This window comes from Nyctibius grandis, chromosome 23 (genome assembly GCF_013368605.1).
Source record: "Nyctibius grandis isolate bNycGra1 chromosome 23, bNycGra1.pri, whole genome shotgun sequence".
In the NCBI taxonomy this organism is placed as follows: domain Eukaryota; kingdom Metazoa; phylum Chordata; class Aves; order Nyctibiiformes; family Nyctibiidae; genus Nyctibius; species Nyctibius grandis.
The window spans coordinates 33,182-99,636 of record NC_090680.1 but is presented as its reverse complement, the minus strand read 5'-3'; the positions used below and the strand labels follow the sequence as shown (position 1 = coordinate 99,636).

Sequence of the window (66,455 nt, the reverse complement as noted above, 5' to 3'; positions counted from 1 at the left end):
AAGGGTGTAACAGCCGCAGCACCGCTGCAATGTAAACTATGCTGCCGAGCCGCTGTCAAACCTTTAATTACTTCAAATAATTACTCATCGCTCAATTTGAAGGAACGCAGTTACTCCCCGGGAGGCTGGCCAGGGCTCGGGGCTGCTTTCACAGCTTCTTTTGCTGCTCTGCCAGGAACACCGCTCTTCCTCCCGTGTTTTTTCCTCAGTCCTCGCCCTTTTTCCCCATTTTGGAGGATGAGCTCGGGTGGGAGCCAAGCACCCGGACCCTAGCGAGACACTAGTGTGCCCCGGCTTACCCCCGGAGCTGTTTTAACCAGTTTGTCTGACCGGCGGCCGAACTGGTGAGCCGTTTCTGCTCCCCCATCTCCTCTGCAATGCTCTCAGTGCTCTGGCGGGACAACCTGGCTGACACGGCAGCTGGAAACACGGCACGGGCACCAGGACGGAAGGATTCCCTCCCAGCTGTAAATTTTCTCACTGCGTCCCGGTAGCAGAAAGTCTCCGAAACGGGTCGTTTGGATCTTCGCAAACATTGATTTAAGCTTTTAACCATCTGGGTCTGAAACACTTAATCTCATGCAACAGCTGGGTTATCCTTGGGCGTGTGGCATGACAAAGCATTTCGCTGGCCGTGCCCAACCCTCTCGCGGACTTAAAACCACTTTCCCAATTTTATGCGAAAAATAAAAAACCCCCGGAGATGCGGAACCGCTCATTTCCGACACCGGATCCGCGACGAGTGAAGGCAGCGACGTACCAAGCATCCAACGAGGGGGAGGAAGGGCCAGCGTGGAGGATCCTGCACCGTTTCCCGTGTTAATCCTCAGCGTAAAGCAGGTAATTTATTAATAAATTGCAGGATGTCACTAGGTCGGGCAACAGCATCATCCGATGGATTTCTGACAGATTTGCTGAAATTCAGGTTTTCTGTTCACTTCTGCCTGGCGGAGAAGCCGCCGCCTTCTCTCCCACCACCAAAACCTGCGGGACACACAGCTGCAAAAGCGTTTCCACAAACAGGTTTCAGGAGCAAAAGCAAATTCCAGCGGAAGCAGCTCCTTCGGCTTCGCACCGTCGCCTTCGTCCCACTCCTGTTCACTCGCACAAGCATTTCCTACACCAGCAAAAAAGCAACAGACTGGGACATCCACGTACATCGTGGAGGTTTCCACCCCAAAATTATAGAAACTAAATGCGGATAACAGTTTGAAAAAAAAAAATCACCGTGCACCCTATGCGACTCCTGAGAGTCATTTCTCCCCCTTCCTCCTGTGGATCAGCTTCACACCTTTAAAATTAGGCTTTAATTACCTACAAACAAGAGAGAGATGCAAGGTTTTGGAAGCGCAGGTTTTGGTGGAGCACTGGGACGCGCAGTGGGATCTGTCCCGGCCAGCACACCGGAGCCTGCCCGTTTCCACTGTGTTTTTCTGCACGTGCCGGGAAAGCAGTTGGAGGGATCAGCCCGGCGTTGGCATAAGTCACTCACCCCCAGATTCAGACAGAGGAGTCACAGAAACCTTCGCGCCCACGCTGCTTTCAGGTGCGCTCACCCCGGCGCATCCTCAGCTCCTCGTTTAGCTCAGCTTAACAAAGCGACGTCCTTTCTCCTCCACTCAGGGCGCGGGAAGGGGAAAACCAGTGTCAAACGGTGCTCACTTTCATTTTCTCCCCTAAATCCCTGAGTCAGGAGTTACTCATTTACGCCACAAAGTCCAGCCGGGAGGACCAGGAAGAAGAAAGGACCCACTCAGTTAATTCCCAGCAAAGTGGAGGGGAATTTAGCTCGTTTCCTCTTAAGAAGCTGGCAGCAGACCCGAAGAGGAGGGAAAAAAAAAAAAACAAAGAAAAAAGGTATTTTCCACCTTTCCACCCCCAGATACCTGAAACCTGGGTACGACCACGGTCACCAGCGACGACAGCTCACGCAACCCTGGCTGCCGATAAGCCTGGGCGCTGCCGGCACTAAAACCGGCTTTCCACGCCACTCTCCAACGCTCACCGCATGCGTGTTGTGTCGCAACAGCCCCAGAATTAACAGCACGTTCAATTAAGCAGCTTCTCAAATGCTATTAAACCCGAGACAAAGCTCGCTTCGTGCTCTTTGCAGCGCTCACTGGGGTCACAAAGGCCCCAGCGGGCGCTGCAAGAGGAGCAACTCCAGTTTGCGACTCGAAAACCCCCGAGGGCAGCAGGACCCGATGGCGGCGCGGACGCTGCCGGCCAGTTTTTGGCACGGCTTTTCATTTATTTAAGGGGAACGACCTCCGTGTTGCAGCTCTCCCCAGGTCGATGGGATCCTTTTCCTCCTCAGCCTGCTGCAACAGACGCCCGGGGGCACCGAATGCTTTGCACAGCATGGAGCCAGGGGCAAAAAATAACGGGAGAACCGGCATTCCCACCGGGAAACTGGAGGAAATCCAATGCAGGGTACAGAGGGTTTAAGAAGACACAGCTCTGTCCTCATCTACCCCTTGTCGGCGGAGCGGTGACCGGCTGGGCCGCAGCAGCTCACCGGGGCACATGCCTCTCTGTCCTGCACAGTCCTGCACCCAGAATCCCTCCAAACTTTGCATTTTTAAGAAAAAAACGAGCCTTTAGTATAAGCATTTTAAATTAAGTAAGCTGAGGCTCTAAATCTAGGCAGAGGTGAAAAGAAACAGCAGCCCCGCAGCGCCTCGAGGGGACACAGGGCATCTCCAGAGCTTCATTTTCTGGGTGTACTAACACCAAAAAAACCCATCCGGAGCTGCCTGGTGACGGGGTCCCCCGGAGATGCCGCTGCGCCCCAAGCTCTGCGTCTCTCCAGCTGCCGATTAAACCACCCGGTGCCATGGACCAGCCTCAGACGCCAAACCTATGGTCGCTCCGTCCTCTGCAAGTGGCAAAGCTGAACTTGCTCAAAGCCCTAAACCAACCGTGAAGCTTAAAAATGGGAAGATTGGGTTTGGCATTCCCCTTCTCCCGGGGAAGGCACACGGCACGATTCCACCGCAGCAACGCATTCAGGTAGTCCGGAGCCAGCTACACTTATCTCAGGCATTCCAGCAAACCCGGCCGTGGCGTCATCGTAAGCACCGCGAAAGAATCCGACGGCTTAAAACGGTGGAAATACCTGGCCGGGAGCCAAGCGGCCTGGGCACGCTCTCCCCAGCGGGGTCATTAAATCTCTCCGACCAAATGGAAGAGGAGCTGGGAGGGGAAAAATAAATATGTGGTTAAACAGCATCTCGCAATGAGCGGGCAACGAGGTGGCATCCAGGAACATCTCGCATGGCAGCAAAGGCGTATCCGAGTCCGGGATAACATTAAGGAAAAATAAGTACACTTCGGGGCGACAAACCCTTTCCAACAAACCACTCTTTCTCCACCGTAAGATAAATATCCTGGACAGTTATCCACTGCAAAATGCCATAGGAGGGAAAGAAAATCTTCATCTACGTGCCATTTCTTCTCCTCGAGGTATTCAAAAGTTGCCCCAACGCCACCTTCACCACGGCCTCGGCGCGTGGTGACACCACTGCGTTCGTAAAAGGCTTGAAAAACAATTCCAGAATCCCAACGCCAAAGGTAAAGGTCAAGTGCTATCGGGATGGAGACAGGGACATGCTGTGTTGCGTGAATGTGAATTGTCTCCGGCCGCCGGCTCTCCTCCCACAGCTCTCACCGTCAGCGAAGCACCAGGCAAAAGCAACCTCTCACGGGGCTTATTTTGGGGCCTTTTCCCCTGGCACGGCTGTAACCCTCTTCCCCAGCCAAGGTCAGCTCCTCCAGTGGCGTTCCCGGCAGGAGAAGGGGAGAAACCAGCTTTGAGGTGGGTCGTTAGAAACGTGGCGTTGGGTTGAGTTGTTGGCTCTGTCAAGAGCTTCGCGAGGACTCAGACTGCAGCGTTACATGTAGACACTTCCATATGCGTCCATGTGTATGTCTATATACATCATAGAAGGGTTTGGGTTGGAAGGACCTTCAAAGACCACCCAGTCCAACCCCCTGTCACAGGCAGGGACATCTCCCACTAGATCAGGTTGCTCCAAGCCCCATCCAACTTGACCTTGAGAACTTCCCATGATGGGAAGACTCAATGACCTTAAAGGTCCTTCCCAACCAAAACGATTCTATGGGGCATCCACAGCTTCTCAGGGCAACCTGCTCCAGTGTCTCCCCACCCTCATGGTACAACATCTCTTCCTCGTGTCCAACCTCACCCTCCCCTCTGTCACTTTAAAGCTCCTTGTCCCGTCACTCCAGACCCCAGTAAAAGTCTCTCTCCATCTTTCTCACAAGCCTCTTTAGGTATTGTGACGGACAGAGTTTGTATGCCTTAAACAACTTGTTTGACAACTCTGGCTGGAGGAGGGGATGGGTGCTCCAGAGGCCTGCAAGTCTGGCAAGAGATCAGGGCCTTGGGAGCAGAACACAATCCCTGCTGTGATTTACAGCTCTGGCTGGAGGAAGAGAGAAGTCCTGCGGAGGTTGGATGGTGTCTCTTCCTTGGGGCCAGCCACCTGTGCAACAACTTTGCAAGGCATCAACCACGCTTGTGCAGAGCAGGGTCATAGAGCGGACACCACAACTAGGGGATCACGACCACCAGACACCCCTTGGGGGACCACCGACTCATTTCGAGAACAATCTAAGACTGCAAAGCGCAGGCGTCCCAATTAACATGGGAAGCGAGCGGAGCGGGGAGACAAGAGGGACGTTACCACCTTCTCCTGTCTCTCATGCAAATCACCTAAAGGATTTAGACCTTCTCCCTTGGGATGCTGGTGCGCGCTCCCGCCCGCCACCTGAGGACCAATCCTGCAAGCGATTTACCGGAGGAGCAACTCTGCAGGCGATTTACCAACTCTACAGACAACATCCATGGCTAGATCCAAGGGTGGTGATCGCTCTTTTCCTCTCTCTCATAGTCTCTATCCTCTCTCTCTTTTCCTTTTCTCAATGCCTTTACAAACCCAACACACTTACAACCACGCCACTTTCCCGGTGTTAATAAATTGTTCTTAATTTCATACCAGTTATATTTGGTGTTGTTTCACCTTAATTTACTCCAAGGGATTTATGAACTAGTTGTGACCAGGTCGTAACAGGTATCAAAGGGCCACAAGAACGTCTCCTTCTCTTCTCCAGGCTGAAGAACCCCAAATCCCGCAGCCTCTCTCTACAGCAGAGCTGCTCCAGCCCTCGGACCATCTCCGTGGCCTCCTCTGGACCCACTCGAGCAGGTTCACATCTCTCTTGTGCTGAGGACCCCAGAGCTGGATGCGGTGGGGTCTCACCAGAGCAAGAGGAGAATAATCCCCTCCCTCGACCTACAGCCCCAGGAGACACTTGGCTTTCTGGGCTGTGAGCGCCCATTGCCGGCTCACATCCCATTTGTCACCCACCACCCACCCCCAAGTCCTTCTCCATCCATCCATCCATCCATCCCCCAGCCTGTGCTGGGATGGGGGGTCTGCCCCCACCAACTGCAGGACCTTAACACTTGACCCTGGTGAACCTCATGAGGTTCACATTGGCCAACGTCTCCAGCTCCCTCTCGATGGCAGCTCTTCCCTTGAGGGTACCAACGGCACCACTCAGATGGGGCAATCCCACCATCTAGGTCATTGACGAAGGTATCGAACTATGCTGGTCCCAGTATGGACCCCTGAGGGACACCGCTCATTGCTGATCTCCATTTGGACATGGAGCCATCGACTATGGTCGACATACATGTGCATACACTTATATATATGTATATTTATGGACCACCCGCAGCCCGTCCCAGTGTGTTGCCACCACCAGCCCCAAAGGCGTTCAGCCCAACCAGCGCAAAATCCAACCAGAAACATCTCCGCAACGGGGACGGAACCGTCCATCCCACCTAACTCGAGCGATTAACGGCTCCTCCATCCTCACCTAGAAGGCACCGGAGCATTAATGACCCTGCCCTGCCAGCGAGCAAACATGAAATTCCTTTTCAAGGGAAATAAACTGGGGCAACATCCAAATGAATCACCGAGGACGAGGCCAAAGGATCTCAGAGGCGTAGAGATCCCTCAGCAAAGGTGCAAAGACCAACCGTTGAGTCCCAACCCGGCCGGCCAAACACTGGCACACACCAATTAAATCGGCGGTGGCTAGAACATGACTAATTAGCATCACCTTCCATGACAGCTCTGCCAAAACCTCACGTCGCCATAAAAATCACTTTTACACCCCCAAATCCCGACGGCAATCGCCAGAAATCCCTTTTCCTTCAGAAAAAACGACGAGACTTCGCCACCTCAACCCCTCGCCCGCCCCAATTAAGCCAATTCACCCCAAAACGAGCGTCACCGTCGCTTCCTGATTTTCCCAGTTGCACCAGAGTTTGGAGACGGGGAGGGAAAACGCGGCTGCGGGGACGGCCGAAAACGATCCGGGTTAAGTCTCGTATGAAAACACGGATCTCAATGAGACAATCACGGTGCTCCGGAGAGAGCAAAGCTTCTGAATCGGCATCGCCAAAACCATCCCCGAAGGAGGCAAAGCCCAAACCTCTCCAAACTAAATCGTGATTCGCTGATGCCTCGAGCCGGGCGACGACATGAGCACCAAGGGAAAAACGTACCCAGTGAGGAGACACGGGTAGGGAGATGCCATGAGGGAACCAAGGCCAGTTTTTTTATATTAAAAAATATAAAAACTAAAAAAAAAAAAAACCCCAAAAAAGAAGAGGGAAGCGGGTGTGGAGAGGAAGAGCCAGAGTGCAGACACTGAACCTCTCTGAGAGATGCTGCTCGCGCCACATTCCGGCAAAGACGCTGTTTTGGATGCGCCGCTCCCCAAAATCCTGTCCTCCGAGGCGGGACGAGGAGGCAGGTGAGCGCCCGAGCAAGGAAAATCCTAAAACCGGCCGTTTCGCGCAGCTCACAACCACAAGAGTCTTTTTTTTTTGGTTGTTTTAAGGTGGCAAAGGAAAACCGAAGCTCCCCCTGAGGCTTGGAGGTGAGCGGTGCCGCCCCAAAACACTGGGAACACCGCCGGAGAAATGGGGGAGATTAAAAAAAAAAAAAAAAAAATTTAAATTGATTTTTCCAAGCGCCGCGTTCTCCTAATTAAGCTTCACTGAATCGGGAAGAAATAAGGGAAGCGGTGGGAGCCCCCGGCGCAGGCATCTGCCGCGGCGCAACCTCGGCATCCGGCTCAGCGCTGTTTTTTTCGGGTTTTAAATTTTAAAATCAAGCAGTTTCTTAAATCTGGGGGTCCCTCCCCTCCCTGGTTAGCGGGGCAAAAAGGAGAAATCAATCAACTCAGGCCATTAAAAATTACATCACCAGCCGGCCCGAGCGCGCGTCAGGCCCCGTCTTTATCTCTGCCGATTGAAACGCCAATTACCGGCGGCTCGTGCGGATACGGCAGCTCCTGGGGGGGGGGGCGGCGGGGGGGGGAAATACAAAATAAAAAAATAAAAGAAAAGAATCAAAAAATCACTCTCGAGAAATCAAAGCCCCCCCCGTTTCCGTCAAAACCCCCCAAATACAAAGAATCTTTGTGCCAAGCGACGAATGCCGGAACCGTTTCCCCGGCCCCGAGCTGGTGCCGTCAATTTATTCTTGAGTTAAAAAAAAAAAAGAAAAAAAAAAAAAGGCGCTTTTTAATTGCCTGGGGGGGCATCAGGCATTAATTTAGTTGCCCGGGGGGCATCAGGCATTAATTTAATTGCTGGCGGGGCATTGGGTGTTACTGGCAGCTTCGTTCCAAGGGAGCCGGGGACAGCGGGCACTGTTCCGGCATCGGTTGAACCCGCCATCTCGCTCTGGGGGGTCGTTACCGTCGCTGGGAAAAACGAAGGGACGTGGGTCGGGGAAGGAAGATTTCGGAGATTAAAATGGTGGGGGGGGGGGATGTGCCACCCAAAAAAGGGGATGCTGGAGATGCCCACCCCCCCAAAAAAAGCAAGGGGGAACACCCTGAAAAGGCGGCAGCACCCCAAAACCCAGCCTGTGGCTCTGCTGGTGCAGGGAGGAGGAGACTCCCCCTTTTTCTTTTGGGAGGTGGGGAGGGGGCTTAGGGCTTGTTCCCCCCTGCTCTGGGGGGGTCTGGCGGCTATCCCTGCTATGGGGGAGCCCCCCATGGGGCCCCCCCCAAAACAAGATCCTTCCCAGGGGCATAAAATCAGAGGGAGATCAATCACCGCCCCCCACAAAGTGGGGCTCCAGCCCTCCCCAGTGTAAAGGGGGGTCCTTGGGGCTGGGGTGGGAGAAGCCCCCCAAGCTCTTAATGTTGGGGTGGGGGTCTCCTCCCTCTACCCCTTGCTGGTGAGGGGGGTCACAGATCCTTTAAGGTGGTGGGGGTGTCCCCCCCTCCTCCCTACCGTGGGAGGCCAGCCCCCCCCTTTAAAGGGTCTCCGCTCACCCACCCTCAGGCCACCCTTAGCCTGGGGGGGTGGGGGGGGGCGTCTCCCCTACCTCCTCCCCTCAAGGTGTGTGTGGAGGTCTCCCCTCCCAGGACCCCTCCCATAAAAGAGGGGGGGGGTCGCCTCCCCTCGCAGGAACCCTCCACTGAAGGGGAGGGGGGTCTCCCCTCCCAGGACCCCTCCCCTTAAAGGTGTGTGGGGGTCTCTCCCGCCCAAGGGGGTCTCCCAGCCCCGGGGGTGGTCTCACCGCCCTCCCCGGGACCCATCAGCGGGAGGCCCCCCAGGCCCGGGTTAAGGCCCCCCCCCCAAAATGGGGGGGTCCCCCTATTCCCCAAAATGGGTGGGTCCCCCCCATCCCTCACACCGCCCCCATCCCCCCCAATGGAGCTGTGGGCCAGCCCGGGGGGTCCGCAGCCAGCGGGGGTGGGGCGGGCCCATTGTTCCCAACCGGGCGGGGGGACACATACAAGACCCGTTCCTTACCGTAGCGGCGGGCCGGGCAGGGGGCGGCAGGCAGCGGCGGCGGCGGCGCCATGTTCCCCCCTCAGGGCGGCGGCAGCGCGGAGGAGGGGGGGCAGGCGGCGGCGGGCGGGGCAGGGGCGGCAGGGCCGCCGGGGCGGGCTCGGCCTATAATGGCGGCGGCGTCTTCCTCCCCCCTCCCCTCCTCCTCCTCCTCCTCCTCCTCCGCCCCCTCCTCGCCCCCCCGGGGGGGCCAGCTCCGCATGCGCGAAAGGCGGGGAGGAGGGAGGGGGAGCGGGGCGGGAGCGCGCATGCGCACAGCTCCGCCCTGTGGCTGCCGTTCCCCCCCCCACCCCTCCCGGTACCACCGGCCCCCCTCCCGGCAGCGGCCAGGGGCTTCACAGGGATCAACCCCCCCGTCCCGGTAACCACGGAGTGCGGGAAGGGCCCCTCACGGCCTACAAGGCCTGGTAAGGCCGCGGCCTCTGTTACCCCTGGGCGAGGCGGAAGTGGGAGGGAGGGGGATATATCCCGGCATGCCCCGCGCGGCGCGGAAAGCCCGCTGGGAAATGTAGTCCAAAAGAGACGGGCGGGAACTACGTATCCCGGCGTACCCCGCGGCCGGGACCGGATATCCGGTGCAGAGGGAGGGAGGGCGGGGGATGACTGAGAGGAGGGGGGGGGACACGGGCTGGGACCGCCATGGTGAGGAGCTGTGGAGGGGGGAGAGGCCTGAGGGGGGCCGGGGGGTCCCCCTAAGGGTGTTTGGCGAGGGGGGCGAGAGGATATTGTGGTGTCCCATGGCGGGGGGAGAGGATATTGGGGTGTCCCATGGGGTTGGGGGGCCCCCATAGGGCGTGCGCCATTGTAGGGCCTCTATTGGGGTGCGGGGAGGCTTGGGCGGGGCCATAGTGTGTCCCCTGTAGGGAGGGGCTTGGAGGGGGGTATTTTAGCCCCCCCATGGGGTGGGGCAGCTTGGGGGCCTCCCATAGGGCACCCCATTAGAGTATTCCTATAGGGAGTGGCTATTGGGGTGCCCTATGGGATGGGGCAGCTTGTGGGGGGGGGCGCACATAGTGACCTTTTGGGGGTGGGGTTACACGGCAATGCCCCATGGAGCAGAGCAGCTTGGGGGGGGGCTCTTTATAGGGTTTCTATAGGGAGATGCTTGTGGGGGGCACAAAATACCCCCCAAAAAAGGGGCCCAAGCCCCCGCTGTGCCCCCCCAACCCCCCCCTTTCGATGCAGATTCGCTTCATCCTAATCCAGAACCGGGCGGGCAAGACCCGCCTGGCCAAGTGGTACATGCAGTTCGACGACGACGAGAAACAGAAGCTCATCGAGGAGGTTCACGCCGTTGTCACCGTCCGCGACGCCAAACACACCAATTTTGTGGAGGTAACGACCCCAAAACACTCCGGTTTCACCCCAAGTCCCCTGCTCCCCCCCCTTTTCCACCCGCTTTCATCCAGGAGGTGAATCTAGAGCTCTAGGATCAACCCCAAGGCCGAGCGCTGTGGGGTTTTTCCCGGTGCGGGGAGGGGAACATGTGGCCATATTCAGCTACATCCCGCTCCTCCCAGTGCTCCCAGTTCCCTTTTTTTACATCCCCCCCACCCAGTTCCGCAATTTCAAGATCATTTACCGCCGCTACGCCGGCCTTTACTTCTGCATCTGCGTGGACGTCACCGACAACAACCTTGCTTACCTCGAAGCCATCCACAACTTCGTAGAGGTGAGGCAACGGGGGGGGCCCCCTCCCTGCCTTTTAATTAATGTTGCCGCGCTAATGAATGCGCCCCCTCGTTATGGCGCGGCCTCATTCCTCCCTCCTGCAGGTCCTCAACGAGTATTTCCACAACGTCTGTGAGCTCGATTTGGTCTTTAACTTCTACAAGGTGAGGGGGGGGGGGGAAGGGGTTTAAGGAGTTAATTCTTGGGGGGGGGGGGGGAGGTTTAAGGGAGCACCCCTGCAATATGGGGGTCCCTGGGGGGGTTGGGGACCCCCCCTGACGCCGCTGGGGGGGCCGTAGGTTTATACGGTGGTGGACGAGATGTTCCTGGCCGGGGAGATCCGAGAGACGAGCCAGACCAAGGTGCTCAAGCAGCTCCTGATGCTCCAGTCGTTGGAGTGAACTGGGACCAGTTCTGCACCCCCCCCTCCCCACTCTAAGCCTTCCTCATCCTCCTCCTCGGACCCCCCCAGGGGGGTGGCACGAGGCTCTTAGTGTCATGTGTGTTCCCTCCCACCTCTGTCCCCGTCATCGTGGTGTGAATAAACGTGGCTGTGATGTGCCAGAGCCCCCGCGCCTGTCAGGGCACAAGGCCACCCCTTTGTGTCCCCCCACCCCGTCACTATCCCCTCACTGTGGCTCTGTCCCCATGGTGGGGGGGTGGCCAGGGGACCCCTGGGGTGACCGGGGACTCCAGGGGACGTGCAGGAGGGATGGGGACCCCAGGGGACTTTGGGGGTGGCCAAAGGACTATTGGGGTACCCCAGGATGACTGGGGACAGGTAGGGGGGGTAGAGGAATGGCTCTGTGGGGACCCTGAGGGTGGCCAGGGGGACCCCCCCATGATGGCATGGGGACCCCAGGATGGATGGGGGGGACCCTCGGGGTGGCCCAGGTGGCAGAGGGACCCTGTGGGTGTCACACAAGGGGGGCGAGACTTTGGCGTGGGTGTCACCGGAGGGTTTATTGTCACTGACAGGGGCGGGACACACACGCACAGGGGACCCCCCCTCAGTCCTGGTGCAGGCGTTTGACGGCGGGGTTGGGGTACTCGGGGTTCTCGACGGCGCCGGGGCCGAATTTCAACTCGAGGAAAGCGCGGGCGTCGTTGGGCGCCATGGCGGTAAACCCGGCGAAGGGCACGGGGACGCGGGGGACGAGGAAGCGCTCGGGGAACTCCACGTCCTGGGGGTGCCCCAACCACGTCTCTTTGGTCATGACCCCCCCGCGGGGGTAAAACGGCCACAAATCCACGTGTAACCGGTTACTCCGGCTGTAATGAACGCGGTAAAACTCGCCCTCCGCCGCCTTCTCCCAAAGAAAACCCTCGGCGTCCTCCACCGCCTCCCCCCGCGCCGCCACCGCCGCCAGCCACCGGCATTTCTTCACGTCCTCGCGGTAAATCCCCAAATCCACGTCGTAATCCCACGGGATGATGTCGCCGAGGCGAACGGCGCCCAGTAACGATCCTCCTTCCAACCAATACCGGACGCCGGCGGCTTCTAACGCCGCCGTGACGTGCCGGGCAGTTTCTCGTAACGCCCGCAAGCAACACGGCGGGGTCCAGCGCCCGGCGAGGAGGTACTGGGGGGTTCGGGCGTGGACGGTGCCGAAACACCGCGGCGTCTCCTTGCCGCAGCCGTACCACCGCTCCCGCCCGTCCGCCAACACCTCCCGCTTGATGCCGAGGTCGCGCATCAACTGGCGCCGCCGTGTCTCCGCCAGATTTTCCGCTTTCCAACGGGCGTGGGGCGAAAGGGGAGGACGCTGCGCCGCCGGGAACGCCGCCGGCACCACCCGTAGCCCCCAACGCCGCAACGCCGCTTGGATGAAGACGGCGGCCGGCGCCGGGTGCGCCAAAGGGAACGGCAGAGCGAAAAGGTCGCGGGTGCGGAGCAACAGCACCGCCGGCCCCTCCACTGCGCGGCATCGCCCCGGCGCGCCGGCGCCGTACCGCGCCGTCCACTCCCGCGGCTCCACCCGCAGCTCCAGGCACCGCAACGGCGCCGACCCCACCGGTGCCACCACCAGCCGCGCGTCGCCGTCCTCCAAGGCATCTCGCATGCGTTCCAGCAGGCCGGGGACGGCGCGGGTGCCGTCGGGGACCAAAGCCACGTGGCGGGTGCGGACGTGGAGCTCGGGGTGCGGCGGCGGCCGGTCGGCGATGGGGCGTAACGGTAAGAAGGCGACGCCCGGCGGTAACGGCACCGGCGGGTACGGCGCGGCCTCGGCGGCGACCAGCACGGGGACGGGTAAGGCTGCGAAGGATCGCGCCGTCGCCGCCACGTCGTTCTCGAAGTCTTCGAAGTCCCGGAGGAGGACGGTGACGCCAGGGACGCCGTGGGGGGGACGGCACGGCGGCGCCGGGGACGCCGGCCCCCGCCACGCGCAGTAGAGGAGGAGGAGGTTGAGGGTGATGGTGGCCGCCAAGGCGGCCTGGCACGGCGTCACCCGCATGCCAAGCGGGGGGGGGGGGGTGCGTGTGTGTGTCTTAATTAGCCCTCCTTGCTAATTAATTAATGACACACACACCCCCCCTCCCCATAGCGCCCCGGCTGGGTCCTACCAGTGCTGCCACATGTGGCACGAGCGGCGCAGTCTCAGCAGCGGCGCTGGGGGGGGGAAAGAGGCATTAACGAGGGGCCTCGTTAACGAGGGGCTGCATTAATGAGGTGCTTCAATAACGAGGGGCCTCAATAACAAGGGGCCATGTTAATGAGGGGCCTCATTAATGAGGCGACTGATTAACGAGGGGACCCATTAATGGGGAGACCTGTTAATGATCCCCCCATAATGAGGGGGATGCGTTGCCATCCCGGTTGCTATAGCAACGCTATAGGGGCGCTATACCCTCCCCATCTTTAAGGGCAGCCCCTATATATCTATACACACCCTATACCTCTCTATACCCCCCGCCCCCTATAGCTCCCCTGCATCCCATATAGCTGCTTTACCCCTATCCCCTACAGCGCCTCCTGCATTCCCTATAGCCCCCCATCCCCTATAGCCCCCCATCCCCTATAGCCCCCATACCCCCACACACACCCTATACCCCTCACATCCCCTACAGCCACTCTACCCCTGTCCCCTATAGCCCCTATACCCTCCCCCAGCCCCTATATCTCCATCCCCTACAGCCCCTATACATCCCCTACAGCCCCCCATAGCCCCTACACATCCCCTGTAGCCCCCCATAGCCCCTATACAGCCCCTATAGCCCCCCTATACCCCTCACATTCCCTACAGCCACTATACCCCCATCCCCTGTAGCCCCCATACCCCCCCGTACCCGCCCCGTCCCGCCGCGGGCCGCTCGTTGCCACGGTAACGGCGCCCGGGCCCCGCCCCCTCCCTTCCGGCTCCCTTTGTGGCAGGAAGCGGCGCCGGCCCCCCCTGGCCCGTGGCTCCCTTTGTGGCAGCCGTGATGGCGGCGGAGCGGGCGGTGGCGGCGGCGGCGGCGACAGCTCGGGCCCAGCCGCCCCCCGCCGGCCCCGGCCCCGCTGCCGGCCCCGCTCCCGAAGCGGCGGCCCGCGGGGGGCTGAGCCTGCCCGGGATCCTGCACTTCATCCAGCACGAGTGGGCGCGCTTCGAGGCCGAGAAGGGGCGTTGGGAGGCGGAGCGGGCCGAGCTCCAGGTACCGGCAACGGGGGGACCCCCCCCATCCCCCCCACAGCCCCCCCCCCGGGCCCCGCCCGCCGTTACCGGGGCCGCCGCCACCGCCGCCATCTTGGGAGGAAATGGCGGCGGGAGCGGGGGGCGGGCACCGGGCGGGGGGACGGCCCCGGGAGGGGGGACCCCCGGCACTGGGGACCCCCAGGTCCGGTATTGGGGACCCCCCGGGAGTGGGGACCCCTCAGCCCCGGTACTGGGGACCCCCAGGTCCGGTATTGGGGACCCCCCTGCACCCCAGTGTCAGGGTCCTCCCTGCATCCCCCCCCCCTGCTTCTGGGGACCCCCCCCCCCGTCACTGAGCCCCCCCAGCTGGTGGCACCACTCCCGGGGTCACCACTGGCCCTCCTGGCGCCACCAGTGTCCCCTCCTGGCGCCACCAGCGTCCCTCGCAGGGCTGTCACCGAGCCCGAGGCCCATCCCTGTCACTCCCAAGGCCCGGTGCCGCCTCCTGTCCTGGTGGCAGGAGCCACTTGTCCCCGTGTCACCCACCCTCCGTCCCACCCCCCAAAACACAACATCCCCCCTCACAACCCCTCACCCTTGTCCCCTGGGTGTGTCATTTAGGGGGGTGGCGGCGGCCCGGGTGTCCCCTGTCACCGCGTGTCCCCGCAGGCGCAGGTGACCTTCCTGCAGGGCGAGCGCAAGGGTCAGGAGAACCTCAAGACCGACCTGGTGCGACGCATCAAGATGCTGGAATACGCCCTCAAACAGGAGAGGTTGGGGACGCCCCGCGATGTCCCCGAGGGGGTCACCGTCCCCTCCTCGTGGCCAGGGGCCACCCCCCCGCCATTTTAAGGCCGTTGTCACCTCTCTGTGTCCCCTCTTTGCCCCTCCAGGGCCAAGTACCACAAGCTGAAGTTCGGCGCCGAGGGGACATCGGGGGACAGGAGAGGGGAGGGGACGGAGCCGGGTGGGTGTCACCATCCCCAAGGGCTGGGAGGGGACACGGGGGAGTTTTGGGGTCCGTGACCCCCCCCCACCATGTGTCCCTTCAGTGACCAACGGCCCCACTGAGGTGACATCGCTGGAAGGTGGCCCGCTGGCCTGGAAGGAGGGTCGGCAACTGCTGCGGCAGTGAGTGATGGGGGGGACTATGGGGTGATGACAGGTGGCTACGAGGTGATAGAGGGTGTCTACGAGGTGACAGGATGGCTACGAGGTGACAAGGTGGGGCTACGAGTTGACAGAGGGGGGCTATGAGGTGACGGGGGTGTCTACGAGGTGATGGAGGGTGGCTACGAGGTGATGGGCTACGAGGTGGCTACAAGGTGGCTATGAGGTGACTGGTGGCTACGAGGTGACAGGGGCTATGAGGTGAAGGGGGGGTTATGAGGTGACTGTGGGTGGCTATGAGGTGAGCAGGGGTGGCTATGAGGTGCTAGCGGTGGCTACAAGGTGACCGGGGGTGGCTACAAGGTGCCAGTGGGTGGCTACAAGGTGAGCAGGGGTGGCTATGAGGTACCAGGTGGTGGCTATGAGTTGCCGTGGGGTTTTGGGGTGCCCTGACCCCCCCTTTTGCCCCCCCAGGTACCTGGAGAAGGTGGGGTACAGTGACACCATCCTGGACATGAGGTCCCGCCGCGTCCGCTCCCTCCTGGACCGGGGCCCCCTGGCTCCCAGTAGCCCCCTGGCTCCCAGTAGCCCGCCGGCTACCAACTCCCTCCTGGTGCGGCGCATCGAGGAGCAGATCCAGAGGTGAGGGGGGGATAATGGGAGGGGGGTGTTTTAGGGGTTCACTGGGGCCCCCCCAAAAACCTTTCCCGCCCCCAGGAATGCTGGGAAGGAGGGGGGGGGCGGCGGGGGTGGGGGGGACCCTGAAAGGGTCCCCTTCGCGCCCCCCCCCGGCGGGGAGGACGAGGACAGTGACGAGGATGAGGAGGGCGAGAGCCTTCCCCCCTCCAGGAGGCAGCGAGGAAAGGTAAAGGGGGGCCCTCCCCCCAAAAACAATTTGGGGGTGTGGGGGGGGTCCCCCCAAAAATGGGGGGGGATGTGTGCCCCAAAGCTGGGGGGGGGAAGGTTTGGGGGGGGACCCCAAAGCTGGGGCGGGGGGGAAGTTTGGCAGAGTCCCCCAAACCTGGGGGTCCCCCAAGCCCCAGGGGGGTCCCCAGTCCTGAGTGGGGTCCCCCAAACCTGGGGGGGGTCCCCCAAACTTCGTAGCCGCACTGAGCAGCCCTTGTACCCCCCCCCCATTTCCACCATCGTTTCTCCCGGTGGCTTTGGGGCTGTCCCCCCAAAACGGGCTGTGACCCCCCTCTTTGTCCCCGTCCCCCCGCAGGTCCCCCCCAAGCCCCCCCTGCCCGAGGCGGAGGACGAGGAGGACGATGAGGACTCCGAGGACGCCCTCAACGAATTCGACTTCCTGGGCTCCGGCGAGGACGGGGCCGGGCGGCGCCTGGGGGGGGCCCTGGAGCTCGGTGAGGGGGGGCCGGGGGACTTGGGGGACCCCCCCTGACCCCTGACGCCTCACCTGTCCCCGTGTCCCCACAGAGAGCCACCGGGGCCGGCTGCGGGGGGTGCTGGGGGACCTGCGGGACGGGGACGGGCTCCCACCGAAAGCCCCCGGGTCAGCGCGGCCTCATGAAGGTACAGGCCTGGGGGTGTCCCCTGGGAATGTCCCCTGGGGTGTCCCCCGTGTCCCCTGGGAGTGTCCCCTGGGGTGTCCCCTGGGGGTGTGCCCTGTGTCCCTGGGGGTGTCCCTGTGTCCCCTGGGGTGTCCCCCATGTCCCCTGGGAGTGTCCCCTGGGGTGGCCCCGTCTCCCCTGAGGGTGCCCCCCCTGTCCCCTGGGGGAGTCCCCATGGCGCTCCCCTGCGCAGGGTCCCTGGGCATCTCCTCCGACGTCTTCCTCATGGATGGCATCGGTGGCACCGTCAGCCTCGGGGACCTGGCCGACCTGACAGTCACCAACGACAACGAGCTCGCCTGTGACGTGAGTCCCCCGCTGCTGTCCCCATGGTGTCCCCAAACCTGCCCTGAGGGTCCCCTGAGCCCCATGGTGTCCCCAAACCTGCCCTGAGTGTCCCCTGGGCTCCGCTGTCCCCGTGGTGTCCCCAAACCTGCCCTGAGCATCCTCTTGGCTTTGTTGTCCCTGAACGTGGCCCTGTGCATCCGCTGACTTTCACTGTCCCCGTCGTGTCCCCAAACCTGCCCTGAGCGTCCCCCAGACTCTGCTGTCCCCATTGTGTCCCCAACCCCCCATGAACATCCACCCTTGTCCCCATCACATCCCTTTGGTCCCCCTTGTCCCCTCCTCACCGCCCAAAAACCTCTTACCCCCAGCTCCTAACTGGAACCCGAGACTGCCACCACCCCTTGACAACTGTCCCCTTCCCCGTTGTCCCCTTGGTGTCCCCTCAGCTCCCGGAGGCTGGGGACACCCTGAAGAAGAGCTGGAGCCCCAGGTTCACCCTCCGCAGCCACTACGACGCCGTCCGGGCGCTGGCCTTTCACCCCGCCGAGGCCGCCCTCGTCACCGCCTCCGAGGACGGCACCCTCAAACTCTGGAACCTCCAGAAGCCCGTCACCCCAAAAAAGTGGGTGACAACAAGGTGACAAGGGACAAGGGGACGCTCCTCGGCGCGCTCGTCACCTCCTTCTCATGTCCCCCCTTCTCCAGGAACGCGGCGCTGGACGTGGAGCCAGTGTACGCGTTCCGCGGGCACAGGTGAGGGGACAGGGACAGCAAGGGGGGAAGCGGGTGGCTTTGGTGACACCCCGAGGGTCCCTGTCACCTCGTCCTTGTCCCTGCAGGGGCCCGGTGCTGGCCGTCGCCATGGGCCGTGACAGTGCCCTGTGCTGCAGCGCCGGCGTCGATGCCCGGATCCGCCGCTGGCGCCTGCCCGACCTCGACAGGGACCCCTACGACGGCTACGGTGGGTGTCCCCTCCCCGGCCCACTGGGACACGGGGACGAGGGTGACACTGGTGACATCTGCACCTGCTGGTCCCTGCCCTGAGCGTCCCCTGGGCTCCGCTGTCCCCATGGTGTCCCCAAACCTGCCCTGAGCATCCTCTGGGCTCTTCTGTCCCCATAGTGTCCCCTGGGCTCCCCTGTCCCCATGGTGTCCCCAAACCTGCCCTGAGCATCCCCTGGGCTCTTCTGTCCCCATAGTGTCCCCTGGGCTCCCCTGTCCCCATGGTGTCCCCAAACCTGCCCTGAGCATCCCCTGGGCTCTTCTGTCCCCATAGTGTCCCCTGGGCTCTTCTGTCCCCATAGTGTCCCCTGGGCTCCCCGGAGCCCCATGGTGTCCCCAAACCTGCCCTGAGCGTCCCCTCTCTATGCCACCCCTCCGGCTGCGATGCCACTCCCCCCAAACCACGCTGTCCCCTCCCTGAGGTGGCCTTTCCTGCTGTCCCCAGACCCCGGGGTACTCCACGGTGTCCTGGAAGGTCACGGTGACGCCGTTTGGGGCCTGACCTTTAACCCCGCCGGGGACCGCCTGGCCTCGTGCTCTGCCGACGGCACCGTCCGCATCTGGGACCCCCGGCGTGACGCCGGCGCCTGCCTCGGCACCTACGACGCCCACAGCGGTGAGCGGGGCACACGGGGGGTGACCCAAGGCCTCGGGGACATCCCTGTCACCCTCCTTGTCCCCCTTGCAGAGCACGGTGTCCCCACCTCTGTCACCTTCTCGGCCACCCAGCCGTGTCACGCCGCGGTGGCTTTCCGGACGGGCGCCGCGGTGCTCTACGACGTGGAGGCGGCTCGGACCGTCCTGACGCTCGAAGGCCGCTTGGGTGGCGGTGAGCGAACGGTGCCAGGTGTGTCCCCAACCCTCTGCGTCCCCTTTGTCACCTCCTGATGGCGGTGTCCCCCCCCACGCAGGTGACAGCCAGGTGAACCAGGTGGTGAGCCACCCCTCGCAGCCCCTCACCATCACGGCCAGCGACGACCGCGGCATCCGCTTCCTTGACAACCGCACAGGTGGGGGCGGTGCCTTCGTTAGCGCTAACGAGGACACGGCGATGGCGGGGGGGGACAGCTTGGGGACAGCCCTGTCACCGCTGCCACCTCTCTTTGCCTCGTCGCCAGGTCAAGTCGTGCACTCCATGGTGGCCCACTTGGATGCCGTCACCTGCCTGGCCGTGGACCCCGACGGTGTCTTCCTCATGTCCGGCAGTAAGTGGCACTGTGCCTGTCACTGTCCTTGTCCCCAACCCTGTCCTTGTCCCCAGCCCAGTCCTTGTCCTTGTCCCCAGCCCCGTCCTTGTCCCCAACCCTGTCCCCATCCCCCCCTCCGCCACCTTTTCCCCGCTCATCGCTGATGCGAAAGCGCCGGCTCGCAGCACCTCCCCGCACCTTGTCCCCATCGTCCCTCCTGTCCCCTTCCTCCTCGTCACCCGCTCCCGGAGGTGACTTGTCCGTGTCCCCTCGTCCCCGCAGGCCACGACTGCTCGCTGCGCCTGTGGCACCTGGCGCGCCGCACGTGCGTCCAGGAGCTCACGGCTCACCGCAAGAAGCACGACGAGGCCGTCCACGCCGTCGCCTTCCACCCCGCGCGGCCCCTCAGCGCCAGCGCCGGCGCCGATGCCCTCGCCAAGGTCTTCGTGTGACACCGCGGGTGGGGACACGAAGGGGACGCAGCGGGGCAGATGGGGGGTGGCCTTTGTCACCTCCCCCCCACACGCACCCCGGGGAGCTGAGACCGGCGGCTCCCTGCAGCTCGGGACACCCCAGGGAGACAAGTTGCCCCAGGGAGCCTGTCTGGGGGGTACAGGGGGCACCTCTGGGCTCTATGTACCCCTGGGGGCACCTATGGGCTCCATATACCCCCCAGGGGCACCTCTGGGCTCTATATACCCCTGGGGGCACCTATATGCTCTGTATATCCCCCCAGGGGCAATTATGGGCTCTATGTACCCCTGGGGACACCTATGGGCTCCATATACTCCCCAGGGGCAATTATGGGCTCTATGTACCCCTGAGGACACCTATGGGCTCCTTATACTGCCCAGGGGCACCTATGGGCTCCATATACCCCCCAGGGGCAATTATGGGCTCTATATGTCCCTGGGGGCATCTATGGGCTTTATATACCCTTGGGGGCACCTATGGGCTGTACATACATCCCCAGGGGCAATTATGGCCTCTCTATTCCCCCAGGGGCACCTACGGGCTCTATATATCCTGGAGGGGCACTTATGGGCTCTATCTACCCCCCCAGGGGCAATTAGGGGCTCTATATGTCCCTGGGGGGAACCTACGGGCTCTGTACACCCCCCAGGGGCACTTATGGGCTCTATATACCACGCCAGGGGCAGTTAAAGCCTCTGTGTGCCCCCCTGGGGCATCTATGGGCCCCATCTCCTCCCTGGGGGTGTGGGGGGGCTCTCCATATCCCCCCCGGAGTACTTAAGGGCTTTGTTCCCCCCCAGGGGGGGCACTACACCCCGAGGGGCACCTATAGGATCTAAATACCCCCGGGGGGGGCACTACACCCCCAGGGGCACCTATAGGATCTAAATACCCCCGGGGGGGGCACTACACCCCCCAGGGGGCACTTCTGGGCCTTATCTCCCCCCCAGGGGCAATTATGGACCCTATAGACCCCCCCACCCTGGGGGCAGATCAGGGCTCTATATCCCACCCCCCCAGGGGGGGGCTTTTTACCCCCCCAGGGCAATTCCAGCCTGAAGCCCCCCCAGGGGGGCCCCCCCCAACACTCCCCACCCCCCCTTGTATATTTGTACAGCCCTGATGCCCCCCCCTCCCATTGCTCCTCCCCCCCCGGGGGTGTCACCGCCGCCTTATCACTGTGTGATAGTCCGGGCCCCTCCTCCACCCCCGGGGCCCCTCCCCCCAGTGGTGGCTTTTTTGGGGGGGGGAGGGGTCGTGCCTCAATAAAACCCTTTGCCAAGAGCCTCGTGGTGCTGCTGGCGGGGGGGGGGGAATGACACGGACCACCCCCAACACCCCTAATGACCCCCCCAGCACCTAATTGCCTCCCCAGCCCCTAATTACCCCCCCAGCCCCTAATTGCCTCCCCAGCCCCTAATTACACCACCGGCCCCTAATTACCCTCCCAGCCCCTAATGACCCTCCCCAACCCCTAATGAACCGCCAGCCCCTAATGACCCTCCCCAACCCCCCCCAGGGACATGGGGACAGGGGGGTCACAGGCCCACGGGGTGGGGGGGCCGTGGTGCTGGTGCTGGGGAGGTGACACCCTGGCCCACGTGACGCGGTGGGTGTCACCCTGTCCCGCCCCCCCCGTGTACCCCCTCCCCGCGGTGCCCTTTGCGGTGGCAGAGGACGATTGGGCCGGGCTGAGCATGAGGGTCCTGCGGGTACGAGGGGGGCCGAGGGGGTGTATTGGGGGGGCCCTATGGGCCGGCCCTATGGGGGGGGACATTATGGGGGGGACAGTGAGTGTGGTCTACCTTGACCTTAGCGAGGCGTTTGACACAGCTTCCCATCACATCCTCGTGAGCGAGCTCAGGAGGTGGGAGGTAGAAGAACGGACAGTGAGGTGGATGAAGAACTGGCTACACAATAGAGCCCAGAGTGGTAATCGGTGGTGCCAAGTCCAGCTGGAGACCTGTAACTAGTGGAGTCCCCCAGGGATCAGTGCTGGGTCCAGTCCTGTTCAACATCTTCATCAACGACCTTGATGAAGGCACAGAGTGTCTTCTCAGCAAGTTTGCTGACGATCCGAAGCTGGGAGGTTTGGCTGATACACCTGAAGGCCGTGTGGCCATTCAGTGTGAGTTGGACAGGCTGGAGAGCTGGGCAAAGAGGAACCTAATGAGGTTCAACAAGGATAAGTGCAGAGTCCTGCACCTGGGAAGGAGGAATAACATGCACCAGTCCAGGTTAAGAGGCGATCTGCTAGAGAGCAGCTCCGTGGAGAAGGACCTTGGAGTCCTGGTGGACAACAAGGTATCCATGGGACAGCAATGTGCCCTTGTGGCCAAGAAGGCCAATGATATCCTGGGTTGCATTAAGAAGAGTGTGTCCAGCAGATCGAGGGAGGTCCTCCTCCCCTTCTACTCTACCCTGGTGAGACCTCGCCTGGAGTATTGCGTTCAGTTCTGGGCTCCCCAGTTCAAGAGGGACAGAGATCTACTGGGGAGAGTCCAGTGGAGGGCTACGAGGATGATGAAGGGACTGGAGCACCTGCCTTAGGAGGAAAGGTTGAGAGACCTGGGGCTTTTGAGTCTGGAGAAGAGAAGACTGAGAGGGGATCTGATTAATGTGTGTAAATAGATGAGGGCTGGGTGTCAAGAGGAAAGGGGCAACCTCTTGTCACTTGTGCCCTGCGATAGGACAAGGGGCAGCGGATGCAAGCTGGAGCACAGCAGTTCAACCTCAACATGAGGAAGAACTTCTTTACTGTGAGGGTGACAGAGCACTGGAACAGGCTCCCCAGAGAGGTTGTGGAGTCTCCTTCTCTGGAGACTTTCAAGACCCGTCTGGGCGCGTTCCTGTGTAACCTGCCCTAGACTGGTCCTGCTCTGGCAGGGGGGTTGGACTTGATGATCTCCAGAGGTCCCTTCCAACCCTGACATTCTATGATTCTATGACTGTTCCACTTGGTTGAAGACACTGAAGACAAGCATAGGGACAAAATATTCTATATTCATTTTTTCCATTCAAAATATGTCCTTTGCTTTCTGACAAATTAGCAGGATTATAACTTTTTGGGTCTCTGTTTCAGTCTTTACTTTTTAGCACTTAAACATTACAAAGAAAAATAGCAAGCAGGGAGCCTGGGGTGACCCAGGGGGACACTGGGGACCAGGGAGGGCAACCCTGGGGTGACTCAGGAGGATTCTGGAGACGGTGGGGGAACCCAGGAGGGTGCTAGGGATCATGGGGTGACCCAGGGGGACACTGGGGACCAGGGGAGGTGACCCTGGGGTGACTCAGGGGGACACCAGGAACCATGGGGGGACACTGGGGTAACCCAGGGGGACCCTTGGGGACATTGGGGACTGGGGGGGGGACCCTTGGGGTGACCCAGAGGGACACTGGGGACCGGGGGGGGGACCCTGGGGTGACCCAGGAGGATATTTGGGACTGTGGGGGGATCCTGGCGTGACCCATGGGGATACTGGGGACCATGGGGGGATCCTGGGGTGACCCAGGAGGGCACTGGGGACTGTGGGGGGACCCTGGGGTGACCCTGCGGGACTCTGGAGACTGTGGGGGAGCCCAGGAGGGCGTGGGGGATTGTGGGGGGACCCTGGGGTGACCCATGAGGATATTTCGGACTGTGGGGGTATCCTGGTGTGACCCAGGGGGATACTGGGGACCGTGGAGGGACACTGGGGTGACCCAGGAGGACATTGGGGACTGTGGGGGGATCCAGTGGGACACTGGGGGACATCACAAACCCTGAGGTTAACGGAGAGCAGGCCCGGGGAGCCCCTGGGTCACCCCAGATGCCACTGAAATAACCCCACAAGACACCGAAGACCCTGCAGGACCCCTCAGGGACACTTTGGGGACATTTGGGGACACCCCCATGCACCTGTCGAAGGCCTCGACGTGTCCCAGGAGCTGCTTCTTGTTGCGGCAGTTGATGAGGACCTGGGTGTTGCTCTCGACGGACTGGTGAGCATGGAGAGTGGCCCCAGGTTGAACTCCTCCTCCTCCTGCTTCTGCAGCTCCTCCGGCATCATCTTGCTCTTGGGCTTGTTCAGGAGGCTCCTGGGGGGCGGACGAGAGGGCACAGTGAGGGGACAGCGAGGAGGCAAGGCTGGGACAGCGTGGGGACACAGGAAAGGGAAGGGTTTAGAGAGGGATGGAGTGGAGCGGGGATAGAGGGGCTGGGCGGGGGGGTAACAGGGAGGTGAGGGTGGCAGGGGACAGCGGGATGGGGAACACGGGGGTGGCAGGGGACAGCAGGAGTGGCAAGGGACACCAGGAACAGGGAACTGGGGGTGGCAACGGACAGCGGGATGGGGAATAGGTTGCAGGGGACACCAGGAGTGTTTGGGGGCATTAGGATGGGGAACAGGGGGCGGTAGAGGACAGCAGGGGTGGCAGGGGACACCAGAGACAAGGAACTGAGGGTGGCAGGGGACATCAGGATTGGAAATAGGGGGTAGCAGGGGACATCGGGGGTGCCTGGAGAAAACGGGATGGGGAACAGGGGGTGGTGGGACACATCAGCGGTTGGTGGGAGACACCCAGGACAGGGAACTGGAGGCAGAAGGGGACGGCGGGGGTGGCAAGGGACACCGGGAACAGGAAACTGGGGGTCACAGAGGACATCGGGATGGGGAACGGGGTACAGGGGACATTGGGGGTGGCAGGGAACATTGCAATGGGGGACAGGGGTTGGCAGGGGACATCCGGGACAAGGAACTGGGGGTGGCAGGGGACACCGGGAGTGTTTGCGGACATCGGGATGGGGACCAGCGGGTGGCAGGGGACATCGGAGGCGCCTAGGGCAGCGGGAGTGACAGGGGACACCAGGACGGGGAACCGGGGCCTCAGGGGACACCGGGGCCAACGGGGCGGGACACGGGAGCCTCGGAGGGGGGCGGGCCCGGGGGAAGCAGGAACGGGATGGGGACGCAGCCCGGAACGCCCCCGGCCCCGTCCCCAGCTCCTCTCCCGCGTCTCCCCTCACGTCCCACTTCCGGGGCACGGCGCTTCCGGCAGCTCCACTTCCGGGTCACCGCGCCGCTGCGGCCAGGACGCATGCGCAGAGGGGGGTGCGCGGGAAGGAGGTGGGGCCGCAGCCGAAAGGGGCGGGGCGACAAAAAGGGGCGTGACCGCGGCCCGGCCACGGCGGCAGGACCGGGGGGGCGGGGCGAAGCTGGATGGGGGCGGGGTCTGGCTGGGAGCCGAAGGGGGCGGGGCTCACCGGGGTGTGCCTGCGCCCCTTGGCCCCGTGCCAGGAAGGGGCGGAGCTTAAGCTGCTGTGGGCGGGACCGGCGGGAGGGGCGTGGCCTAAGGGGGGCCCAGGGTGGCGGGGGCTTGGCCGCGGGCCAGGGGCAGGGCTAAAATGGGAGGGGGGCGCGGCCGGGGCGGGGGGGGCTTTGGCCGGCGGCCAGTGGGCGTGTCCGTGGCGGGGGGGCGTGGCCAAGGGGAGGGGGCGTGGTCGGGGAGGGGGCTCGGTGCGGTGGGTGCGGGCGCTCAGAGGGAGGCGGCGGCGGCGGCGGCCATGGCCGGGCGGCCGGGGGCGAGGTACGGGCGGGATCGGGCCCCCGGGGTGCGGGGGTGGCCCTGGGGGGGGCGCAGGGTCCGGGAGACCCCCGGGGAGGGGGGTCCGGGGCAGGGACCCCGGGTAGGGGCAGGATGGGGCCCCTTGGGGCGCCGGATCGGGCCCCCGGGAGGGGGTAAGGGCAGGATCGGGCCCCTGGGGGTGCAGGGGGGGGGGGGTCCTGGGGTGGGGCAGGGGCCGGGAGACCCCCAGGGAGGGGGGCCCGGGGCAGGGAGCCTCAGGGAGGGGGCAGGATGCCGCCCCTTGGGGGGATGGTCCTGGGGCAGGGACCTCGGGGGGGGTAGGATTGGGCCCCCATGAGGGGGGTGTGTCAGGATGGGGCTTCCTGGGGGTGGGTGGGTCGTGGGTAGGGACCCCGGGGTGGGGGGGCGTCAGGATCCGGCCCCCTGAGGGGCGTGGTCCTGGGGCAGGGTCCTGGGGAGGTGCTGGGGAGGGGGTGGCAGGATCAGGCCCCTTTGGAGGGGGGTCCCAGGGGGGCAATTTTGGGGTGGGGGACACACATACACGCAGGATCCGACCACTGGTGGGTGTGGGCGTCCTGGAGGGGGGTGGGACATCCTTGGGGGGGGGTAGTGAGGGCGGGGGGAGGCGGCTGCGGGTGCTTGTGGGGGTTGTCGTGCGAGCGGGGGGCGTCCTCGTGCCCCCTCGTGTGGCGGGATAACGGTGGGTGTGTCCTCGTGCGAGCCGCATGTGTCCTCGTGTGAGCCACGTGTGTCCTCGTGCGTCCCCGTGCAAGCCACGTGTGTCCTCATGCGAGCCGCACGTGTCCTCCTGTGTTTTCGTGTGTTCTCGTGCGAGCCATGCGGCAGCCGGAAGCCGCACGAGGCCGGTGCCAGCCCGAGGAGGTGGGGGGGATGGAGGCGTGACGTGACACCAGGGTCCCCCTGCCTGGCGCACGCGCGCGTGTGAGGCCCCGCAGTGCCACTCGCCCCGGGACGGGCCCACGTGCGCGTGTGTGCATCACATGTGGCCTTGGCGTGACGTGGCTGGGGACGTGTCGTGTGTCCCCCTCTGGCACCCAACGGCTGGGACCCCTGCCCAGCACCCGGGGAGGCACTGGTCCCAGTTAGAGCCAAGGGCTGGTCCCAGTTAGTGCCTGGTTCTGGTCCCAGTTCGTGTCCGGTTCTGGTCCCAGTCAGTGCCCGGTGCTGGTCCCAGTCAGTGCCCGGTGCTGGTCCCAGTTACTGGATGGTGCTGGTCCCAGTTGGAGCCTGATGCTGGTCCCAGTCAGAGCCCGGTTCTGAACCCAGTTCGTGGCTGGTGCTGGTCCCAGTTAGTGGCTGGTGCTGGTCCCAGTTCGTGGCTGGTGCTGGTCACAGTTCGTGGCTGGTGCTGGACCCAGTTAGTGGATGGTGTTGGTTCCAGTTCATGTCTGTTGCTGCTGCCAGTCAGAGCCCGGTTCCTCCCAGTTCCCCCAGTTCCCTCAGTGCCCCCACAGGTGCGGGAGGGGGAGGCCAGCCTGTCCTGAGCAGGAGCTGCCAGCACACGTGCGGGCTGGCCCCTCATTAGCATACATTCGCATGCATCAGCATGGCCCTGCCCCCTCGGTGGATTCGCCCCCCCTCGCCCCCCCCCCGTCCCCCAGCCGCGGCCCCTGGGCACCGCGCCAGGGACAGGAACAGCCCGTCCCGGCCCGGCCGCACGCACGCACACAGGGAGACACGCACGCACACGGACACGCACCGGGACACACGGACACACATGGACATGCACCAACACACAGACACGCACCGGGACACACGGACATGCACACACACGGACTCACACCGGGATACACAGACACACGTGCACACAGACACACGGATACACACGGACACGCACCGGGGCATGGAGACATGCACGCACACGCATATGAACCAGGACACGCGGACACATGGGTACACACACATGGACACACGTGGACACACACAGGGACACACGGACACGCACGGGGACACACACATGCCTGCACACACACGGACATGCACCAGGACTCGCAGACATGCACGGACACACATGTGAATGCACAGACACACATATGGACACATGGACATCGACATGCACCGGGACATGGAGACACATAGATACACACGATGGACACACGGACACACACAGACACGTGGAAACACGTGCACACAGACATGCACTGGGACATGGAGACACACACGCATGGACACACACGGACACGCACGGGAACACGCGGACATGCGGAGACACAGAGACACACACATGGATGCACGGACACAGACACACACAGGGACATGTGGACACATGGATACACGCACACACATGGGCACACAAATGCACACACAGGCATGGATACACATGGATATACGGACACACAGACACACAAACATGTGGAGACACACCCCCCCACGCGCACGTGGACACACCCGGGCGCCCCAGGGTGCAGCGTGGGTGCCGGGGGTGCCATGTGGGTGCAGCGTGGGTGCTGTGACTGCCGTGTGAGCGCAGTGCGGGCGCAGCGGCTGCCCGGTGGGTGCAGCGGGAGATTCCCACGAGCACCCAGGGTGGTGGCGGGTGCCACAGGTCGACGCCGGAGCTGCGGAAGGAGCGCTCGCGGGACGCGGCGCGGTGCCGGCGCAGCCGGGAGACCGAGGTCTTCTACCAGCTGGCGCACACGCTGCCCTTCGCCCGCGGCGTCAGCGCCCACCTCGACAAGGCCTCCATCATGCGCCTCACCATCAGCTACCTCCGCGTGCACCGCCTCCTCGCCGCCGGTGAGCCCGCCCCGGACACCCACGGGACCTCTGGGACCTCCTGGGACCTCCAGGCACCCATGGGACCTCCTGGGGACCTCCTGAGATCCCCAGGCACCCATGGGGCCTCCTGGGAACCCCAAAAACCCACAGGCCTTCTGGGACCTCCTGGGACCTCCAGGCACCCATGGGACCTCCTGAGATCCCCAGGCACCCATGGGACCTCCTGGGACCCCCAAACACCCATGGGACCTCCTGAGGTCCCCAGATGCGAGTTGGACCTCCTGAGATCCCCAGGCACCCATGGGGCCTCCTGGGGCCCCCAGGCACCCATAGGATCTCCTGGGACACCTGGGGAACCATGGGACCTCCTGGGATCTCCTGGGACACCCAGACACCCATAGGCTCCCTGAGCACCCTGGAGAGCCCCAGAACTCCCCCAGCCCCTTCCCTCCACCCCTGCCCCAGCCCCCCAGACGCCCCCAGCACCCTAAGGACCTCCCGCCAACCTGCAGGTGCCTGGGCGGCGGCGGCGGAAGAGGTCGATGGGTGCTACCTGAAGGCGCTGAGCGGCTTCGTGATGGTGCTGAGCGAGGCCGGGGACATGATCTTCCTGTCCGAGAACGTCAACCGGCTCCTGGGGCTCAGCCAGGTGGGGGGGGCATCCATGGGTGGGGGGGGGCACCCCAAAACTCTGCCTGTGAGGCGGCACCCAGGGGTGAGGGGAAAGAGGAGAGGCAGCTGCTTGAGTAAGGTGTGACAGGGTGCTGGTGGGAGGCCCCATGTGACACCCCCGTCCCCCCCCGCAGCTGGAGCTCATCGGCCACAGCGTCTTCGACTTTGTGCACCCCTGTGACCACGAGGAGCTGCACGACGTGCTCAGCCCCCGGCAGGGTGAGAACCGCGGCCCCCCAGGGAACCCCCCCAGACTCCCCCAAACACTCCTGGGAACTACCTGGGATGCCCCAAACACCCCTGGGACCCCCTCAGCACCCTCCAACGACCCCCAGCACCCTTCGGCCCCTCCCCAGCACCCCCGGGTCACCCCTGGGACCCCCCCAAACACCCCTGGGACCCCCCAACCCCTCCACCCCAGCCCCTCTAGCCCCCCCTCAGCCCCCCTGACCCCAGGCCCCCCCCAGCAGTGCCGCGGCGGCGGGGGGAGCGCTCAGGGCGCAGCTTCTCCCTGCGGATGAAGAGCACCCTGACGGGGCGGGGACGGTGCCTCAACCTCAAGGCGGCCTCTTGGAAGGTGGGGGAACATGGGGGGACATGGGGATGGAGGGACACATGGGGACACGGGGGGACATGGGAACATGGGGGGACGTGGGGACATGTGGGGGGCCATGTGCGACATGAGGGGACAGGGGGGCATGGGGAAGTGGGGGGACAGGAGGGGACATGGGGATGGAGGGAGAGGGGGGACATGGGGAGATCTGGGGGTCACGGGGGGGGCTGTGGGGGTCATGGCGGGGGGGGTGTCCCCGGTGTCCCCACCCCTGTGTCTCCCCCCCCCCCCCCCGGTGCTGCACTGCGCGGGGCACATGCGCTCATACGTGGGGGCGGGGGGGCCCCCCCTGCGCTGCCTCGTGCTCATCTGTGAGGCCATCGCGCACCCCGGGGCCATCGAGGCACCCCTGGGCTCGGGGACCGTCCTCACGCGCCACTCCATGGACATGAGGTTCACCTACTGCGATGACAGGTGGGGACCCCGAAACCCACCCCTGGGACCCCGAAACTCACTGCCGGCACCCCAAAACCCATCCCCAGCACCCCAAAACCCACCCTTGGTACCCCTCAAACCCACCCCCAAACCCTCCCCCCGGCACCCCAAAACCCACCACTGGCACCCCAAAACCGATCCCCAGCAACCCAAAACCCCCCCTTGGTACCCCTGAAACCCACCCCCAGCACCCCCACCCCCCCAGGCACCCCAAAAACCACCGCCGGCACCCCAAAACCCATCCCCAGCACCCCAAAATCCAGCACCCCCAAACCCCCAGCACCCCATGGGGCCTCCCCAAACCCCCTTCAGCACCCCCAAGAGCCCCCCCAGGCCCCCCGTGACGGTGTTGGGGTGCAGGATCGGGGAGGTGGCGGGGTACAGCCCCGAGGAGCTGCTCGGCTGCTCCCTCTACGAGTACGTGCACGCCCTCGACTCGGCCACGCTCAGCCGCAGCGTGCACACGCGTGAGTGACCCTGAAACCCCTCCAGCACCCCAAACCCCCCTGCACCCCAAACCCCCCTGCACCCCGAAACCTCCTCCTGTGCACCCCAAACCCCCAGCACCCCGATATCCCCGTGGGAACCCCAGCAACCCCCTGGGAACTCCAACAACTGCCCTGGCACCCCAGTATCTGCCTGGGAACCCCAACACGTCCCTGGGCACCCCGATATCCCCCTGGGAACAACAACATCCCCTCTGGGCACCCCTGAACACCCCAATACCCCCTGGAGCACCTCTGGGCACCCCAACATCCCCTCTGGGCACCTCAAGATCCCCTCTGGGCAACCCTGAGCACCCCAATGCCCCACTGGGGCACCCCTGGGCACCCCAGTATTCCCTCTGGGCACCTCAGGATCCCCTTTGGGCACCCCAACATCCCCTTTGGGAACCCTTGGGCACCCCAACATCCCCTCTGGGCACCTCAAGATCCCCTCTGGGCAACCCTGAGCACCCCAATGCCCCACTGGGGCACCCCTGGGCACCCCAGTATTCCCTCTGGGCACCTCAGGATCCCCTTTGGGCACCCCAACATCCCCTTTGGGAACCCTTGGGCACCCCAACATCCCCTCTGGGCACCCCAATACCCCCCTGGGCAACCCTGGGCACCCCAATACCCCCCTGGGCACTCCAATATCCACGCTGGGGCACCCCTTGGCACCCCTCCCTGGGTCCCCCGCCCTTTGCCGGGTGCCCCGTGGGGTGCTGACCCCCCCGGCCCCCCCAGTGCTGAGCAAGGGGCAGGCGGTGACCAGCCAGTACCGGTTCCTGGCGAAGCGCGGGGGGTTCCTGTGGGCGCAGACCCAGGCCACGGTCATTGCCAACGCCCGCAGCGCCCAGCCCGAGGGCATCGTGTGCCTCCACTTCGTGCTCAGGTGGGGACACGGCGGGGGGACAGGGTGGGGGGGACACATGAGGGGACACAGGGGGACATGGGGGGACACAGAGTGATGCAGGGGGACACACGGGGGGACATGAGGGAGGTGGCAGGGACATGGGGGACACGGCAGGGGACACGGGGGGACATGGGGGGGACATGGGGGGACATGGCAGGGACATGGGGGACACGGCAGGGGACACAGGGGGACATGGGGGGGACATGGGGGACACGGGGGGACATGGGGGGGACATGGGGGAGATGGCAGGGACATGGGGGACACGGCAGGGGACACGGGGGGACATGGGAGGTGACCCGGGGGTGTCCCCCCACAGCCGCGTGGAGCAGCGGGGGCTCGTGCTGTCGCTGGAGCAGAGCCAGGGGCGGGGGGAGGGGCGGGCCCTGCCCCCCCCCGGGCCCGGCCCCGTCCCCCCCGCGCCCCTCCTCAGCCTCGGCCTTGGTGCGCACCAGTTCGGGCACTGGGAGCACTGGGGGGGTGCGGGAATGGGAGCACTGGGGGAGGCACTGGGAGGGGACGGGTGTACTGGGGGAGGCACTGGGAGGGGATGGGGGTCTTGGGGGGTTCTGTGGGTGCTGGGGGGTCCCTGGGGGTCTTGGGGGGGGGTCTGGGGATGCTGGGGGGTCCCTGGGGATCCTGGGGGGTCTGTGGGTGCTGGGGGGTCCCTGGGGGTCTTGGGGGGGGTCTGGGGATGCTGGGGGGTTCCTGGGGATCCTGGGGGGTCTGTGGGTGCTGGGGGGTCCCTGGGGGTCTTGGGGGGGTTCTGTGGGTGCTGGGGGGTCCCTGGGGGGGTTCCTGCCCCCCCCATCCAATGTGACCCCCCCCCCCAGGGCTGGGCGCCCCCCGGGTGCTGGCCTTCGTGTGCCCACCCCACGTCCCCGAGGCCGCGCTGCAGCGGGACCCCCGGCGCTTCTGCTCCCCTGAACTCGCCCGCCTCCTCGCCCCCATCTTTGAGCCCCCCCCAGAGTCCCCCCTGCGCCGCCGCCCCCGGAGCCCCTCCCCAGTGAGGCCTGGGGGGAAATGGGTGGTCCTGGGGAAAATGGGGGTGTCCTGGGGGAAATGGGGGGAGGGGTCCTTGCCAGGCTGGGTGGGGTTTGGGGGTTTGGGGGTGTCTCTGGGGGGTCCCAGCCAGGCTGGGGGGGTGGGGGACAACTTGGGGGAGGGGTTCCTGGGGAGAATGGGGGGGTCTTGGGGGTCCTTCCCAAGGTGGGGGGGGCCTTGGCAAGGCTCGGGTGGGGTCTGGGGGTGTCCTTGGTGTGTCTAGGGGTGTCCCTGGGGGTCCCAGCCAAGCTATGGGGTCTAGGGGGGGAGTCCCTGGGGGGTCCTGGCTGGGATGGGGGGGGGGATTCTGAAAGAATATGGGAGGGCCAGTTTGGGCTTGGGGGGAAGGCGGAATTCGAGGCAGTCCTGGCCAGGCTGGGGAGGGGGAATGTGGGTCTGGGGGGATTTGGGGGGGGTCCTGGGGTCCATGGCTGTGCACCCCCCAGCCCCCCGGGGACGAGGTGCTGTTCGAGGTGCAGAAGCTCTTTGCGGGGAGCCCAGGGCCCCGCACGGCCCTGCAGGTATCGGGGGGGGGGGCCCTGTCCCCCCTGTCCCCCCCCCCTTGGGTCTGGGCATGCTGGGGGGGGGTGACCCTGTCCCTGGCCCCTCTGACCCCCCCCGTCCCCCCAGGTGCTTCCCCTGGACCCGGCCATGCAGGGGGGGGTTGACCCTGACCCTGACCCCCCCATGACCTCGTGACCCTGACCCTGACCCCCCCGTGTCCCCCCAGGTGCCCCCCCTGGCCCCCTGGACCTGGCCATGCTGGGGGGGGGGGTGTAACCCTGACCCTGACCCCCCCATGACCTCGTGACCATGACCCTGACCCCCCCGTGTCCCCCCAGGTGCCCCCCCTGGCCCCCGGGACCTGGCCATGCTGGGGGGGGGGGTGTAACCCTGACCCTGACCCCCCCATGACCTCATGACCCTGACCCCCCCGTGTCCCTCCAGGTGCCCCCCCTGGCCCCCTGGACCTGGCCATGCTGGGGGCGGGGGGGTGTAACCCTGACCCTGACCCTGACCCCCCCATGACCTCATGACCCTGACCCTGACCCCCCCGTGACCCCCCAGGTGCCCCCCCGGCCCCCCTGGACCTGGCCATGCGGGGGGGGGGTGTGTGTGACCCTGACACCCCCCGTGACCCCCCAGGTGCCCCCCCTGGCCCCCCTGGACCTGGCCATGCTGGCCCCCTACATCCCCATGGATGGCGACTTCCAGCTGGGCGGGGCTGAGGCGCCCAGGGGGCGTGGCCAGCACCCACCTGGCCCCGCCCCCGCAGCCCCGCCCCCCCGCCCCCGCGCCCGCAGCTTCCCCGGGCGTGGCCCCGCCCCCTCCCGCCCCGGCCCCGCCCTCCCGCGCTGGGGCAGCGACCCCGCCCTCGGCCCCGCCCCGGCGCCCCGCCCCGCCAGGAAGAGGTGGGCGGGGCCGAGGGCGGGGCCGCGGGGCCGGGATCGGTGCGGCGGGAGGGGCCGTCAGGGTGGGGCCTGGTGTGGGAGGGGCTTATTAGGGAGGGGCTGTTGGGGGCGGGGCTTGAGGGGATGTTGGGGGAGGGGCTTGTTGGAGGGGGCACCCTGGGGGAGGGGCTTCTCGGAGGAGGGGCTGGTTAGGGGCTGTGGGGAGGGGCTTGTGGGGGAGGGGCTTGTGGGGAGGGGCTAAGGGGGATGGGGCTGTGGGGGATGGGGCTGTGGGGGAGGGGCTTCTTGGGGAGGGGCTGGTTAGGGGCTGTTGGGGAGGGGCTAAGGGGGAGGGGCTAAGGGGGATGGGGCGGGGCTTGTCGCTGGGTACGGCTGCTGGAGGGGCGGTGAGGATGGGCGCGGTGTGAGTGGGCGCGGTGTGAGTGGGCGCGGTGGGGCCCGCAGGGCGCGGGAGCCGAGCAGGGAGGATGCAGGGGCTCCCCTGAAGCGCCCAGAGCTTGACCCCCACCTGGTGCCCCCCGTCGGCCTGGTATGGGGGGGACACGACACGGCGGAGGGGACATGGGGGGGGACATGGGAGGGACACATGGGGGGGTAGACAAGGGGGGACACGGGGGTGGGGAGAAATGAGGTGGGGGACAACATGGGGGGGGACATGGGCGGGGACGTGGGGACACGGGGGGACACGGAGGAGGGACACAAGGGGGGGACATGGAGACACGGGGGGACACACAGGGATGGTGGGGTGGGGGGACACGAGGGGGGGGGTGAGGGTGGAAGGGGGGACTGTGGGGACACAGGGGGAGGGGACAGCCTGGAGGGGTGGGGTGGCAAGGTGCCCTGTCCCCATTTCCCCCCCGTGTCCCCCTCAGGGGCTGCTGCTGAGTGGGGATGACCCCCCGGGACTGAAACCCCCCCTGGGGCAGGAGCAGCCCCTTGGTGAGGGGGGGACCCCGATAACGGGGGACACACACACCCTGATAACAAGGGGGGGAACCCTGTTAATGAGGGGGGGACCCTGATAATGGGGGGGACCCCGATAATAGGGGGGGACCCTGTTAATGAGGGGGGGACCCCGATAATGGGGGAGGATCCTGATAATGAGGGAGGGGACTCCGATAAGGGGGGGGCCCCGATAAGGTGGGGGGGGACCCGATAATGAGAAGGGAACCCCTATAATAAAGGGGTAGTAATTGTGGGGTCCCAAAACCTGGGGGTGGGGGACACACGACACCCCCCAATTAATCTAATAATGGAGGACCCAGAACTTGGGGGGGGTCCCCAATCTGGGAGGTGGGGGGAAGCTGGGGAGAGCCCCCAAAACCGGGGTGGGGGAATAGGACTCTGATAATAGGGATGAAATGGGGGGGGGGGGGGCGCAAGTGCAGGGGACTTCAATAATGTGTGTCCCCCCCCTGCTTCCAGCTCTGCTGGCTGCTGGCCTGGCCCTGCCGGGGGCCCCCCCGCCCCCCCCCCCGGGGTCCCCCCCAGGAGAAGATCGAGGGCTGTCCGGGGGGGCCCCCCCAGAGCACCTGTCTGGAGATCAACTGAGGAAGGGGGGACCCCCCACAAAAAGCAGCGGGGGGGGTCAAACCACCGACCCCCACACACACCTTGATGGGGACCCCTGAAAAGGGGGGGGGGCTCAAAACATCGACCAACTCCCTGATACCCAGTGGGGGACCCCCAAAAAAGTAACCCCCCCCCAAATGGCGGGGCACCCCCCAACCCCATGTTCCCAGTGGGGGGGGGACACCAAAAGCCATGACCCCTCCCACAGACCCTGGGGTGCCCCCAGTGTCACCCCCCCCACCCCTGGGCCACCCCAGTCCCCCCATTTATTCCCCCCACAAATCTCCCCCAAACCCATGGGAGCCCCCCCAGACCTCCCCATGGGACCCCCCCCCATCCCACCCCTTGGGGATGCCCCCCCTGCAATTTGTGACCCTCTCCAAATCCGCCCCATAGGGGACCCAGCCCCCGCTTTTGGGGGCCCCATCACCACCACAGGGCCCCCCCCAATCCTCCCATGAGCCCCCCCCCCACCTCGGCCTGGCCCCCGCTGAGGGGGCTCAGGGGGGGCCCCATCCCCTCCCCCCAACTTGGTGCTGGGCTGAAAATGCCCCTTTGGGGGGCCCTGGGCCCCCCCACCCCCCCAAATCCGGGACCACCGGGGTCAGTGCCCCCCCCCCCCCCGCCCGGGGACCCCTCTTTTGTACCGCTCTGGCCTGCGCAGCCCCAGGGCGCCGGAGAGAGACGCCGTTGTGCGAGGGCCTCGTGCGAGAGCCATCGTGCAAAAGAGCCGTCCTCGTGCAAGAGCTGCCCTGTGCAAGAGCCTTGTGCGAGAATTATCCTCATGCGAGGGCCTCGTGTGAGAGCTGCCCTCATGCAAGAGCCTCGTGCAAGGGCTTCGTGCAAGACCCATCCCCGTGCAAGAGCCTTGTTTGAGACCTGCCCTTGTGAAGAGCCTCGTGCGAAAGCCATCCTTGTGCAAGGGCCTTGTGCAAAAGTCTCATGCAGGAGCCTCATGCAAGGGCCATTCTCATGCACGAGCCTTGTGTGAGAGATGCCCTTGTGCAAAGACCTTGTGCAAGAGCCGTGTGTGAAAGCTGACCCTGTGCACGAGCCTTGTGTGAGGATCTTGTGCATGAGCCTTGTGCGAGGTCCTCACGCAAAAGCCTGTGGGGTGACCCAGTCTCGTGCGAGAGCCGCTGTCGTGCGCCTCCCCCAAACCGCCCTTGTTTGGCTCTCGTGCCTGAGCCGAGGGGCAGGGGGAGCTTGCACGAGGGGCCCAACCCTTGCACGGGGGGCCCAGCCCTTGCACGAGGGGCCCAGCCCTTGCACGAGGGGCCCAGCCCTCACACGATGGCCCTCACACGAGGGCAGGCCGGATGCCGCTGCCCACAGCCGCTGGGACCCACACGCACACCCCCGGCCCCCCTTGTGTGAGGCCAAGCATGCCCCTCCCCCGCTGTCCCCCAACATGTCGATTTTGGGGGGGGGGAGGGACCCTGTACCACACCACCCCGCTCGCTGCTCCCCTCCCCCCTCCTCGTGCGCTTGCACATGCTTGTGCGCAGGGGTGGGGCTCACGCACGGACACACGCACACGCGCCCCCGCCACGGGGGTGTCACACGGGGACATGCCCAGTGTCACCTGCCCCCTCCCCCCCCGCCGTGCACAGCCCCTCCCCCCCGCTGTGCTGCCCCCCCCCCCCCCCCCCATAAACCTGCTCTGAAGCCACCAACGCTCTGCCTGTGCCTGGGGGGGTCATGGGGGGACACGGGGGGACACAGGGGGATCATGGGGACATGACAGGGTGATGGGGACATGGGGGGACATGGGGGCAGCAGGGTGATGGGGACATGGGCAGATGTGACAGGGTGACAGGGACATAAGGGACACAGGAGTGTGGTGGGGACATTGCGTGACACAGGGGGGATGTGACAGTGATGGGGACATAAGGGGACATGGGGGGACACGGGGTGACACGGGGGGGGCGTGGGAACCCCCAGAGATCGCCTGTGGAGACCCCCGGGGCTGCGGGGGGCTTGGAGGACACGGGGAAGCCGCAGGTTGCACCATGGCCGCTCTGGTACCTCTTTGCGCCTCTCTATGGTCCCCCCCCCCCCCCCCCCCGCCCGTCCTCCAGCCCATCTCTATGGTTCCCCTCGGTCCTCCCGCCCGTCTCTATGATCCCGCCTGGCTCCGCCCTCCCCGCGCGACGCGCCCCTGTTTACGACACTGACACCCCCCCCGCCCTCATGTCCTGCCGCCTTTGCGACAGCGGTGCTTGGCGGCTCAGTGGGTCGCGCTCCCGGTGGTTGCCAGGGTGCTTTACGGCCCGGCGATGGCGGAGGGAGAGCGGGCGGAGAGCGGCGGCGGCGGCGGCGGCCCCGGCGGGCCCGGCTGTGGGCCCGGTGCCGGTCCCGGGCGGCCCCTGAGCCCCGCCGAGCTGGAGCGGGCCGAGGCGCTCAAGACCCGCGCGAACGAGTTCTTCAAAGGTACCGGAGGGGAGTAATGGGGGGCTGCCAGATAGGGAGCCATTGGGGGCGGCAGTGGGGGGTGAGGGGCTGTCAGGGAGCCATAGGGGGGAATGAGGGGCTGCCAGATAGGGAGCCGTTGGGGTGGTAATGAGGGGCAGGGGGCTGCCAGATAGGGAGCTATGTTCGAGGCGGTTGGCAGAGCAGGCTGCCAAATAGCGATCCGTCAGGGGGCAATTAGATCAGCGCCCCGCTGCCAGATTGGGATCCACGTGGGAAAGGGGGCGGTCAGGGCTTGCCCGCAAGGGTGGGGGTGCCCCCCAGGTGGGTAGGGTGAGGGGGGGGCCCGTCCCGCTGACGCCTGCCGGCGGCCTAGGGAAGGACTACGAGAACGCGGTGAAGTACTACAGCAGCGCCATCGAGCTGAACCCCGCCAACGCCATCTACTACGGGAACCGGAGCCTGGCCTACCTGCGCACCGAGTGCTACGGCTATGCCCTGGCGGACGCCACGCGCGCCGTCGAGCTCGACAAGAAGTACGTCAAGGGCTACTACCGCCGCGCTGCCAGCAACATGGCCCTGGGCAAGTTCAAGGCCGCCCTCCGTGACTACGAGACGGTGAGGCTGGGCACCTTGGGGTGCTCTTCGGCACCCCCCTGGGGTCAGCGCGTCCCCCTGGAGCTCGGGGCGGGTTTGGAGACACCCCCGGTGTCAGTGTGTCCCCGTTGAGCTCAGGGTGGGGCTTGGGGACTCCCTGGTATCAGCATGTCCCCTTGGAGCTCAGGAGGGGCTTGGGGACCCCATCGTCACCTCCCTGGTGTCAGTGTGTCCTTGTCCCCCCCCTTCTCCCACATAACCCCTTCCCCAGAGCTGTGGGGACACTTGGGCACCCCGTTGTCCCTCCCAGCACCAGTCCAGCCCTCCCATCCCACAGTCCCTCTGTCCCTGTCCCCTCTCAAGGACCCCCCAGGGCAGCGGGGTGCTGGAGCCGGGGTGTCCCCATGACCCTGGGGGGTGTCCGCATGCCCTGATGCGTGTCCCCCACCCCGTCCCCAGGTGGTGAAGGTGCGGCCCAATGATAAGGATGCCAAGCTGAAGTACCAGGAGTGTCACAAGATCGTCAAGCAGAAGGCCTTTGAGCGCGCCATCGCCTCTGACGAGCACAAGCGCTCCGTCGTCGACTCCCTCGACATCGAGAGCATGAGTGAGCCCCCCCCTCCTTGTGGACCCCCCCCCAAAATCAAGGCACCCCCTTTTCTCCACAGGCAGGACAGAAAGAAGAGGGGACAGTGAGGGTCCCCACGAAAGGGTCAGGGTCCCCATGAGGATCCCCGTGAGGGTCTTGGCATCCTCATGAGGATCCCCGTGAGGGTCTTGGCATTCCTGTGAGGGTCCCCATGAGGGTCTTGGTATCCCCATGAGGGTCTCGGGGTCCCCATGACGGTCCCTGTGAGGGTCTTGGCGTCCCTGTGCGGGTCTCAGTGACCCATGAAGGTCTCGGGGTCCCCATGATGGTTCCTGTGAGGGTCTCAGGGTCGCCATGAGGGTCTTGGGATCCCCATGAGGGTTTTGGTGTCCTATGAGGGTCCTTGTGAGGGTCTCAGGGTCCCCATGAGGGTCTTGGGATCCCCATGAGGGTCTTGGTGTCCCCATGACAGTCCCTATGAGGGTCTTGGCATTCCTGTGAGGTTCCCCATGAGGGTCTTGGGATCCCCGTGAGGGTCTCGGGGTCCCCATGAGGGTCCCCATGCGGGTCTCGGGGTCCCCATGAGGGTCCCTGTGGTCTCGGGGTCCCCATGAGGGTCCCTGTGAGGGTCTTGGGATTACCATGACGACCCCCATGAGGGTCTTGGCGTTCCTCTAAGGGTCCCTCTGAGGGTCTTGGGATCCCTCTGAGGGTCTTGGTGTCCCCATGAGGGTCACAGGGTCCCTTCGGGGGGCTTGGAGGTCACTGTGAGGGTCTTGAGGAGTTTTTGAGGGTTTTCAGCGAAGGCTCAAGGTCCCTTGGGAGGATCCTGCAGAGTCGTGGAGGTCCCTGTAAAGACTTTTGGGGTGTGAGAGTTTTAGGGGGGACCATGAGTGTCCCCAGCAAAGGGTCAGGGTCCCCATGGGGGTCTTGACAGGGTCTGTGAGGGTCCCTAGCAGAGGTTTGGGGTCCCCATGCGGGACTTGGGGCCCCTTTGAGAGCCCCCAGTGGAGGCTCCGGGCACCCAGGAGGGGCCCTGGGAGGGTGTTGGGATCCCCAGGAGGGTCTCAGGGCACCCATGAGGGTCCCCGTGATGGTCTCAGGGTCCCCATGAGGGTTTTGGGGTCCCCTTGAGGATGCCCAGCAGAGCTTTGGGGTCCCCTTTAGGGTCCTTGTGAGGGTCTTGGTGTCCGCGTGAGGGTCTCAAGGTCCCCATGAGGTTCCCCTTGAGGGTCTTGGTGTCCCTGTGAGGGTCTCTGGGTCCCTTTGAGGGTCTTCGTGAGGGTCTTGGTGTCCCCATGAGGGTTTTGGGGTCCCCTTGAGGTTGCCAGCAGAGCTTTGGGGTCCCCATGAGGGTCCTCGTGAGGGTCTCAGGGTCCCCATGAGGATCCTCGTGAGGGTCTTGATGTCTTCATGAGGGTCTTGGTGTCCCTGTGAGGGTCTCAGAGTCCCCGTGAGGGTCCCCAGCCAAGGCTCAGCATCCCCAGAAGCCTACCAGGGTTCATCAGGGCCTGTGAGCTTGTGGGGAAGGACACCAGTGACATGATGGCCCTTCGGAGACTTGTCCCCTGCTGTCCCCTCATGTCATTGGCCACTGGGGGCGGGTGGGGGGTTCGTTTTGCAGCCATCGAGGACGAGTACAGTGGCCCCAAGCTGGATGGGGGCAAGGTGACTTTGGCTTTCATGAAGGACCTGATGCAGTGGTACAAGGAGCAGAAGAAACTCCACAGAAAATGTGCCTACCAGGTACCCCAAGTCCCCTGCCGGGCTCTGTCATGTCCCCAAGTGCCACATGTCCCCCTTTCCTTGTCACCTTCGCTGCCCCTTTGTCCCGGCAGATCCTGGTCCAGGTGAAGGAGGTGCTGGCCAAGCTCCCCACGTTAGTAGAAATGACGTTGAACGAGGTGGGTGCCGCTGGAGGGGTGTCTGTGGGTCGGGGGATGAAGTCCCCAAGAGGTGACGTCCCACCTCGGGTCATCCCGAACGCAGACGGAGAAGGTGACGGTGTGCGGGGACACGCACGGGCAGTACTACGACCTGCTGAACATCTTCGAGCTCAACGGCTTGCCCTCCGAGTCCAACCCTTACGTATCCCCCACCCCAAGGCTTGATGCCACCCACCGTGGTGGGGACAGGCGCGGGGGGGACGGGAGGGGGACAGGGACCCTAGGGGGCCGGGGCAGCGGGGACGTGGTTTTCCTGAACGCGGCTGCAGATATTTAACGGGGACTTTGTGGATCGCGGGTCCTTCTCGGTCGAAGTCATCCTCACGCTCTTCGGCTTCAAGCTCCTCTACCCCGATCACTTCCATCTGCTCCGAGGTAACGTGGCCACCGCAGGTGGCAAGTCCTTGTCCCCATCGTCCTGGGTCATGGGACCTCGTGCCCTGCCACGTGTCCCCCATCGTGTGTCCTTGCGGGGTCTTGTCCCTTGTCCCCTCCCCATCCTGGATTACGGAGCCTCGTTCCCTGCCCACGACACGTCCTCGGGGTCAAGCCGTGGGCCGTTGTCCCCTGCTGCGTGTCCCTGAGCCTGGCAACGTCGCCGTGTCCCCCTCAGGGAACCACGAGACAGACAACATGAACCAGATCTACGGGTTCGAGGGGGAGGTGAAGGCCAAGTACACGGCACAGATGTTTGCCCTCTTCAGCGAGGTCTTCGAGTGGCTCCCGCTGGCCCAGTGCATCAATGGGAAAGTGCTGGTGAGGGGACACCCCCGCTGTCCCCCCTGTCCCCAACCCGGCCCCCAGGATGGCCCTGTGCAAGGGGGGTGGGGGGATTACCTGGGGGCTCCTTGTTGGGTGGGGGGTCACCACCATCCACATCCCCAGGGAGTCAGGGGGGTCCCTGTCCCTGGTGGGGTGTGGGGGGGTCCCCAGGGAGTTGGGGTGGTCCCTGTCCCTGGTGGGGTTTGGGGGGGTCCCCAGGGAGTCAGGGGGGTCCCTGTCCCTGGTGGGGTTTGGGTGGGGGGGTCCCCAGGGAGTCAGGGGGATCCCTGTCCCTGGTGGGGGTTTAGGGGGGCCCCCTGCCATCCATGTCCCCAGCGACTTGGGGGTGCTCCCTGTCACAAGTCGGGGGGTCCCTGCCCTCCCCAGGGGATTGGGGTCCCTTCCAGCCTCACCCCTGGGGTTGGTCCCCACCAGGGTTAGGATGGGGGGGGTCCCCTTCGTCCCCGTCCCAACGTGCCTCCCGTCCCAGATCATGCACGGGGGTCTCTTCAGCGAGGACGGCGTCACCCTTGATGACATCCGCAAGATTGAGAGGAACCGGCAGCCTCCAGACTCAGGTGGGACCCCCACGAGGTGCCCCATGTCCCCTCACCCCGTGACATCCCTGCCATCTCCAAGGGACCGAGCTGTCCCCACCGTGGGGACCCTGACCCTCACCCCGTCCTCCCACAGGTCCCATGTGTGACCTCCTCTGGTCCGACCCCCAACCCCAGGTGAGTCGAACCCCCCGGGTGGTGTGTCCCCTGCCTTGAGGACGGCCACCGCCGTGTCCCCAGGCTCCGGGTGACCTTGGCCGTCCCGCAGAACGGCCGCTCCGTCAGCAAGCGGGGGGTCAGCTGCCAGTTCGGGCCCGACGTCACCAAGAGCTTCCTGGAGCGCAACCGCCTCGACTACATCATCCGGAGCCATGAGGTCAAGGCCGAGGGCTACGAGGTGGCCCACGACGGCAAGTGTGTCACCGTCTTCTCCGCCCCCAACTACTGGTGAGCACCACCATGCCACCGCCGCCGAGCAGGGGTGTCCCTGTTGCACCCGCTCCCCGGCTCTTGTGCACCCTCGGTGTCCCCTCAGCTCAGTCCTGGGGGTCCCCCTGAGACTTAGTGTCCCCTGAGCTGTGTCCCAAGGTGCCCCCTGTGCCACATTGTCCGCTCAGCTCTGTCCCCAGCTGTCTCCTGAGCTGCATTGTCCCTGGGTGTCCCTGAGACTTGGTGTCCCTCAGTCCCTAGGTGTCCCCTGAGACTTGGTGTCCCCTCAGCTTGGTCCTGGGGTGTCCCCTGAGACTTGGTGTCACCTCAGTCCCCAGGTGTCCCCTGAGACTTGGTGTCCCCTCAGCTCAGTCCTGGGTTGTCCCCTGAGACTTGGTGTCCCCTCATCTCAGTCCCTGAGTGTCCCCTGAGCTGCATTGTCCTCTCAGTTGGATCCCCTGGTGTCCCCTGAGACTCAGTGTCCCCTCAGCTCGGTCCCTGGGTGTCCACTGAGCCACATTGTCCCCTCAGCCCGATCTCTGGGTGTCCCCTGCATCTCGGTGTCCCGAAACACCTCCTGTTCCCATCCCTGGGGTGTCACCATGTCTCAACATCCCGGTGTTGCTGTCCCCAAGCATCTCTCTTGTCCCCAAGCTCTAGTCTCCCTGTGTTGTACCTCGGTGTCCCCAAGGGTCCCTGAGCCTCGGTTGTCCCTGAGCTTTGCCGTCCCTATACAGAGCTGCACCTCTGTGTCCCCGAGTGTCCCTGTCCCTGGGGGTGTCCTCATGGTGGCGGGGAGGGGAGGGGAGGGGTGTGTGCTTTGGTGTCCCCAAGTGTCCCTGTCCCCCTGCTGCAGCGACCAGATGGGCAACAAGGGCTCCTACATCCACCTGCGAGGCAGCGACCTGCGCCCCGACTTCCACCAGTTCACAGCAGTGGTGAGACTGGGGGGATAGACATGACCCCCACCTCTGCACCCCAAAACCTTGGACCCTCCAAAACCCACCCCAGGGACAACCCTCCACCCTGGGAGCCCCAATTCCTCCTTGGGGACCCCCAAAACCTACCCTGGAGCCCCCCTGACACATCTGCAGGCTCCCTGAACCTCTCAGGGACCCCCCCCAAAACCCGGGGACCCCCCCCAAACCCGCTCTGGGGATCCCCAGAACACCCCCCCAACCTGGGGGACTCCCTAAAACCCTCCCTAAGCCCCCCCCAACTTTCCAGCCCCCCCTCAAACAGTTCCCCAGTTTTCCCACAAGACCTTGGTCTGCCCCTGGGGTGATTTGGGGAGGGGTCATGGGGGCAATTTGGGGGGGCTGATGGGCTGGGGGGGGCTGTTGGGGTTCATGGGGGCTATTTAGGGGGGCTGATGGGCTGGGGGGGCTATTGGGGGGCTGGGAGGGTTCATGGGGGCTATTTAGGGGGGCTGATGGGCTGGCGGGGGCTGTTGGGGTTCATGGGGGCTATTTAGGGGGGCTGATGGGCTGGGGGGGCTATTGGGGGGCTGGGAGGGTTCATGGGGGCTATTTGGGGGGCTCTAGGGCTTATGGGGGGTTCATGGGGGCTCTTTGGGGGGGCTCAGGGACTGGGGGGGACATTGGGGGGCTGGGGGGTCCATAGGGGCTTTTTGGGGGGGGCTCAGAGGCTGGGGAGGTTCATAGGGGCTATTTGGGGGGCTGTTGGGGGGGTTCTGGGGCTTATGGGGGGTTCATGGGCCTCTTTGGGGGTGCTCAGGGGCTTATGGGGTGGTAATAGGGGCTATTTAGGGGGGCTATTGGGGGGTTGGGGGGGTTCATGGGGGCTGTTTCGGGGGCTGATGGGCTAGGGGGTTCATAGGGGCTATTTGGGGGGGCTGATGGGGAGCTGGAGGGGCTATTGGGGAGCTGGGGCTGTTCATGGGGGTTATTTGGGGAGATGTTGGGAGGTTCTGGGGCTTATGAGGGGTTCATGGGGGCAATTTGGGGTGGTCATAGGGGCTGTTGGGGGGGCTGATGGGGTGGGGTTCTTAGGGGCTATTGGGGGTCTTAGGGGCTGGGGGAGCTATTGGGGGGCAGAGGGAAGGGTCATTACAGGCAGCAGCACCCATGGGTGCCCTGGGGGAAGGGGGAGGGGAGGAGCAGAATTTCCCCCCCTCCAACCCCCCCCCCCCCCCAAATCTCTCCCCCAGCCTCACCCCAACGTCAAGCCCATGATGTACGCCAACACCCTGCTGCAGCTGGGCATGATGTGACACCCGCCCCCGGCTGCCCCCCCACCCCTGCCCTTGGGTGCTGCCCCCCCACCCTGGGGTAACCCCCCCCCCCCCCCGGGGTGCACCCCCCTCCCCCCGGGGGTGCTTGCCCCCCCTCTGGGGTGCTGCACCCCCCCCGGCCCTTGGGTGCTGCCCCCCCCCCCGGGGGGGTATAGTATGTTGGAAGATTGTATTTATTCCCTGCCCCCTGCTGCTGCTTCCAGTGCTACCAATTTGCCCAGTGTGGGTAGGAGCTGGGGAGGGCGTGGGGTCCCGGGGGGGCGTCCTTCCTCTGCTGTTACTGCCCCCCCGGGGGGGCCTGCCCCTCCCCCAACGAGCAAGGGGGGGGGAGGGGCAGTTGGGGGGGGGAGGGGTGGGTTTGGGGGGGTTTGCTCAGGATTTGCCCCTCCCCCAATCTACCCCCTTGACCCCTCCCCCGCCCCAGGCGATTTTACCATCTGTAATCAAAGTTGTTAAAATAAAATAATTATTGTAGACTGGGCGGGGCCTCAGGTGGGCAGGGACCCGCCTCCCCGTTGCCACAGAGACCAATGGCTGTAGAGGGCGGGGCCTGTTTCCATAACACCCCTGTTGCTGGGGGGGGGGGGGTTGTTCCCATGGCGACGGGAGCGGGATTGGTGGGAGGCCGGGGGGGACTTGGCCACGCCCTCCCAGCGTGATGGACAGGGCTGGGGCGGAGCTCAAGTGCCACCGAAAGGCCTCGCCCCCTTCCGGCTCTTCCCGCAGCCGCCTTGGCGCATTGCGGCTCAGCGGCAGCCAATCAGCGCGGCGCTCTCAGCCCGCCCGCCCTGCCCAGCCAATGAGGGGGGGGGATCCTTCCGCCGGGGGCGAGGGGGCGGGGCCAGCGGAGGGATCCGCGTGGCTGCAGCCGCAGGGGCCACCAGAGCGCCATGGCCGGGGGGCGGCATCGGGGTTGCCATGGCGACGGGTGGCAGGGCTGGGGGTAAGGGCGCTATGGGCCGCCCCCCCCCCGCCTCCCGGCATTGCCATGGCAACCAAGGGGCTGCTTTGGTGCTGGAGAGGGCCCCCCCCACGGGTTGCTGTGGTAACCAAGGGGTTGCTATGGGAGGGCCACCGAGGTTGCAATGGTAACAGGTCACCGATGGTTGGGGGGTGGCTCTGGCTGTTGGGGAGGCTGTTGGTGCTGGGGGAGGTGTCGGGGGGGTTTGGGGGGGCTGTGGGTGCTGGGAGATCCCGTGGGTGCCCCCTCACCCATGTGTGTGGCCCCCCCCCAGGCTGACCAGCTCAGCGAGGAGCAGATTGCAGGTGGGGGGACAAAGGGGTGACAGCGTGGGGAGCCTGGGGGGATGACACACGGGGGGGCACTGGGGAGTGGGGGTCACTGGGGGGGGGGGTTCGACACTGGGGGGAGGCAGTGCGGTAGGAGGGTGAGACTGGGGTGGGGGGGTGACACTGGGGTGCTAGGGTGACAGTGGGTCACCCAAGAGGGGACACTGGGGTGTTGGGGTGGCAGTGGGTCACCGAGAAGGGGACACCGCGGTGCTGAGGTGACAGCGGGGCACCCAAGAGGGAACACTGGGTGACATCAGGACACACAGGAGGGGACACTGGGGTGCTGGGGTGACAGCGGGACACCCAGAAGGGGACACTGGGGTGTCAGGGGGTAGCACCAGGGCACGCAGGAGGGGCCGCTGGCCATCAGGGTGCACCTGGGGCCACCCTCAGACCCCCGCCCCATGCCTGTTCCCTGCCAGTGACGCCGCCTGACCCCGTGTCCCCTCTGGTGACGGCCCCCAGAGTTCAAGGAGGCGTTCTCGCTCTTCGACAAGGACGGGGATGGCACCATCACCACCAAGGAGCTGGGCACCATCACGCGCTCGCTGGGCCAGAACCCCACCGAGGCTGAGCTGCAGGACACGATCAACGAGGTAGACGCCGACGGTGAGTCCCAGCTGTCCCCACATTGTCCCCTCTGTCCCCTTCCTCACCGTCCCTCTATGTCCCCTCCCCAGGCAACCTCACCATCGATTTCTTCGAGTTCCTCACCATGATGGCGAGGAAGATGAAGGACATGGACAGAGAGGAAGATGACTGGTGGAGATATGCCTATGTGTCCTGAGTTCACTGGGATTTGGTTTCAGTTAGTTGCCAGCCATGGTGATCAAGGCCCTCAGCAGTTAAATGCGGGGCAGCTGACCCTGACTGGCCCCCAGGTGTGTTCTGTATCACTGACATCAAGCTCACTATAAAAGAGAGGGTTTGCTGGGAAGAGGTGGGTTTTTTTCCTGCTCTCCTTGCCTCTCCTCCCTTCTCCCTCTTCCTTGCTCTGATACCTGGAGCAACGTGCCAGTGATCTGTGGATGAGTATACGGTTGTCTGTTTTGTGTTGTCATTTATGTTGATTTCTTGATTTCATTAAATCTGGTTAACTTCATCCTATGAAGTCTCCCTCTCTTTTTCCCCTATTCCCTTTCTCATTTGGGGAAGGGACATTGGGAGAGAGAAATACTGCTAATGTTTAGCCCCGGGTGCGGGCTAAATGAAGACACTACCTTATTGTATTTGTTTTTTGTTTTTTTTTTTTAATTTGAAGGTTCATAGCAAGGAACGCCACGGGATACGGGCAGAGCAGGCAACTCTCGGGCAAGGTGAGCGCCGATCCGTGGGCTGAAGCTGCAGTTATTTTTCAGGTGTTTATAGGCGGCGCAGTCATATGCGGCCCGTGTTTTTTGGGTTTTACAGGTGGTGTGTAAGAGTCAACGTGTCGGCCTAAACTGCCGGAGGCCAGACAGGCAAGTTGTGACGGTAAAGGTGTGCTAGGAGGGGACCGGCACAGGCGAGCCGCGGTTTTGGGCAGTATCTCAGCACGTGCCTTTTTGTTTGGGTTTTTGCAGGTGCTGCCCAGAGGCTCCGGGAGGCGAAGCCACGTGCCAAGGAGCGGTCCGAGAAGGTGAGGCGGTTGTGGGCCGCGTCGGTGTCTCATAGGAAAGTATTCAGTGGCCACTCAGTGGAGGGTTTCTCCTTGGTTTTGCAGGTTCTGTGCGGTGCAGCCTTTGGACTTGGATGAGCATTTGAGGTGAGCTGGGTAGTAGAGAGTAGGAGCAGGGGGCTGGTGATTCCTTGCAAGTGTCATGGTAATTTTGTCTCTTTTGGTATCTTAGGCCCCACGAGCGACGACAGCCGCAGCGTCCGACTCTGGAATCGGCACGGAGCAGGCGTGCGGGATGCCAGGTGCATCTGAGGTGGCGGATGTTGTGGGAAAGGTGTCTTTCAGATGTGATGCTGACTTGACAGCCTTGTTAAGTGTGGATTGTAATTTTTGGGTTTTTTTGGCAGGTGATGAAGAGGAAACTGGTGACGGCAGGATTCATGCAGTGGGCCGATTGTATTTTTTCATTTTGAGGATGGAATTGGAATTGGACTCCTGACCATCTCAAAGCTAAGTTGAGGCACTGGTGGTGGAGAGCGGTGGGGGGAAGGAGCAGACACGGTTGGCACTTTCAGGAAGCGGTTTTCACATTTTAAAGTTAGTGTAGGGGAGAGGGCTGTCGAGGTGCACTCCGCTTTAGGCAGGCTCAGGTAGCAGGTTCCTTTTAAGCACAATGATAGCGTGTGGCAGGCCAGGGCAGTTCCAGCCTACGTGTGTTTGTGTAGTTCGTGCGGCGTATCTCGTGCGTCTTAGAACTTCCTCAGGTCTCGATGTCGTCTTTGTGGCCAAGGAGCACGCCACACACCTCGGCCGCCATCCCCGGAGTCTTGAACAGCTGTACCGTCAGGGTAGTGCCAATCAGGCACTTCTTTTCTTGTGTAACGCGCTTAAAGCGTGTTTCCGTCTTTCATCTTGTAAGTTTCCGGACGGTTCTCTTTCGCAGGGTAATTCGCTGCCACAGCAGCGGCTCCTCTTTCCAGGCGTCCATTTGGACGGACTGGGCTTTATTCCGTGCATCGTTAGGTGGTGAGGTCTTGAAGCCAGGCTTCTTGCGCATACATCCTCTCTGTCTTGAGAGTCACTTCTTGTCATGGGCCATGACGTTCTACTCTCTTTGTGGGGTTGCCATAGAGCCTGCTCCCGTCCCCGTCACGGTCCTGCAGGTGGTGTTGCCCCACAGCGTCTTCTCTTTTGGCGTCGTCATCCTCGCTGAGAGTTTTCTCTCATCTTTGAGGCACCTGGTTTGTAGCGTTCCGTGTAGCATTGGACTGTGTGTCTGTGTGTGTTTGTGTGGCTCGGAGCTGCCCTGCCTGGGGGTGTAGAGTCGGGGTAGGCGGAATAGCGATCAGTGTCTATGGTTAATATGTTGATATGCCTAGACTGTTGGGGTACAGGTCGTAGAGTCATCTCGGACGGATTAGCTGTCTGCAGCAGGTGAGGCCAGTAACTTCTGTAAGGTTTTGAAGGTGCTGAGGAGATGTCTGGAGCCATGTGGGAGAGGCAGAGAGAGGGCTAGTTGGGCAGATGGGATCTCTAAGGTGTTGAGGCTTCTCTGTGTAAGGCTTAATGTTTGAATTAATTATTTACTTTAGTGGCAGGCTGGAGTTGGGCTGTGGATGGTATTCCGTAACGGGAACGAGATGTCTGGAAGTATTGAAGTGATGGTCTGCATCTGGGTGACTTATTTATTATTGTCTTTGCAGATGCAGAGGGATGAGCCGTGCAGGACAAGAGAGGAGAGGCGAACGGAGCACTGTAAGAAGGTGTTTTGCCATGTGGTATTAGAGGGAAGATGACTGGTGTCGATATGCCTACATTATGGTATTTCTTTTTTTTTTTTTTTAAAGTTGAAGGTGCAAAGGGATGAGCGGCACGGGATACGGGCACAGGAGCTGAGTGGGGAAGGGGCGCGCCGATCAGTGGGCTGAAGCCGCAGTTAGTTTTCAGGTGTTGCATTGGTGGTGCAGTCATAAGCAACCCATGTTATTTGGGTTTTAGAGGTGGTGTGCGAGAGTCAACGTAGCGGCCTAAACTGCTGGAGGCCAGACAGGCAAGTTGTGACGGTAAAGGTTTGCGAGAAGGGGACCGGCGCGGGCAAGCTGCTGTTTTGGGCAGTATCTCAGCACGTGCCTTTTTTTTTGGGTTTTTGCAGGTGCTGCCTACAGCCTCTGGGAAGCGAAGCCACGTGCGATGGAGCGGTCGGAGAAGGTGAGGTGGTGGTGGGCCTCATCCATGTGTAATAGGAAAGTATTAAGTGGCCACTCAGTGGAGGGTTTCTCCTTGGTTTTGCAGGTTCTGTGCGGCGCAGCCTTTGGAATTGGATGAGCATTTGAGGTGAGCTGGGTAGTAGAGAGTAGGAGCAGGGGGCTGGTGATTTCTTGCAAATGTCATGGTAATCTTGTGTCTTTCAGGATCCTAGGCACCACGAGCGACGACAGCCGCAGCATCCGACTCTGGAATCAGCATCCGAATCTGGAGTGGGCTGCCACGGTGCGTCATGTTGTGGGAACTGTCTGTGCCAGATGTGACGCTGTCTGACGGCCTTCTTGTGTGTGGATTGTAATTTTTGGGTTTTTTTGGCAGGTGATGAAGAGGACCCTGGTGACTGCAGGATTGATCCAGTGGGCTGATTGTATTTTTTCTTTTTGAGGATGGAATCTGACTGCTGGCTGTCTAAAAGCTAAGTTGAGGCACTGGTGGTAGAGAGCAGTGGGGGGAAGGAGCAGACAAGGTTGGCACTTTCAGGAAGTGGTTTTCAAGTTTTAAAGTTAGTGTAGGGGAGAGGGCTGTCTAGGAACAGTCCCCTTTAGGCAGGGTCAGCCAGCGGGTTTCTTTTCAGCACAATGATAGCGTGTGGCAGGCCAGGGCAGTTCCAGCCTACGTGTGTTTGTGTAGTTCGTGCGGCGTGTCTTCTGTGTCTTAGAACTTCCTCAGGTCTCAATGTCGTCTTTGTGCTCAAGGAGCACGCCACGCACCTCGGCTGTGATCCCCGGAGTCTTGAACACCTGTACTCATCAGTGTAGTACCAATCAGGCACTTCTTGCGTAATGAGTTTAAAGCGTGGTTCGGTCTTCCACCTTGCAAGTTTCCAGACGGTCCTCTTCTGTGGCGGCGTTCCCTGCCGCACCAGCGGCTCCTCTTTCCAGGCGTCCATTTGGACGGACTGGGCTTTATTCCGTGCATCGTTAGGTGGTGAGGTCTTGAAGCCAGGCTTCTTGCGCATACATCCTCTCTGTTGTGAGAGTAAGTTCTACTCACAGGCCATGAACTTCTGCTCTCTTTTTGGCATTGCCTTAGAGCTACTCACATCCCCGTCACGGTCCTTCGGGTGGTCCTGCCTGTCTGTGTCTTCATTCGGGCTGTCATGCTTCTTGCTGAGAGTTTTCTGTTCTCTTTGAGGCATGTGATTTGTCATGTTCTTTGTAGCATTGTACTTTGTGTGTGTGTGTGTGGCTCGGAGCTGCCCTGCCTGCGGGTGTAGAGTCCGGTAGGCAAACCCAAATTTGCATGCTGAGGGAAGGGCAAGTCTGGGATGTGGCTATTGGGATGGGGGAAAGAAAAGGGAGGGATGTAAGCTAATAAAGCATATTTTTATATTTGTTGTACTCACCCATGCAGCTGACCAAGCAGGGCAGATTAGCACGCAAAGCGCATATCAACAAAGCGATTGAGGAAAGCAGTCAGAACGGGGACCGTTAACTGTTTGTTAGGGTATTTTTCAGTAGCTGGGGTACTTTGGTTCTATTTTGTTGCTGCAGATGCACAGGAGGGAGCCGGATACCAAACGAGAGGCCGAGCAGAGTGCCATAAGAAGGTCAGTCAGCACGCGACAAAGGAGGGAACCGTTCCAGCATGGGTGCCTTAATGACATGTTAATGCCAAGTCTTTCCTTTATCCTGTGGACAGTAGCCAGTTTATTCCTGTTACAGGGAGTCATTTTCTCAAGGGGCTGGGACAAGAGGCCGCAACAGTCTCTAGTCAGACTAAGATGCTGTTCTCTCTGGCATCCCGGTACAGGGAAAGCTGCCATACATCGTGTGGTGCCAGCGGCTCTTCACAAAGGAGCCGTGCTCCGGCTTCAGCAGAAAAAGGCGTCCGTCAGAGGCAGCCAGGTATCACCGTACACAGCAGTTCTAGTCACGTTTCTCTCCTTGCAGCCTCGTTGCCAAAACATTCTGGGGTTCAAGTTACAAAAGTCTTTTACCATCGAAGGAGCTCAACAGCTGGATTTCTGCCAGCACTGTATTTCAACTGTGTTGGTAGCTGAAATTGACTTGGCAGCCAGGAGATCTTTAGAGGGGTCTGAAATAAAGAAAGGGAGCGATGAAGCCATGGTTTTAAGGAGGCAAATTAGGCAGCCAAAGGAACCGAGCCACTCGCCCAGCATATCGGCCCGCCGCTCCGGCCTATCGCGTATCGCACGCCACAGAGCTGACAGGCAAGCGCGCCGCTCGGCGACGAGCGCGGAGCTACGCTCCCGCGCAGAGCAAAGACGGAACTTCCAGGGTTTTATGGTCGCCCACGAAGGGCATGTACTATACCAACGGGCCTGTTTGATTTTCCCAGTTCACATCCAGTCAGTTAGCATGCTGGCAGACAAGCCCTGCTTAGGCAGCCTCGGGGGTATGCAGAAAGCAGGAGAGCAGAGTACCGATAGCACAGCGGAGAGGAAAGGCACAAAGCAGCCAACAACTCCCAAGGATCAGCAGCGTACGACTCTTTCGCACATCAGCCGCTCGCATTTGGTCCGCTTGGCTGTCCCGTTTCCTGCTAAACAGAGCTACCTGTCTCACACACAGTATCTTTCTGTCTGTTCTCTCCTGCCTTCACGATCTCATCCGTCTCTCCTTTTTTTTTTTTTTTTTTTTTAAATCTCTCACCAGCATTTAATGACCTGCTGCCATCGCTCTCACCCCCGACGCTACGTGCAGACCGATACGCCCATCCCCGCAGCTTAGAGTGCGGGGAAGAAAACCTGTTCCTGCTTCTGCTCCATCGGTCACAGGTGGGGGGGCACAGACAAAAAACACCAATAGACTTTTAAAGCAGTTAAGTACAAGGACTGAAACGCTCAAAACACTCAGATGATTTTTGGTACTGAGGCAATGAATATTACTGCCTGGGTTGCATGTGGGAGAAGGGCATAGTCATTTCTCAGCCTACTAAATGCTCAGGGAAGGCCGGCGGCCTAAAGCAGGTATCGCAGCTCAGTCGCCGCACTTACCGCACCCAGCGGTATTCGCCGCGGTCCCCGTCCGTCCATCTCCCTGTCCCCGGTTTTAATGCCTCCATATGCCCCTTGTAGACCATCTGGATTTTTCCCTGGGTCTCCGTGTCTGTCCAGCTCCCTCTTTCCATTCTCTGTCCTGTAGCCCCACGGTATTTGTTTGTCTTTGTCCAGTTCCGTCTGGCTCCATGCCACTATTTTTTATTTCCTCCCTGTTTGTCTTGTCCGGCTGCCGGTCCTGGTTCTTCAATTCCTCTTTGTTCCCTGTAGCTCAGAGCTATTTTTTTTTTTTCTGTTCTTCATTGCACTCCATCTTGGTACATGTCCTTATTTATCAGTTTTTCCATCTCTGCCCTGTGGCACATTGCTTTTTCATATTTCATTCCTGCTTCTCTCTCTGTCTGGTTCCCAGTCCCTGGTTTTTGAATCGCGCTGTTGCTCGTGGGATCCTTGGCCTTTCTTTGTCTCAGGCCTGCTGTGTCCTTATTCATTAATTCGTTCCTGTCTGCCCTGCACCCCGTTACTTTTGTCCTTTCTCCATGTCACCGTCTGTGGCTCCCTGTTGATCCTATTTTAGAATTCTCTTTCTGTTCTTTCTATATGCATTGTTATTTTTTTTTGTTCTCTAGCTCTCCTTTTTCTGTCTCCATTTCCCTGTTTCTTAATTATTCCCTCTCTCGCCCTAGCGTGTAGCTATGTGGTTTGTTTTGTGTCATTTTGCCCCCCTCGCCCCTTCCTATCTATCGTTCCGGGTCCCGGCTCCCTGTCCCTGCAGTTTCGTTTCTCCCTTTCTTCCCTGGTCTTTGTAGCTTTTTTGGTCTTTCTCCATCTCTTGGTCTGGCTTCCTGACACTGTTCTTTTTTTTTCTTCTATGTTGTGCCACCCCTTCCAGGTTTTTTCTGCATCTCCATCCTGGTCCCTGTCCTTTCCAGTCGGTGTACGTCCAGTTCTCTCTCCCTCTTTCTGCTGCCTCTATTCCTCTCCCTGCTGCTTTTTTCGCACCTCTGTGCGGCTCCCTGTGTCTTTTGCCGTACTCTTCCCCGCTTCTTGCTTTCTCACTATCAGCGTTCTGTTCAGCCAGCTGCCATTTTTTTCTTCTCTTCTAGCGTCCTGAACCGTACTAGTCATTTTTGGCCGTCTCCATCTCTGCCCCGCAAGCCATTGCTCCAGGAGCCGACGACCGTGCGTTCCCCGCCCAACGACAAGCATGACTCTGGGAACGACTGCCAAGGCGTCCCGTGGGAGGGTCAGGGTCCCCAGCCGTGGAGCAGACTCGCTGCCTGGACTCGTTATGTGTGTGACTGAATAAACACAGCTGTCATCTTAACCCTCCTGGCTGCACTTGTCCTTGCTTTGTAGTCCGTGAGGGGCCATGACAGAGCCCAGGGGCAGAGCTGATGAACCTTGGAGGTCAGGCCACAGCACTCTGTTACTGTTGGGCTCTGGCTGTGGGCCAGGCCTGGAGGAGCCCCAGGTGCAGGCACTGAGGCTGGTGGCCCACACATGAGGCACCTGAGGCTGCTGCCCTCTATAAAGAGGTGGGTGCTGGTGAAGGGGCCTGTACTGCCCTGCATCAGGTGGCCTCAGAGGGACCGGTAGAAGCTAAGAGAGAAGCAGAGCCATCATGAAGCATCACAGGGCTGCGGCCGCACCGAGGTAGAAGGCGAGCGAGGCCGCGCCATCGACCGGCCATCGGTACTGGGGAAAGCCCTCAGGAGGGGGGGCTCGCGGGGGCGCAGCAGGGCAGGTGGGGTTCACGTCAGAGGCAGGGAGCAGCAGGGGCTCTGTGCCATGTCAGAGCCAGCAGCAAGGGCTGCTCGGAGGTGGGTGGCAGGGGCTGTGTCATGTCAGTCAGCAGCGCGGTTTCCTAAGCCCCCTTGCTTTGTCAGTTTTCTTTCTATCCCTTAGTTTGCTGTCCCTATTTCATAATTTTTTCCTTTAATTTCCTAATACCCATTGCTTTTTAATTATTGTTTTTATGACTGCTTTTAGTCCCTTAGCTGTCTTTATTTCTTTTCTTAGCACCCTTGCTTTTTTAATTTTCTTTCTGCATTTCCATTTTATCTTGCTGTGTCTATTATTTAGTTTTTCCCTTTATTACCCTAATCCCCCTTGCTTTTAAAATGTTCTTTTTATGCCTACTTTTTTTCATTAACTGTCTTAAAATAGTTATTTCTTCTTGTGATTTTTTGAGGTCTGTCCTGGTTTGGGCTAAAACAGAACCAAAGTTCCTTTCAGTGATTTTTACTTTCAGCTAAGGTTCTTCTAAGTAAGCGCACTTTCCGATACTAACTGCATGTTTTGCAGGCAGCGTGCGCTTCTAGGACCGATAACGCTCCAAGTTTATAGTTATTACTGAGGTACTGGTAGAAACGGTACACAGAAAGGCTCTCGTGTGTAATTATTCCTAAAGAAAGCCCGGTCACCGCTAAATTCCTCGGTACTAACGAGCAAAGAGCCTTATCGGGGTCGCACCCGCAGGGAGGAGCGGACAGGACACGTTACCCAAAAGCGACCAAAGAGGTATTCCATCCCATACGTGTCATTTTCAGTATAACACTGGGAGATCTCGAGGGTCTCGCCGTCTTTTCTGCTAGGGCCGGTATCCGCAGAGGACTCCGTCCATTTTTCTCCCGTCTTCGATCCCGATCCGTGCATTCCCGTCCGTCTCCAAGAGCGGTCCGGGTCTTCCCGGAGCGAAGAAGTCTTCGCTCGCTTCACTCGCCCTGCAGTGAGAGCGGCAACATAACTCATCAGGGTAGCCTGATCTTGATTTTGCATATATTTGTATATATGTAATCATTTCCATTATTATTGTTATACTCTTTTTCATTGTTATAGTTCATTAAAACTTTTTCAACTTTCTAACCTTGAAGTCTCTCTGCTTTTTATCTTTTCCTTCCTCTCCCGGTGGGGCAGGAAAGGGATTACTAGCGTCCGCCCTCGGTTCAGTAGCGTGACCAGCCTTAAACCGTTACGACATACCTTTGTAGATTTTCTTTCTGCGTCTACATTTTATTTCACAGTGCTAATTTTTTTTCCTTATTTTTTTAATCACTATCGCTTTCAAAATTTTCTTTCTCATTTTATCCCATTTGCTGTCTTTATTTCCATACCCTTAATTATTTCTTGTCTTTCCTTAGTGATGTCACTTTAAAATTTTCTTTCATCTTCTGTTTTAGCTCACAGTCCTTATTTTTTAATTTTTTTTCTTTGTTTCCCCGTTTCCCCTGACTTTTAAAATGCTCCTTTTACGCCCCCTTTTGTGCCATCAGGGTCTTTTTTGTGCCTCAGTTATCACTGAGGTACCGGTGGGGATGTTACGCAGAAAGGCTCTCGCTATACTTAGTCTTAGAGAAACCAAGACCACCGCTAAATTTGTCACCGATTGCAAGCGAAGAGCCACCAAAGGGTCATTCGTCCAGGGAGAAGCGGACAGGAAAGACGATACTAAATCAACCAACAACTTATTCCATCCCATACATGTCAGTCTCGGTATCAAGCCGGGGGGATCGCGAGGGTCTCGCCCCTTGTTTTACGGCCGGCGTCCAAAGAGGACTCTGTCCGTTTCCTCGCCACCCCCGATCCCGATCCACGCATCCCCGAATCCAATTCCCATCCATTGCCCGGCGCAGTCCGGGCCTTCCCGGAACCCGCCCCGAAGCGCCGGCGGTGACTTGACCGCCATTGGGGGAGGACAATCTTGGTTTTGTATATATTTCTAGCTATTTAATTATTTCCCTTATTGTTATTATACTCTCTTTTATTATTATAGTTCATGAGAACTGTTTTTAATTTCCAACCCATAAGTCTCTCTCCCTTTTCTCTTCCCCTTCCGGGGGACGAGGAGGGTTAACAGAGAGCATTCACCACTGGTTTCATAGCCGGCCCAGCCTTAAACTGTAACAATGGGTTTTAATTTTTTTTTCTGCGTCTGCTTTTGTCTAATTCATGTCCCTATTTTTTTAATTCTTGCTTGTGTATTGGGTCCTCTCTCAATTTTTCAATTTTATTTCTATGTCTCCATTTATTTAGTTTAATGTTTTCATTTTTCCTATGTCTGTTTTAATCTAGTTTTCTGTCGCTATTTTTTAATATTTTTCTCCTCTGTGTTGTACCATTTTGCTATTTAAATTTCCTCCTTTTCATTTAGATTTACCTCCCTTTTGGTCCATTTTATATTTCCGAGGCTTTCACAACCCCTCCGATCTCAGCGTCCGTGCCTCCCGAGACCTTCTTTGCATACCGCTGCCCCGTTTCAGCTGTGTAGCGGACTCGGACCTTTCTCCTTCCCTCATAAAACCATCCTCGGGTTTGTTTGCGCCTCAGAACGCTCTTATCATCCTCTCTGCCATCTAGGGTTCCGTCCGTCGGGTCCCCGGCCTCTCGAGGACATCTGCGGTCGGTTAGAATCTCCTCCAGACTTCCTCCTTGTCCCACCGAGCCTTCCGCCACCTCGGCGGCCCCACGCGGACCCCTCCGACGGTGCGCAACGCCTCCCGGTCCCGTCACGGCATCGTCGTTGTCCTCGGCACAGTTTTAGCTTTGTAGCAGACCTCGCACCCCTCTTATTCCCTCAGAAGATTTCCCGAGTCCCAATCCGTCATGCGGCCCAGTCATTCCATCACCTCTTCCCTCTAGCCCTGTCTCTATTTGTTCCCTCGCCCTCCCATGCCATGTTTAGTCGGTTTAGATCCTTTCTGGATTTAATAGTCACGTCCCTAGTCCTTTTTCTCTCTCTCTGGCTTAGTCAGGACACGTCGTCTCCCAGTCACGACGCCTCCCGAGACCTTCCTTGAGCTCCACATCCATCTTGTAGCATTTCGGAGTCGCAGAGCAATCATTTGTTCCTCGACGCCGTCTCGGATTTCCGCGTTCAATCCCCTCCCGCACGAGACCCTCCGTACTCCGGTCCGGTCACGTCCCCCATTCCTCCTCGTCCTCCCTGAGCCTCTTTTTTTTTTTTTGTCAGTCCGCTCCCCCAACCCACCCCCCTTTCCTCACAGGCACAATCCCTCCCTAGACCTTCCTCATTCTCTACAGCATCTTGTACCCCTCGATCTCCCTTTCTGTCCTGTACTGTCAAAGCCTCCAGTTTTTCTTTGCTACCCAATGCTTCTTCATCTTTCTGTCTGCCATTGATGGTATCTGTTTGGTTTTCCTCTCCCTCAATCACCTATAGTTTGCCTAGATGCCCTCCTGACACTCCAAGGCCCTCACCGTGCATCCAGTCTTCTTTTTCTTACCCGCCCACTCTTAATTCCTCTCTATAACAATGTCATTTGAGTCCTTTCTTGCCCTATCCAGCACTCTCGTAGCACTCGAGCTCCCTTTCTAACGTTTTTTGCGTGCGTACGCGCTTCGGAGAGCTCTTATCTTCCCGTTTGACCTTTAGGATGCCTTCGTCGAGTCCCTAGCCTCGCGATGACATCTGTTCTATGTCAAAATCCTCTTTGGAGTTCCTCATAGTTATCTGTGAGGCTTGTTTGATCTCTCAGGTCTGCCGGGGCCTCCTCCCCTTCCTTTGCAGAGGTCTCACAAGACATACCCCACGCCCCAAAGCTCCTGTTTTGCTCGTGAGGGCACTTTGAACTCTTTATTTTTTTTTTTTTTTTTTTCCCCTTAGAAAAGTTTCTGAGCTGGCATCTGTTACCCGGGTCTGTCTTTCTGTCATCTCACTCAGTCAATGCAGCTGCATTAGGTCCCCAGTCCCCTGCGGATATCTGTCCTTTGTTCAATCCCCTTTTGAGCTCATTGCATCCCTGAGACTTCTTCGGTCTGTCTGGCCCCTTCGGAACCTCTCTAATCCCTGTGACAACGCCTCTTGTTCTGTCCGAGCCTTTTCTATCATTGTGCTCTATAGCAGTGTGTCTGTTGTTTCTATTATAGTAAATTTTCTTTTGCATCTGGTACTGTAAAGATGGCTGTCATCGGCTCAGATCGCCTCTCGAGTTTTCCAGAGAAGGCAGCAGCCTTTACTTATTTTTAGCGATACATCTCCTGCAGTGGTTTTTGTCACGTTTTTTGTAATTTATTTTTGTTCTAGCTACTTCAGTGTTCATTAGGCTCCTTCATATAGTCTCTGATACATTTCTTATATTTCTGTGTGTTTTTTTGTTTTTTTTTTCTCTGTCATTTGGAACTCATCTACTTTTGTCGTGGCAGTCAGTCGTAGAAACCACCGAGGTGATGCCGAACGGTGGGTGATTTAGAATAAATAGTCTACTTGGCAACAAGAGATACTTTTGAGAAGAGATTCTTAGGGGATCTAATTCTGCTTTATCACTCAATCCTACGCAGAACACAGTTCTGGTAGAAGTCAGGTAGCACGCTAGAAATGATGTCTAAACCCACAGCATTTTGTTTTTTTCACAGCGTCCCGGTTTTGTGCGGATAAAATTTATAGAATTACTTTTCTGTTCCATTTTGTTTCAGTTTATGGCCAGCTGTGGGACAGGGATCAAGGCCATTAACAGTTAAATTCAGGACAGCTGCCCCAGGCTGGCGCACGGGTGTATTCTATAACATTAACCTCAGGTTCACTATAAATGGGGAACCTTGGGGAGGGGTGGGGCTCTTTTTGCTCTGCTCCCCTCCCTCTTTCTCCTTCTTCTCAACAATGGCTATCTCCAGAGGAACTTGCCCTCATTCTGTGGGCTAAGTATAGTTTTGTGTGTTTTGTATTAGCATCGATATCGTTTTTAAATTGTAACCTACGAGTCTCCCTCCTTTTCCCAAATCCCTTTGTCGGTCCGGGAAGGGCCATCGGGTGATAGAAGAGCTGCTTATTTTTTAGTCCCAGGTGTGGGCTAAATGATGACACAGAGAAAGGTAAACTATGTAATTTTTTATGCTCATATTGTTATTGCATCTAACGAGCTACTTTCTTACGTAGCTTAGTACATCATCAATCTTTTTCTACCTACGCTCCAGAAAATCTGAGTTTAACTACCTACCCGGTCGCATCGCCGATACGATAGACGTAGTTGCGGTGAAAGAACAGGTATCGTCATTTCCAGCAAGGCTCGCTTCATCTATTCCAAGCTCGTGCACCATAAACTTAAGGCAGAGGCAAACACTGGCCCTTGCTCCTCCGGCCGCTTTTATACCTTCTCTGGGTTCGCCCCCTCCCCTTTGCAGGGGATTGTGGGAAGGGTGGTGGGCGGTGCCCCGGGTATATGAGCCACAGCCTCTCATCAGGGAGCTCATTCTGCTCTTGGCTTTTACTAGTGTTAGTGCTCAGCTGCTTCTTCAGTCAGTTGTAGCCTTTGAGATAGTTAAGCTATTTGGGCAGGTGTATTTTGACACTGAAAGAAGCAGCAGTGTCTGTTTGAGGTAAGAGGTTCAGGACCAGGTAAGGTTAAGCAGCATGTATAGTAGAAAGGGTGCTTGATTGTAGTTTGGGTTTTTTTGTTTTTTTGTTTTTTTTTCAGGTCAGTAATTTAGTAGATTATAACCATTGACAATCTACTTATTCTGCAGGCCTGTAGGAGAGCATCGAGTCTGTAAGGAAACAGAAGATAGGAGGGGCTCACAGAACACCGGTCGGAAAATCAGCTCCCGAGGAGCGGCCGACTCGGGAGCGTTCAGGGGCTTGAATATAGGGCTGGAGCTATCAGGAGGAGTTAAGGTTTCCTTCCTAACAGTTCAGTAGAAGAAAATGGGCTTCTAAAGTTTTGGCACTGGGAGATGGTCGGGAAAGTGAGACAGGTTCATCAGCAATTCTCAGATTGGTTTTGCCCTTGGATTCGGTGTCAATGAACTCTGTTTTGTTCTAGTCTCTCTGCAGATGATGGGAGGTATGACAAAGTCACAAGCGATGGTAATGAGGAGGATCAGGGGGGTGGTGATGTATCACAAGGATAATAGTAATTTTGTGTCTCTTGGTATCTCAGGTATTTCAAGCAACAACGGCCACAGTGTCCGACTCTGGGACGAGCAGGTGAGCGGAACACCACAGCGCTTCTGAGGAGGGGATTGCAGCAAAAGAGTTTAGTATCAGCCAGTGTGAAGCTTCCAGCTGGCACTGTTGGTTTGGTTTTGTTTTTTTTTTTTTGCAGATAGCGTTGAGGAATGTGGCGACTGCAGAAAGGACCCGGATAGCCATTGAGGGTTTTGCTGAGGATGGATTGAGGCCCCCAGCCCTCTGAAAGCTAAGTTGAGGGACCAGGGCTAAGGAGGGGCTGGGAGGAGGGGAACAAGTTGGGAATTCCCAGGAGGGGTTGTAAAGTTAGAGTAGGGGAGCAGGCTGCCCAGGAGCAGTACCCTTTGGGCCACCTGAGGGAGTGGGTTACTTTTCAGCACAATGGTAGTGTGTGCCAGGCAGGGCAGTTCCAGCCTGTGTCTATTTGGTGTGTAGTTTGTGTGGCGTGTCTTGTGTGTCTTAGACCTTTGTGTCTAGAGGTCTTGTTTGTACTCAAGGAGGACACCATCGAGGAGGCAGCCTCGGCTGCCATCCGAAGGGCCTTGAACACCTGTACTCATGAGTACAGTGGCCATCAGGCGCTTCTTTTCTTGTGTAACAACCTTAAAGCGCGGTGCGGTCTTCCATCTTGCAAGTTTCCGGACGGTCCTCTTCTGCGGCGTCATTCCGTGCCGCACGAGCGGCTCCTCTTTCCGGGCGTCCATTTGGACGGACCGGGCTTTCTTCCCGGCATCCTTATGCGGTGAGGTCTTGAAGCCAGGCTTCTTGCGCATACATCCTCTCTGTTCTGAGAGTCACTTCTTGTCACAGGCCATGACTTTCTGGTCTCTTTTTGGGGTTGCCATAGAGCTTCCTCACATCCTCATCACGGTGCCTCAGGTGATCTTACCCCGCAGCATCTTCTCTCAGGGCATCACGTTTCTCACCGAGAGTTTTCTCTCATCTTTGAGGTGCGTCTTTTGTAGCGTTCTGTGTAGCGTCAGTCTGCGTGTGTGTGTGTGTGGCTCGGAGCTGCCCTGCCTGGGGGTGTAGTGTCAGGAGTAGGTGGAATAGCAATAAAAGTCTCAGGTTAATATGTTGGTCTGCCTAGAACTTTGGGATAAAGATTGTACAGTCATCTGGGGTCGAGCAGCCATCGGCAGGGTGTGTGGATGGCCATTTCCATAGTGTCTTATGGAGATGATAGGAGCCGTGTGGGAGGGGCTGTTCAGCAGTAGCGAACCAGCTTGAGTCTCAAAGGTGTTAAGGCTTGTATGTGTGGGGCCTAAATTTGCTGTGTTTGTAATGCTTTCACGGCAGGAGATAGTTGTTCTGCAGATAGTAATCCTAAATGGAAACAAGAGGTGTGGAGTTTCTCAGCTATCGCTTGATCACCGAGCGACTTGTTCGGTATGGCTTTTGCAGATGCAGAGGGACGAGCCGCGCACCAAAAGGCGACAGAGGAGAGGCGAACGGAGCCCCGGAAGAAGGTGGGTCGGCACGATGTGTCGGTGGGATGATGTGTCCGGTGGCTATTTGACTAGCTTATAAGGCTTGGTTTATTTTTTTTATGTTGAAGGTGGGAAGCAACGAGCGAAGCAGGATATCTGCACCAGAGGCTGTGACTCGAGTCAGGTGAGCAGCAGCCGCCGGGCCGAAGCGGCGGTTGTTTTGCACAGGTGCGGTATTGTCGGTGAACTTACCCGCCTCCCTTGTCTGTTATGCTTTACAGGTGGCACGTAAGGATCGGCGTCGCACCCCGTAAGCTCCAGAGGCAGGATAGGCGAGCGGTCAAGGTAAAGGAGCAGGAGATAGGGATGGGTGCGGGCAGGCCGTGGTTTTGACCGGTATCTCAGCTCGTGCCTTTTTGTTTGGGTTTTTGCAGGTGCTGCCTACAGGCTCCAGGGGGCCGATGCCACATGCCAAGGAGCAGTCTGAGAAGGTGAGGTGCTTGTGGGCCATGTTGGTGCCTAATAGCAAGGTATTAAATGTCTCCATGGTTAAGCATTTGCCTTCTGTTTTTGCAGGTGCTGCCCACAGGCTCCAGGGGGCCGATGCCACATGCCAAGGAGCAATCTGAGAAGGTGAGGTGCTTGTGGGCCATGTTGGTGTCTAATAGCAAGGTAATAAATGGCACGATGGCTAAGTGTTTGCCTTCTGTTTTTGCAGGTGCTGCCCACAGGCTCCAGGGGGCCGATGCCACATGCCACGGAGAATTCTGAGAAGGTGAGGCAGTTGTGGGCCATGCTGGTGTCTAATAGCAAAGTATTAAATGGCACCATGGTTAAGCATTTGCCTTCTGTTTTTGCAGGCGCTGTGCTGGCTGTCTTAGGAAGCGGATGAGCATTTGAGGTGAGCTGGGGTGGTAGCGAGGAAGATCATGGGGGTGGTGACTTCTCTCAAGCATAATGGTAATTTTGTGTCTCTAGGTACCTCGGTTCCTGGAAGCCAAGGCGGCCGCAGCATCCGAGCCTGGGATGAACGGGTGAGTGGAACACCACTGCGCTTCTGCGGAGGGAAGTGCTGTAGAAAAGGACGGTATTGGCCAATATGATGCTTCCAGCTGACACTGTTGTGTGTTTATTTTTTGCAGATGATGTTGAGGAACCTGGTGACGGCAGAAACGACCCGGTTAGCCAATGTGGGTTTTGCAGAGGATGGATTGAGGCCCCCGGCCCTCTGAAAGCTAAGTTGGGGGACCAGGGCTGGGGAGGGATGGGAGGAGGTGATGAAGTTGGCTGTTACAGGGGGTGGGGTTTAAAACTAGTTTAGGGGAGAGGGTTGTCCAGGACCCATCCCCTTTGGGCAGGTGAAGAGAGCGGGTGCCTTTTCAGCACAATGGTAGTGTGTGCCAGGCAGGGCAGTTCCAGCCTGTGTCAGTTTGTGTAGTTTGTGTGGCGTCTTCTGTGTCTTAGACCTTTGTTGGGTGTCGATGTCTTGTCTGTGCTCAAGGAGGACACCATCGAGGAGGCAGCCTCGGCTGCTATCCCTAGAGTCTTGAACACCTGTACTCATGAGTACAGTGGCCATCAGGCGCTTCTTTTCTTGTGTAACAAGCTTAAAGCGCGGTGCAGTCTTCCATCTTGCAAGTTTCCGGACGGTCCTCTTCTGCGGCGTCATTCCGTGCCGCACGAGCGGCTCCTCTTTCCGGGCGTCCATTTGGACGGACCGGGCTTTCTTCCCGGCATCCTTATGCGGTGAGGTCTTGAAGCCAGGCTTCTTGCGCATACATCCTCTCTGTTCTGAGAGTCACTTCTTGTCACGGGCCGTGATGTTTTGCAGTCTTTTTGGTGTGGCCATAGAGCCTCCTCTCGTCCCCGTCACGGTGCCTCAGGTTATCTTGCCCTGACAGCGTCTTCTCTCGGGGCGTCACGCTTCTCGCCGAGAGTTTTCTCTCATCTTTGAGGTGTGTCTTTTGTAGTGTTCCGTGTAGCGTCAGTCTGTGTATGTGTGTGTGGCTCGGAGCTGCCCTGCCTGGGGGTGTAGTGTCAGGAGTAGGTGGAATAGCAATAAAAGTCTCAGGTTAATATGTTGGTCTGCCTAGAACTTTGGGATAAAGATTGTACAGTCATCTGGGGTCGAGCAGCCATCGGCAGGGTGTGTGGATGGCCATTTCCATAGTGTCTTATGGAGATGATAGGAGCCGTGTGGGAGGGGCTGTTCAGCAGTAGCGAACCAGCTTGAGTCTCAAAGGTGTTAAGGTTTGTATGTGTGGGGCCTAAATTTGCTGTGTTTGTAATGCTTTCACGGCAGGAGATAGTTGTTCTGCAGATAGTAATCCTAAATGGAAACAAGAGGTGTGGAGTTTCTCAGCTATTGCTTGATCACCGAGCGACTTGTTCGATATGGCTTTTGCAGATGCAGAGGGACGAGTTGCGCACCAAAAGGCGACGGGAGAGGCGAACGGAGCCCCGGAAGAAGGTGGGTCGGCACGATGTGTCGGTGGGATGATGTGTCCGGTGGCTATTTGACTAGCTTATAAGGCTTGGTTTATTTTTTTTATGTTGAAGGTGGGAAGCAACGAGCGAAGCAGGATATCTGCACCAGAGGCTGTGACTCGAGTCAGGTGAGCAGCAGCCGCCGGGCCGAAGCGGCGGTTGTTTTGCACAGGTGCGGTATTGTCGGTGAACTTACCCGCCTCCCTTGTCTGTTATGCTTTACAGGTGGCACGTGAGGATCGGCGTCGCACCCCGTAAGCTCCAGAGGCAGGATAGGCGAGCGGTCAAGGTAAAGGAGCAGGAGATAGGGATGGGTGCGGGCAGGCCGTGGTTTTGACCGGTATCTCAGCTCGTGCCTTTTTGTTTGGGTTTTTGCAGGTGCTGCCCACAGGCTCCAGGGGGCTGATGCCACATGCCAAGGAGCAATCTGAGAAGGTGAGGCGGTTGTGGGCCATGTTGGTGCCTAATAGCATGGTATTAAATGTCACCATGGTTAAACATTTGCCTTCTGTTTTTGCAGGTGCTGCCCACAGGCTCCAGGGGGCTGATGCCACATGCCACGGAGCAGTCTGAGAAGGTGAGGCGCTTGTGGGCCATGCTGGTGTCTAATAGCAAGGTATTAAATGTCACCATGGTTAAGCATTTGCCTTCTGTTTTTGCAGGTGCTGCCCACAGGCTCCAGGGGGCTGATGCCACATGCCAAGGAGCAATCTGAGAAGGTGAGGTGGTTTTGGGCCATGCTGGTGTCTAATAGCAAAGTAATACATGGCACCATAGTTAAGCATTTGCCTTCTGTTTTTGCAGGTGCTGCCCACAGGCTCCAGGGGGCCGATGCCACATGCCACGGAGAAGTCTGAGAAGGTGAGGCGGTTGTGGGCCATGCTGGTGTCTAATAGCAAAGTATTAAATGGCACCATCGTTAAGCATTTGCCTTCTGTTTTTGCAGGCGCTGTGCTGGCTGCCTTAGGAAGCGGATGAGCATTTGAGGTGAGCTGGGGTGGTAGCGAGGAAGGTCATGGGGGTGGTGACTTCTCTCAAGCATAATAGTAATTTTGTGTCTCTAGGTACCTCGGTTCCTGGAAGCAAAGGCGGCCGCAGCATCCGAGCCTGGGATGAACGGGTGAGTGGAACACCACTGCGCTTCTGCGGAGGGAAGTGCTGTAGAACAGGATGGTATTGGCCTATGTGATGCTTGCAGCTGACACTGTTGTGTGTTTATTTTTTGCAGATGATGTTGAGGAACCTGGTGACGGCAGAAACGACCCGGTTAGCCAATGTGGGTTTTGCAGAGGATGGATTGAGGCCCCCGGCCCTCTGAAAGCTAAGTTGGGGGACCAGGGCTGGGGAGGGACTGGGAGGAGGTGATGAAGTTGGCTGTTACAGGGGGTGGGGTTTAAAACTAGTGTAGGGGAGAGGGTTGTCCAGGACCCATCCCCTTTGGGCAGGTGAAGAGAGCGGGTGCCTTTTCAGCACAATGGTAGTGTGTGCCAGGCAGGGCAGTTCCAGCCTGTGTCAGTTTGTGTAGTTTGTGTGGCGTCTTCTGTGTCTTAGACCTTTGTTGGGTGTCGATGTCTTGTCTGTGCTCAAGGAGGACACCATCGAGGAGGCAGCCTCGGCTGCCATCCCTAGAGTCTTGAACACCTGTACTCATGAGTACAGTGGCCATCAGGCGCTTCTTT

The 66,455-nt window shown here is 60.5% G+C and overlaps 6 protein-coding genes and 2 long non-coding RNA genes across 9 annotated transcripts in view; 6 read left to right on the top strand and 2 right to left on the bottom strand.

The window, feature by feature from the left end:
• Positions 1–9,040, bottom strand: part of ARHGAP35 (Rho GTPase activating protein 35) — a 23,426-nt gene extending 14,386 nt beyond the window's left edge. The window contains exon 1 of the mRNA XM_068417306.1: positions 8,873–9,040. The gene's annotated coding sequence lies outside the window, so the exon portion shown is untranslated. The remainder of the gene's footprint in view (positions 1–8,872) is intronic.
• A 452-nt stretch (positions 9,041–9,492) lies between these two features.
• On the top strand, positions 9,493–11,143 carry AP2S1 (adaptor related protein complex 2 subunit sigma 1). Its single transcript, XM_068417432.1, has 5 exons — positions 9,493–9,553; positions 10,097–10,246; positions 10,470–10,583; positions 10,687–10,746; positions 10,882–11,143. Exons 1-5 carry the CDS (start codon positions 9,551–9,553, stop codon positions 10,981–10,983), a joined length of 429 nt encoding a protein of 142 aa, XP_068273533.1. The 5' UTR covers positions 9,493–9,550; the 3' UTR covers positions 10,984–11,143.
• Positions 11,144–11,537: 394 nt separating this feature from the next.
• FKRP (fukutin related protein) lies at positions 11,538–14,306 on the bottom strand. The gene is made up of 2 exons (XM_068417411.1): positions 14,284–14,306; positions 11,538–13,193 (listed from the first exon to the last, which is right to left on the bottom strand). The coding sequence occupies exon 2, from the start codon at positions 13,036–13,038 to the stop codon at positions 11,593–11,595; it is 1,446 nt and encodes a 481-aa protein (XP_068273512.1). The 5' UTR covers positions 13,039–13,193; positions 14,284–14,306; the 3' UTR covers positions 11,538–11,592.
• Positions 14,006–20,939, top strand: STRN4 (striatin 4). Its single transcript, XM_068417308.1, has 17 exons — positions 14,006–14,215; positions 14,866–14,969; positions 15,090–15,163; positions 15,249–15,327; positions 15,781–15,948; positions 16,024–16,171; positions 16,529–16,667; positions 16,741–16,836; positions 17,068–17,180; positions 17,609–17,784; positions 17,868–17,915; positions 18,002–18,123; positions 18,610–18,780; positions 18,853–18,993; positions 19,076–19,174; positions 19,283–19,369; positions 19,634–20,939. The coding sequence occupies exons 1-17, from the start codon at positions 14,006–14,008 to the stop codon at positions 19,801–19,803; spliced, it is 2,145 nt and encodes a 714-aa protein (XP_068273409.1). The 3' UTR covers positions 19,804–20,939.
• A 4,401-nt stretch (positions 20,940–25,340) lies between these two features.
• Positions 25,341–33,099, top strand: HIF3A (hypoxia inducible factor 3 subunit alpha). The gene is made up of 12 exons (XM_068417307.1): positions 25,341–25,390; positions 27,957–28,147; positions 28,642–28,778; positions 28,936–29,020; positions 29,269–29,377; positions 29,649–29,828; positions 30,210–30,316; positions 31,079–31,226; positions 31,564–31,688; positions 32,078–32,250; positions 32,735–32,809; positions 33,019–33,099. Exons 1-12 carry the CDS (start codon positions 25,368–25,370, stop codon positions 33,097–33,099), a joined length of 1,434 nt encoding a protein of 477 aa, XP_068273408.1. The 5' UTR covers positions 25,341–25,367.
• A 1,015-nt stretch (positions 33,100–34,114) lies between these two features.
• Positions 34,115–36,887, top strand: LOC137673015 (uncharacterized). Its single transcript, XR_011049684.1, has 3 exons — positions 34,115–34,229; positions 34,573–34,639; positions 35,126–36,887. It is a non-coding gene; the product is annotated as an uncharacterized lncRNA (long non-coding RNA).
• Positions 36,888–37,509: 622 nt separating this feature from the next.
• Positions 37,510–45,299, top strand: PPP5C (protein phosphatase 5 catalytic subunit). Its single transcript, XM_068417365.1, has 13 exons — positions 37,510–37,705; positions 38,061–38,302; positions 38,741–38,888; positions 40,495–40,616; positions 40,709–40,774; positions 40,860–40,958; positions 41,086–41,191; positions 41,430–41,572; positions 42,069–42,156; positions 42,272–42,312; positions 42,404–42,582; positions 43,421–43,502; positions 44,735–45,299. Exons 1-13 carry the CDS (start codon positions 37,552–37,554, stop codon positions 44,795–44,797), a joined length of 1,533 nt encoding a protein of 510 aa, XP_068273466.1. The 5' UTR covers positions 37,510–37,551; the 3' UTR covers positions 44,798–45,299.
• A 392-nt stretch (positions 45,300–45,691) lies between these two features.
• LOC137673003 (uncharacterized) lies at positions 45,692–48,190 on the top strand. 2 transcript variants are annotated; one of them, XR_011049681.1, is made up of 9 exons: positions 45,692–45,761; positions 46,534–46,707; positions 46,792–46,992; positions 47,381–47,427; positions 47,522–47,571; positions 47,674–47,729; positions 47,814–47,855; positions 47,941–48,010; positions 48,116–48,190. It is a non-coding gene; the product is annotated as an uncharacterized lncRNA (long non-coding RNA). The 2 variants fall into 2 exon arrangements; XR_011049680.1 differs by having other exon boundaries at positions 47,373–47,427.
• Positions 48,191–66,455: the final 18,265 nt, after the last annotated feature.

Excerpts from the sequence above, each read along its gene's own strand:
- AP2S1 (XM_068417432.1), top strand. Across the intron at positions 10,247-10,469 it reads AACACACCAATTTTGTGGAG|TTCCGCAATTTCAAGATCAT; the intron begins GTAACGACCCCA and ends CCCCCCACCCAG. Across the intron at positions 10,584-10,686 it reads CCATCCACAACTTCGTAGAG|GTCCTCAACGAGTATTTCCA; the intron begins GTGAGGCAACGG and ends TCCCTCCTGCAG.
- FKRP (XM_068417411.1), bottom strand. The coding sequence starts at position 13,038 with ATGCGGGTGACGCCGTGCCAGGCCGCCTTGGCGGCCACCATCACCCTC.
- HIF3A (XM_068417307.1), top strand. The coding sequence starts at position 25,368 with ATGGCCGGGCGGCCGGGGGCGAG. Across the intron at positions 29,021-29,268 it reads CGTGCTCAGCCCCCGGCAGG|CAGTGCCGCGGCGGCGGGGG; the intron begins GTGAGAACCGCG and ends GGCCCCCCCCAG. Across the intron at positions 29,378-29,648 it reads CTCAAGGCGGCCTCTTGGAA|GGTGCTGCACTGCGCGGGGC; the intron begins GGTGGGGGAACA and ends CCCCCCCCCCCC.
- STRN4 (XM_068417308.1), top strand. The coding sequence starts at position 14,006 with ATGGCGGCGGAGCGGGCGGTGGCGGCGGCGGCGGCGACAGCTCGGGCC. Across the intron at positions 14,216-14,865 it reads CGGAGCGGGCCGAGCTCCAG|GCGCAGGTGACCTTCCTGCA; the intron begins GTACCGGCAACG and ends GTGTCCCCGCAG. Across the intron at positions 18,124-18,609 it reads GGACCCCTACGACGGCTACG|ACCCCGGGGTACTCCACGGT; the intron begins GTGGGTGTCCCC and ends TGCTGTCCCCAG.
- PPP5C (XM_068417365.1), top strand. The coding sequence starts at position 37,552 with ATGGCGGAGGGAGAGCGGGCGGAGAGCGGCGGCGGCGGCGGCGGCCCC. Across the intron at positions 41,192-41,429 it reads TCACTTCCATCTGCTCCGAG|GGAACCACGAGACAGACAAC; the intron begins GTAACGTGGCCA and ends TGTCCCCCTCAG. Across the intron at positions 42,583-43,420 it reads TTCTCCGCCCCCAACTACTG|CGACCAGATGGGCAACAAGG; the intron begins GTGAGCACCACC and ends CCCCTGCTGCAG.